The sequence below is a fragment of the Geotrypetes seraphini genome, chromosome 13, assembly GCF_902459505.1.
Source record: "Geotrypetes seraphini chromosome 13, aGeoSer1.1, whole genome shotgun sequence".
Classification (NCBI taxonomy): domain Eukaryota; kingdom Metazoa; phylum Chordata; class Amphibia; order Gymnophiona; family Dermophiidae; genus Geotrypetes; species Geotrypetes seraphini.
The window spans coordinates 80,962,289-81,034,377 of NC_047096.1; the positions used below are offsets into that span (position 1 = coordinate 80,962,289).

General features: G+C 43.7%; 1 protein-coding gene across 1 annotated transcript; it reads right to left on the reverse strand.

The window, feature by feature from the left end:
* Window positions 1-970: 970 nt before the first annotated feature.
* Window positions 971-33,620, reverse strand: NAGLU (N-acetyl-alpha-glucosaminidase). The gene is made up of 6 exons (XM_033918937.1): window positions 33,097-33,620; window positions 26,101-26,248; window positions 20,003-20,149; window positions 9,339-9,424; window positions 4,827-5,083; window positions 971-3,581 (listed from the first exon to the last, which is right to left on the reverse strand). Exons 1-6 carry the CDS (start codon window positions 33,504-33,506, stop codon window positions 2,362-2,364), a joined length of 2,268 nt encoding a protein of 755 aa, XP_033774828.1. The 5' UTR covers window positions 33,507-33,620; the 3' UTR covers window positions 971-2,361.
* Window positions 33,621-72,089: the final 38,469 nt, after the last annotated feature.

Genomic DNA, 72,089 nt, shown 5'->3' on the forward strand with positions numbered 1-72,089 from the left:
CAACCTCACAAATGGAATCTCAACTCTACAGCTCTCCGGTCCATCTTTACTCAATGGGGCACTCCACAAGTGGATTTGTTTGCGGCTCCCCACAATCACCAGTTGCCCCAGTTTTGCTCTAGACTTTACTCTCCTCTCCATCTGGAAGCAGATGCTTTTCTCCTGGATTGGATGGGTCTATTTCTCTATGCATTCCTTCCAATTCCTTTCATGTTGAAGACTCTGTTCAAACTCAAACGAGAAGCAGTCACCATGATTCTCATTGCTTCTCGGTGGCCCAGGCAACATTGGTTCTCCCTTCTAATTCAGCTCAGCTCCAGGGAGCCAATACCTCTTCCCGTTTTTCCTACTCTACTTACTCAGCATCAAGTATCACTTCTCCATCCCACCCTGACATCATTGCACCTGACAGCTTGGTTTCTCTCGGGCTGAATCCATCTCATTTACATCGCTCTCAACCTATTCGACATATTATTGACACTCCAGGAAACCAGCCATCCAACAATGTTACCAACAAAAGTGGTCTAGGTTTTCTTCCTGGTGTCTTCTTCATCATCATGATCCAACTTCCTTATCAGTGGATTTGCTCTTGGATTATCTTCTTCATTTGTCTGACTCTGGACTCAAATCTACATCTATCAGAGTCCATCTCTGTGCTATTACAGCCTCTCACTGCTCATCCTCTGGTTTCCAGAAAGGACTTTTCAATCTTAAACCACCTCTCAAGCCTCTGCCTGTTGTCTGGGACCTTAATATGGTTCTTTCCAGGTTGATGAAGCCTCCATTTAAACCAATGGCCACAACTCATCTAAAGTTTCTCACCTGGAAAGTTGTATTCCTTATTGCTCTCACTTCTGCCAGGAGGGTCAGTGAGTTACAAGCCTTGGTGGCAGATTCACCCTTCACAGTTTTTCACCATGATAAAGTGGTTCTATGCACGCATCCAAAGTTTCTACTGAAAGTTGTCACAGAATTTCATCTCAATCAGTCGATTGTTCTGCCAGTGTTTTTCCCTAAGCCTCATTCTCATTCAGGAGAAACTGCATTACACACTCTGGACTGTAAACGTGCTTTGGCCTATTACATCGACAGAACTGTCTGCAGACAGTTTGGACTTAACAAATTTCCTAGAGAGATCAGATACCGAGGCACTACTAGTTCCAGCTACCCTTTTGGTGCCATTTGCTATTGATTCTGACAGAGAATGGATGCTTAAATTGTTTTTTAAGCATAGAGATACTCTGCTTATGAAAGATAAAATAAGAATGTATCCAGACATATATAGGTTAACCCAAAAGAGAAGAAAGCAATTTTTTGTAGTGCAGTTGGGAGCTACTTTCATCCGAGATACCCTTGTAAATGTGTAGTTACTCATTCTGAGATAAGATATGGTTTGTTTGTTTTTTGCCTCAACAGTTATCTAAATGTATTGCTGGTAAAGATGGGATTGGCATGTGGGATCTCTTCATGGAGGTAGTTAGGGGGTGGGTCATTAGTGTGGGCAGACTGGATGAGCCGTGGCCCTTTTCTGCCGTCATTTTTCTAAAGGATAAGTGGGAACAAGTACACCCTGAGAACTGACTTCATTATGCTCTAGGAATTTTTCCAGAACTGCTTCAATCTCCATCTTTATTTTCCTCATAATTATTACCAGTTTATATTATAGTTCTGCCTTTCTTAGCTCCTTCTCCCAGATTGTGGACTAACAGTTACAATGTAGGGATTTATCTTTCTTGATTACTATAAATTGGAAGAACATAATGGTTCTTAGAAATTTGATTTCGGACTACATTGTATAATTTCTGTTGATTGATTTGTCATTGTAAAATGAAAATTGAACAAATACATTTTTTTTAAAAAAGGAACCCCTAGGCCAGCCCTATCACACACTTTCTAACCAGTGGACCTCCACATCCACATCATCGTATAGGCATTTGCAGGTCACTCAAATGTTTACATTTTACAAAAAAAATCTTGTGCTCCTTTACTTTATAAACCTCCTAACCAAACTAAAGAATATTCAAAATTGCGCACAATGAAATTAAAAGGATCACTTAAGCAAGCCTGATACTCCCCTCTGCTCAGTTCTAAAATTCAATGGGCCAATCTAATCAAAGTTCTCAAGAGTAAGGAAGACGATATTTGGTGACAAGGTGATAAATGTCATGAAAGATGTCTTGCTGTTGAAGTGAGATACTTTGTGCCATTGTGACAAGACAGCTTGAACAGGCTTTGCCCCAAACCAGCACAAAATGAGCATCTCATGCCATAAGACTCCACTCACAGCACCTACTATCTCACTGCAAATTTTAAGAAACAGAACATTTCTGAGAAAAAAAGGCTGAAATATGAACAATGAGTTTAATTATTGTTTGCATTTTTATGTAACTTCTTTGTCTGTGGATAATATTTCAAGAAGATCCTTTTCACAATCTGGACTGTATCCCCTACGGGATTAACTGGATACTGCTTCTGGTTATATATGAAACCCCTTTCAACCTGGAAGACAAGCTGATTAAATTTGTCTTGGTGGAATGGTTTCCCAGTGTTGAGGCACTCTACTAGGCTGGTCACAAACAAATTCCAACGCATGCCATAATAATCACTAACCAGTCCTCCAAATTCTTTATTAGCATAATCTAAAATGTTGCCCATTGGGCCCCAAAGAGTTAATTGGTTCCTTGCATTCATTTCATACAGGGAAGCTTCTTGCTCACTTGTGGCCACAGTTCGGGCCTCTTCCAGCCAACGACCAAGCAAGAATTGAGTTTGACTGGATAACAGTGCATCCATTTCTGGAATGAGGTCATAGACAAGAACCCCACCTGAGGTCAGCAGGTCAGGAAGTGACTGATTTTCATAAGCTTGCTTAATGTCTAGGTAGTACAGTGCCACTAGCTGCTGGACCACCTCCCTTGTGACGTCAACTAAGTCGTACAGAAAGGTTTTACTCTTGGAAAGCTCAGCAGATGCATTCTGCAACAGTTGCCAGGCTTCAAAGAGGTCACTCCGGTTGTACCACACATTTGTCTTCATTTTCAGGGATGGGCGGTGGACTAGTGGACTCTGGTTGTGGTCCTTCCACTGTATAGTGCAATTGTACACACTACGCAAGAGAAGCTGCCATGCAGCTAAGGTCTGGGCATTCTGGCTTCCATAGCGCCTTACTGTGTACCAAGATATCCACTGTGAAAGATTGACAGGCTTGCGACTCCACCCTATTTCATTCATCAATTCATATATCATATCGTTTTGTTCAATGCCTTCTGGTGCGAGGCCAGTACCCACCATGGTAGAGTTGGGAAAGCTCATGGCATCAAATGGTCCCCTGTTGATGCTTTCCACACTACCAAACATGCCATGGTTGCCTCCAAAATTGTGCAGCATGCACCATATGAAGGGTTGGCCATAGAAAGAATCTGTCTGGAGGTAAACTGGCATGGTCTCTGCAAAGAGGTCCAGGACTATAATCTTCCCAAGAGGTGCACCATGAAGCAAAGCCCGAGTCTGAGTTGGTTTCCAGAAGCTTGGTGAGTTGACGAAGATCCAACCTTGCAATAGCCAAATGGCATCTGGATCCACTGCAAACACAGCAAGAAAAATAAAATCATTTTGAGAGTGGCACTGGTTTTTAAATGGGAGGGGAAGGGAGGACTGAGTTTAGCTCAAGTTGAGTTACTGGAGGGTTCACAATCTACGTTTGTACCTGCGACAATGGAGAGTTAATGACTTCCCAAGATTACAAGGAGTAACTGTGGGATCTGAACCCTGGCTTCCCTGGTTCTCAGCTCTCTGCTCTTAACTATTAGGCTACTCTTCCACACAAGAAATTTGGGCAGTGATGTCAGCAAGTCAGTAGAAATCCTCAAATAAAAGCCGAAATCTCCCTTTCTGCTACTCACTCTGTATAACTTTGAGTAAAATCATGAAATGCAGCCTCCCATGCCTCAGTTTTTCCACCTATGACAGATTAATACTACTATTGATCTAGATTCATGCAAAGGACAGACCTTCACCTCTTTACCAGGGTACAACTGTGTAAGTAAAGGATAAAGGGAATCATTACTGCTTGCCCTGTATCGGTAGCATGGAATATTGCTACACCTTGAGTTTTGGCCAGGTACTAGTGACCTGGATTGGCCACTATGAGAACGGGCTACTGGGCTTGATGGACCATTGGTCTGACCCAGGAAGGCTATTTTTATGTTCTTACCTCCAACATGTCTCACAAATGCAATACACCATACAACTCCCGGGGCCCCTTCTGGGCTGAAGTCTAGTCACTAATATTATGGCCTGAACTGGGTGGCAGTTTCCAAAAAGAAGAGAAGGAATGTTATCATAATTAAGCTATTAGTTTTAAGGCCTGCTCAAATTCTGTTACCAGAGGATGTGGTAAAAGCATAGTGTGGTTGAGATTATAAAAAGGTTTGCACCAGTTCATAAACTGTTATTAATCGGGTAGTTTTGGGGAAGCCATAAGCAGCACAGAAATTATTTGCTCTTTGAATTCTGCCAGGTACTTGTGACCAGGATTGGTCATTGTTGGAAACAGGATACTGGGCTAGATGGACTATTAGTCTGAACCAGCACGGTTAATCTTAGAGTTCATCTAATCTAATCCAGTATTTCTGAGTCGCACTATGCCTAAATAGGTTCAAGGCGACTTACAATATAATGTAGTATATACAATCATGTATAACTACATTATATTATAGCAATTTGAGGAGAACCAAAATATAGTTTACTCTTCTTTATATACCGCTTTTCCTGCCATATAAGTCACAGATCGAGAAATCCAGTTTTTCCTCCTTTGCTAACCTTACCTGCTGTCATTGATTTATAGATGGCAGCACTAATTCCAGAAAGGTAAGTGGGGTCTGAGGAACTGGGACACATCTCATTGAAGGTGTCAGCATTGTAGATATGATTTGTTCCAAATTCCCTGGTCAGTTCTTTCATGAAGAGTGCTCCTATCACCTGGAACATGGCATCCTCGGGATCCAGCACGTAGCTGCAGGAATAGGTACAATCAAAGCCAGCCCAGCCCCCGAGTTTGGTCACGTTCATCTCAGGAAATACTCTGTAAAGACAAAGGAAAGAACAAACTTGAAGAGATGAGACACATACCAGTCCACGAACCTGTGTGCAAAACATCATAGGAACATTCAGACTATCACAGCTGACATAAGGGAACCCGTGCTGGTGGCAGCCATTTTTCCTTCATTAAAATTATGATACATGCAAATTCCTGAAACAAAGAACAATTCACTTTCTTTAATCTAGCCCACATTCAAGGGAGGAAGAGGAAAACAAAAACATACTACCATTCAAAGAAAGCAAAAGAGAAGGAAAAATTATGTGTCTTACCTAATAATTTTTTCTTTTAGTCACAGCAGATGAATCCAGAGACAAGTGGGTTGTGTCCATCTACCAGCAGGGGAAGATAGACAGCACCAAGCTGAGCTTGGTCATATAGGATGGTATGCTCACTGGCAAGCCAGTATTCCTTGTAACAAAGCAATAGGATCAGCCGAATAGGCCTATTGGCCAAGAATCTCCTCCTTACACTGTCACACCACACAGCCAACAACCAGATCCACACACCAGTGAGACCCATGGCCAAAACTTGCAGGATAAGGAAGAAACACCAAGGACTAGAAGAAAAATACTGGGCGGGACTCTGGATTCATCTTCTATGACTAAAGGAAAGAAAATTATCAGGTAAGATACATAATTTTTCCTACATTGTCATCAGCAGCAGATGAATCCAGAGACAAATGGGATATAGCAAAGTAGTCCTTAATAAGGTTGGACAGAAAACAGAACACGAAAGGCAGAAGATATCACTCTACGCAGTCCACCATCCTTTCAAAAAGTGAAAGATGGATCTGGTAGGACCACCGTCTCCCCCAAACACTACAAATATCATCCATCTGTAGAATCTGCATCCTGAACAGAACCTGGAGTCTTACCAGAGGAATGAATAGCAGCATTGCTCCAAGCCTGCACCACTCCGTGGAAGGGAACACTAGGATACGTCTCCCACACTACAGAGCCAAATAAGATGAACTGAGGCTGACAGCATACTCAGAAAAGACAAGAGTGTGAGAGAGAGAGCCTCCCCTCCCCCCTCGAAACATGAAGAGCCAGAAGAGCCGGCAACCTCAAGGAGCCATTAGAACAAAAGGAACTGTGCTACATATTCACACTCGATCACCCAGGAATGTACCTCATGCAGCTGTCAGTGAAGACCATACCCCTGTGAGACTAGGCTGCGCTCAACTTCCAGACAAGAGGAAAGCTAGATTCTGGAATTGGAGCTGTGCCCTGACATCCAGCCACCGAGCAGAGCTCCCCCATGGAGCTGCTTCTGATCTCTATTTATTTATTTAAATTTATGAATCGCTTAAATCTAAGCAATATACAAAAGCATTTACATCCACAATTTCAAACACAAACATTGTAAAATGCAGTAAAACAAATAAGTTAATTTCCTCCACAAAATTTTCTTAATACAGAATTATTCAAATCTAAAACAAATAATAACCACAGAGTTAGAGAAAGGCGTCCACAAACAATTGTATTTTTAACAATTTCTTGAAAGACATACGATCTTTGCATAATCTCATTATACCTGGAATTTAATTCCAGAGATTCTTACTGGCAATTGAGAAAATAGATATTCTAGATTTTCTAGAGATTATAGAGATTACTCAATGTACAATATCCAGGGATTGCACCAGGGAAGTATCCAAAACAGAATGTACAACCAGGGGGCCACGCTCAAAACCAGTGTCCAGCTTGACACTCTACCTCAACAGACAAAGCAGACTGAAGCCAGAACAAGAACTGCGGCAAACAGGCAACAGGAGCAATGCTCCACCCTCATGGAGAAAATGCACCAAGCATACATTCAGAGTGGCGTTCTAGATCCAGAGATTGAATCCTGCTACTCAGGTGGGCAGATCCACGCTGTATATCTGAAGATGGAGCTATGCCAATCAGGCAAGTGGTTGCCAATCCAGCAGTTGGAGCCACTCTCTAAATTCAAGATGGAGTTATATCCACCGTGCAGCTGAGTTCATACTCTACATCTGGAGATGAAGTCATGGAAATCAGGTGAGTGCAACCCCATCTTACATCCGGGAATGGAGTTAGGCCAGTCAGGCAGGAGCATCTGTGCTCTACATCCAAAGATGGAGCTATGTCAATTAGGTAGGTAGGTAGGTAGGCGGATCCCTCCTCCCCCCCCCCCCCCGCTCTATATCCAGTGTTAGGGTTAGGCCAAACAGGCAGAAGCTCCTGCACTCTACATCTGAAGCCATGTCAATTAGGTAGGTGGGCCAGGGCTCTACATCCAGAGATGGAGCTGTGATACCCAGGCAGGTGGAACCACACTTATAACCAGAGATGATGCCATGCCATGCAGTCAGGTGGACCCACGTTCTACATCCAGAGGCGTAGCAGCGCTCCACATGCAGACTTATAGCTGTCAAATAGGCAGAAGGAGCCTCATTCTACATCCAGGAACAGAGCTGTGCCCAACAGACAGGAGGCGCTACACTCTGTAGTCAAAGATAGAGCCGTACCACACAGGCGTGTGGTCTTGCACTCCAGATCCACAACATAACATCAGCTGGCTAAGAATGACAAAGATGATATTTTAGAAAAGGCTTTCAGCACCCCTCCCAAATCCCTGGAGCAAGAGAGAGAATCACAGCTAAGTTAATCAGAGATGGAGGGAAACCCCCCCCCCCCCAACTATTTTTACTGACTCTTCTCAAAGCATACAACGTTCCTTAAACACAGTTTAAGATGAAAATGTACATGGAAAGGAGAATTCTCAAAGAAAGTTCTGCAGTGCTAATAAAGCACAGTGAAGGTCTCTAGACACAGAAAGCAGATGTGAACTCGTGCAAGATCTTTTTTTAAAGTGGCATTCCTACTCACTCCTTTTTCCTAGTGGCTTAAGGTGAATTATATTCAGGTACACAAGGCATTTCTTCAGAGGGAATTGGTGAAGTACACGTGATCTTATCCTATGTCCGTGTGCAGCCAGTTTGAAAATTGGCTCCTAAATGAGAAAACTAAAAAGATCACTTTCCCCAGAGAAGAGCTCTACACTTGGGGCCCATTCCTGACATGCAAAGGCCCTAAAAGGCAGTCTGTGTGACTAGAGTACTGTGTCTATGATTGATATTATTGACTGACCAAGAAGTCACTGACTAGACTGGCTCCTAATTGATTTGATGATTTTTGTTGTCTGTTTTGTATTTTCACTTCTAATTTAGATACATTATATCATCTGAATACTGTTTGCATGCTATTATACATTATGTTTGCTTATTTTATAAACTGCCTAGAACAATAACCCCCCGGAAATGTCCATTACACAAAGGGCTAGATTCACTAACCTGCCTGAATTGGAACAATCCGTTTCCGATTCAGGCAGGTCCGATGAATTCACTAACCTAAAATATGCAGATGGGGGCGATCAGAGGAATGCCCCCATCTGCCTGCATGGATCCCGCATGCGCAGACCCGTCCAAGCCGTGACTTTTTTTTTAACTTTAAACTTTTGCGAGCCTGTGGGTTTAACCCGCTTAACCACAGGCTTGCACAGGCAGTCGGGGCAGGCATGTTCGGGGCCCGACTCTCCTGCTCCTATGCGGTGGCGGCAGCCTCTTCCCTCCTTCCCTTCAATGCGAGCCCGTGAGTTTAAAGCTGGTGCTGCACTGTGCTGTGCAGCCCCGCTTTAAAACCATGGGCTTGCACTGCGGGGAAGGGTGACAGAGAGCAGGAGAGTCTGGGTGAGCAGGCAGGAGAGATCAGGGCAGGCAGGCAGGCGCGTTCGGGTCTGCAGGAGATGGGGCTGACAGGTTAGAAAGCAGGGCGACAGAAGGCAGGACAGTGGCAAAGGGCTTCAGCGACTGGTCCTCAGCAGTCGCTTTTTGCGAGCCCAGTCGGATCAAAAAAAGTTTAGTGAATCGTGTCCTGCCTACTTTGCATGCAGTTCCCCTCATTTGCATGCGCGCCCAGAATCGGATCGCTGCACAGGTTAGTGAATACTGCAGGAGGGAAATCTGGTCGCAAAGGGCTCGCAAATCGATCGGTACATGATCGGTTTGCTTAGTGAATCTAGCACAAAGTAGGCCAAGAAGGCTTGGATACAAAGTTCAGCAACACCACACCTAGAAGAAATTCAGACAGAGTGGGGGTTGGGGGAAGGCAAGGACTTCTTCACTATCTTCCTTTCCTTTTGGACTGACTTGAAGGGTGATGTTGTGCCTCCCTTCCCATGGCCTGGTATCCTTTGCAACAAAAGTTTCACTTACCGTAGAAGAGCACCCGGCACATGTCCTGCGAAGGCTGGAAGGACAGGGATCATCCCCAGTGACCTCATTCTTCCCAGGATCCTATACTGGTATAAAGAAAATGGTTGGTAAACAAGAGAACCCACTGCTGATCCCTGAAAGTGCTCTCTCCTTACCCACAGATCAATATTTATTGATTGATTGGGATTTATTAACCACCTTTTTTAATGAAGAGATTTATAATACACTGAATAGTGATTAGGTAGTCTTAAGTATTTATAACAGCCTGGAGTCAGACAGTCACATACTCCTAGAAAGAACGTCAACTTAGCCAGTTTTGTGGTTTCCTAGTTTATTCTGGTTATTAGTTTCTGTCCTAAATGAAGAAAGGTTAATCAGATGTCGCTGACCTCTGGGCACCTGTGTGTGTTTCAATTTTGTCTACCCCATTCTTATAACTGAAACTGCTGAGCCTAGTTTTACTGGTCTTTGTGGGGGAGGTAGATCCATGGAAGGGGATGATCAGATTTTTCTACTTTTCAGAGTTGGGTAAATGTGGGGTAGGGAGGGAGGGAGAAGGCACAGGAGAGCAGCAAGTTGGCATTTTTCTCATATGAAATGCAAAATGGCTTGTTTTTCCCATCTTATAACTGAAACGCCTGGATCCAGTTCAGCCAAGCTTTGTGTGAAAGTAAGTCCTTGGGGGTATTCAATGTAAACTGCTTAGGATATAAGAGATATATAAAAATTATAAATAAAATATATCAGACTTTAAAGTTGGTGAGTGATTTTGTGGGGCCTAGGGAGGGGATCAAATTTGGAACTTTCCCTATAAGAAATGCACAGGTGCCAATCAGGTTGCAAGGAAACATAAGAACATTAAAATAGTTGTACTTAGTGGCATAACAAGGGTATGAGGCGGCCCTCCCCCTGTTCCCTTCTTTTCACCACCCTACTCCTTCCCCGTCCCTCATGCCTCATTTGCACCCTCTCTCACCCCGTACCTCTTAAAATCTTCACCAGAGCAAGCAGCTTCTCCAGCCTTCCCTCTGATGTCATTTCCTGGCCCCACAACCAGGAAATGATTTCAGAGGGGAGCCAGGCTGGCACGAACAGCAGGCCAGAGAAATTGCTTGCGCTGGTGAAGATTTAAAGAGATGGGGTGAGGGGAGGGAGGGCGTGAGCGTGGCATGGGGAAGTGGAGAGGTGCTGGCATCCCTATCAATATGGTGCCTGGGGCAGTCCGCCTCCCCCTCTCCCACCTTACTATGCCACCGGTTGTACTGGGTCAGACCAATGGTCTATTTAGCCTAATATCCTGCCTCTAACAGAGACCAATCCAGGTCACAAGTACCGGACAGAATCCCAGGATCTCTAGTTTTATCCCTATAAGTATTTGGTATTATCCCAGGACAAGCAGGCAGCGTATTCCCACACATGGGTGACGTCAGCAACGGAGCCCCGCAGCGGACAGCCTCGAAAGCAAACTTGCTTGAAGATCTCGAACTTTCGAGTGCTGCATCGCGCATGCGTGCGTGCCTTCCCGCCCGAACTAGGGGGCGCATCTGCTGTGAGGATCCTCAGTTCAACGTTTTCCGCGGAGCTGAGAAGACTTGTCGACTTAGTTCCCGTAGCGTTGTGCCTTCTCTTCACCGCGGCTGAGTAGTCTTTATTTCTGTTCGGTCGCTGTGTTTCATTTTGTTTCTACTTGTAAAAAAAAAAAGTAAAACTTTTAGTTTTTGTTTTTTTGCGTCGGGTTGGGAGATTGAGGCCTAGGCCTCTCTCCCTCGTTCTCGACACGGACTTTGTCCTTTCTATGTCCCGGCCTGTTACCGGGTTCAAACGGTGTTATCAGTGTGGCAGGACTATTTCCATTACTGACCCCCATAGTCGGTGTATGCTCTGCTTGGGGACGACTCATCGTCCCGAAGACTGCCTTCGCTGCCTCACTCTTCAACCTCGTGCCTTTAAACGCCGCTGCGACAGGTTCTTCGAGCTTTTTCCTCGAATGGAGCCTGAAAAAGCGGTAGCCTCGGCCGAGGCATCTGTGAAACCCTCCACTTCGGGACAAGCCTCGAGTACAAAGACTTCGACTTCGCCTACTCTGCAGGCCTCGGCCTCGAAGACCTCCGGGTCCTCGGCCTCGAAGGCCTCCTCGGTGTCCTCGTAGCCTGGACTGGGGGGTAAGTCTCCTGCTTCCTTTTCAGGTACCAATCCTAAGAAGCCAACGGAGTCTAATACCTCGCAACCTGGGGCTCCAGGTTCGACTCCGTCTTCGAGACTGTCTTCCAAACGTGCTTCCAAATCGAGGGAATACTCTCCTCCGAGGTCGCCCTCAATGGAACGCACGAGACCTCCCGTGACTCCGAGTCCCTTGGTCTCTGTCCCTATGTTTGAGGACATGCTCAAGTCAATTTTGACCACGCAAATTTCCTCAATCGTGGCACAATTGGTCCCGACCTCGACCTTGTCTTCACAGGTCCAGCCTGAGCAGCAGTCCCTGCCTCGTCGGCAGTCACCTCGCCGCAGGTCTCGATCTCGAGTCTCTTCCTCGGACTCTTCACCTGACCGAGCCTCTAAGCGGTCTTTACCTCGATCGAAGCACCGCTCTAAGTCTTCGAAGGTCCTTTCCTCGAGGAGCTTGAGGCCTTCAGATTCTTCGAAACACATGCCTCGCTCTCAAAGTACTGTTGCCTCTTCTGTTTCATCGAGGCATTCTAGGTCGAGGACCCCACCTTCGAGGCTTTTGCCTCGGGAACGGTCTCCTTTAGCAAAACCTCGTACTCCGCGCACTTCTCAGTCTCGGAGTCTTAAGCGGAAACATTCCACCACACCGCCTCTAACTGGTAGTGCAGCATCCTCTGTTACCTTATGTCTCGGTTTGGAGCCAGTTTCCCAGTATTCCCGCGAGGCCTCCCCATCTTTTTCAGTGGTGCCTCGCTCTCGTTCTGCCTCTCCTCAGGAAGCTTCTACGTCAAAGTCTTCCTCCTTTGCAAAGTTTGTCTTCGACATGGGCCAGGCTCTTAACATCCGCAAAAAAGTCTGCTTCAACACAGGTGTCATGGGCAGACGCAATGTTTCTTTGGGAGGATGGGAAAGTTCCATATCCACCAAATACTCAGGTGTGTACTTCGAATCTGAATGTAAGTCGATGTTAAGAGCCTGGCCCATGTCGAAGACAAACTTTGCAAAGGAGGAAGACTTTGACGTAGAAGCTTCCTGAGGAGAGGCAGAGCGAGGCACCACTGAAAAAGATGCGACCAAACCCACTCCGTCTTTTTGATGGTCCAGTGGTGAGCATTCCAATCGCCTTGCATCCGAACTCCTCACTGCCCATCGGAGGCCGCATTTCCCTTTTTATATCTGTCTGGGAAACCATTACATCGGACCTCTGGGTCCTCACGGTCATCCGCGAGGGATACTCTCTACGACTCCTTCAGGTGCCTCCAGATCATCCTCCAGGAGAGTGTCTTTCCAGTCTCTCGCAACTCCCCCTTCTTCTTCGGGAGGCTCAGGCACTTCTTCGCCTTCGAGCTGTGGAGGAGATTCCTCCTTCCGAGCACAATCTAGGGTTTTACTCCAGATACTTCCTAGTTCCCAAAAAGACGGGGGATTTGCGACCTATTCTGGATCTCCGTGCTCTCAACAAATTTCTAGTCAAAGAGAAGTTTCGCATGCTCTCTCTTCCAGTTTTGTATTCTCTCATGGATCAGGGAGATTGGATGTGCTCACTGGACCTCAAAGAGGCTTATACTCACATTCCTGTTCATCCGAAATTCCGCAAATATCTCCGGTTCAAGGTGGGGAACCTTCATCTTCAATACAGGGTTCTTCCGTTTGGCTTGGCGACCTCCCCCAGGGTCTTTACCAAGTGTCTAGTCGTGGTAGTTACAGCCCTTCGTGCTCGAGGGCTTCAGGTTTTTCTTTACCTCGACGATTGGCTTATCAAAGCCCCTTCTCTTCCAGGGGTTACTCAAGCGACCCTTCAGACTATTTCTTTTCTTCAAAGTCTGGGGTTTCATATCAACTTTCCAAAATCTCAGCTAGTTCCAACTCAATCGATCCAATTTATTGGCGCAGTATTGGACTCAGTTCACATGAGAGCTTTCCCTCCTCTCAATCGTCAAGAAACCCTACTACACCTTTGTCATCGCGTAATTTCCATGTCAACGCTCACGGCTCGTCAAATGATGGTCCTCCTCGGGCATATGGCATCTACGGTACATGTGACTCCCTTTGCAAGACTCCACCTTCGCGTCCCTCAGTGGACTCTGGCGTCTCAGTGGCATCAGGGCCTAGATCCGCCTTCTCGTCATATAGCGGTGACGCCTTTATTAAAGAAGTCTCTCCACTGGTGGATGCTCTCTTCCAATCTTTCCAGAGGTTTGCAGTTTCACCACCTTCCTCATCAGAAAGTACTCACAACAGATTTGTCCGAATACGCATGGGGAGCCCACATAGATGGTCTCCGTACGCAAGGGTTGTGGACCGCCACAGATCGTCGTTGTCACATCAATCTGTTGGAACTCAGAGCGATCTTTCTTGCTCTCAAAGCTTTTCTTCACCTCCTTCACGACCAAGTAGTCCTTGTTCGGACGGACAATCAAGTAGCGATGTATTATGTCAACAAACAGGGTGGGACGGGCTCCCACTCCCTTTGTCAGGAAGCTCTGAGGTTGTGGCATTGGGCGATTTCTCACAACATCCTTCTCAGGGCGGTATATATTCAGAGTCAACAGAATTGCCTTGCAGACAAATTGAATCGTCTGCTTCTACCTCACAAATGGACGCTCAACTCCCCTACACTTTGTCGAGTATTTGCTCGATGGGGAACTCCTCGGGTGGATCTCTTTGTGTCACCCAACAACTTCAAACTTCCTCTGTTTTGTTCCCGCATTTTCTTGCCTCTTCGTCTAGAGGCGGATGCTTTTCTTCTGGATTGGAGGGGTCAGTTTCTTTATGCATTCCCTCCATTCCCTCTAATTCTCAGAACTCTGGTCAAATTGAAGTTGGACCATGCCACAATGATTCTCATAGCTCCCAAGTGGCCCCGACAACCTTGGTTCTCTCTTCTTCTTCAACTCAGCATCAGGGAACCTCTTCTTCTACCAGTTTTTCCTTCTCTGCTCACTCAGAGTCAGGGGTCTTTACTTCATCCCAACCTACAGTCTCTTCACTTGACGGCTTGGTTCCTTTCCACTTGACTGATCCTTCTCAATTTTCTCAGTCTGTTCAGGATGTCTTTCTGGCGCCCAGAAAACCGTCCACTCGTCAATGTTATGGTCATAAGTGGACCAGGTTCTTGGCTTGGTGTTCCAATCATAGTCTTCAACCGAAATCTTCCCCTCTGAATTCAGTTCTGGATTATTTGCTTCATTTATCTCAGTCTGGCCTTCAATCCACCTCTATTAGAGTTCATCTTAGTGCCATTGATGCTTTTCATCAACCTCTGGATGGAAAACCTCTCTTGGCACATCCTCTGGTAGCTCGTTTTATGAAGGGACTTTTCAATCTCCATCCTCCAGTTAAACCGCCTCCTGTGGTTTGGGATCTTAATGTGGTTCTGGCTCAACTGATGAAACCTCCGTTTGAGCCTATTGACTTGTCTCATTTTAAATATCTTACTTGGAAAGTTGTTTTCTTAATTGCCCTCACTTAGACTCGTCGAGTCAGTGAGTTGCAAGCTTTAGTCTCGGATCCGCCTTTCACAGTTTTTCACCATGATAAGGTGGTTCTACGTACACATCCAAAATTCTTACCTAAAGTAGTGTCTGATTTTCATTTAAATCAATCTATTGTGCTACCAGTATTTTTTCCTAAGCCGCATTCTCACCCTGGTGAGGCGTCTCTACATACTTTGGACTGTAAACGTGCGTTGGCGTTTTATCTTCAACGTACTCAACCTCACAGGACTTCTCCTCAACTTTTCCTTTCTTTTGATCCAAATAGGTTGGGCCGTCCTGTCTCGAAGCGTACCATCTCCAACTGGATGGCTGCTTGTATTTCTTTTTGCTATGCTCAGGCTGGTCTTCCTCTACAAGGTCGAGTGACGGGCCACAAAGTTTGAGCTATGGCGGCTTCTGTTGCTTTCCTCAGATCAACTCCTATTGAGGAAATTTCCAAAGCTGCTACTTGGTCCTCGGTTCATACTTTCACCTCTCATTACTGTCTGGATACTTTATCCAGGAAGGATGGCCATTTTGGCCAATCTGTTTTGCAAAATCTTTTCTCATAAATTGCCAACTTCCCTCCTCCCTTTTTACTTAGCTTGGAGGTCACCCATGTGTGGGAATATGCTGCCTGCTTGTCCTGGGATAAAGCACAGTTACTTACCGTAACAGGTGTTATCCAGGGACAGCAGGCAGATATTCCCACAACCCACCCACCTCCCCTGGTTGGCTTCTTGGCTTGGTATCTGAACTGAGGATCCTCACAGGAGATGCGCCCCCTAGTTCGGGCGGGAAGGCACGCGCGCATGCGCGATGCAGCACTCGAAAGTTCGAGATCTTCAAGCAAGTTTGCTTTCGAGGCTGTCCGCTGCGGGGCTCCGTTGCTGACGTCACCCATGTGTGGGAATATCTGCCTGCTGTCCCTGGATAACACCTGTTACGGTAAGTAACTGTGCTTTCTGCTCTCAACATCAGCTGGTGATTGTGCAGAAACAGTGTTCATAGCCCTATCCCTTCCACAAACTGTGTGAGCAGGGGGGTTGGGTGGGGGGAGGAAGATATGGGTATTAATGAGGAATTAAATGTTGCTTAAGAGTTATACCTGATGGCTGATTCGGAACCCATTATCTGAGTTTCAGAAAAGCTGGGTGCACTATCAGGAGGAGGTTCTCCTGTTTTATTTTATAGAGTGTGGCGTAGTGGTTCAAACCCCGCACTGCCACTTAATCCTCCACTGCCCCAGGTATAGTAGATAGAATGTGAGCCCACTGGGACAGATAGGGAAAATATTTGAAAGTACCTGTATGTAAACTGCTTTGAGTGTGGTTGTAAAACTACAAAAAGGCAGTATACAAGTCTCAATCCCTTTCCTTTATATCCCCCACTCCAACATAGCAAGGCTGGACATATCAGTGAGGGCACTGGGAATCCACTCCCCCATAGAGTTGCAAATGAAGGGTCAGCCCTGGCTCTTATTGAGCTGGAGGAAACTGTCACATCAGAAAAAAAGAAAGAGAAGTGCACGAGGGGCGGGGCTAGAACCAAGACTAACTAGACCAGTGTTCTTCAACCTTTTGACATCAATGGGCCGGCAGAAATAAAATAATTATTTTGTGGACCGGCACCAGTCTGCGGAGCGGCAGTTGAAGAACACTGGGCTAAGTCGTGCCCATCTCCACTCAATCTATGCCCCAGACCCCACCCCCATAATAGTACTAATTGTAACACCATTTTTTCCATCCATTTTTTCATATATACACAAACACAATATAATCGTATTAACAACACATAATGGTTAACCACAAAATTAAAATACACAAATCACACTGTAAGCTTTTCAACATTTATTCCTACCAGAAAACAGATAACCCCATGCAAATGCAGGACCAAAAACTTAAAGTACTAATATTTACAAACAAACCCTAAGATGTAAGACTCTGCAGGCAGTACAACCCCAGAGGAAAAGAAAGAAATGCATGGGGACATGATAGAAACATTCAAGATAATGAAGGGAATAGACTTAGCTGATAAAGACAGGTTGTTCACCCTCTCCAAGGTAGGGAGAACGAGAGGGCACTCTCTAAAGCTGAAAGGGAATAGATTCTGTACAAACGTAAGGAAGTTCTTCTTCACCCAGAGTGGTGGAAAACTGGAACGCTCTTCCGGAGGCTGTTATAGGGGAAAACACCCTCCAGGGATTCAAGATAAAGTTAGACAAGTTCCTGCTGAACCAGAACGTACACAGGTAAAGCTAGTCTCAGTTAGGGCACTGGTCTTAGACCTAAGGGCCACCACGGGAGCGAACTGCTGGGCACGATGGACCACTGGTCTGACCCAGCAGCGGCAATTCTTATGTTCATTTCTTCCTGAACAGACAGCAGATGTAAATCAATCACTAAATAAAAAATAAAAGCATTCCCCCTACCGCTGTTGTCTCTCTCCCTCCATGATGTGCTTTGCCTGCCCCCGGTGTTATCTTCGGGTCGGTCCATGGTGCGATCAACGCGGCATCTTCGTGCCGGCTCCCTGAGTGCTGCAGTGCACAAAGCTGTGGGCAGTGTCCCACTCCTCATCTGGAAGCTTTCCCTCCAACGTTGCGACGTCAGAGAGAGAAGGCTTCTGGTTCAGGCGCAGGACATGCATAGAAGCCTTTTCCCACAGCTTTGTGCACTGCAGAACTCAGGGAGCTGGCCTGAAGACACCGCATTGATTGTACCGTGGACCAGCGGCTGAAGAGCACTGTCTTGGGCCCAATGGACTTGCTGGCCCTGCGGACTGGCAGAAAATTTCTGCAGACCGGCACCGGTCCACGGACCAGCGGTTGAAGAACACTGAATTGGAACTCAATTAATCAGAACTCTCAAGCAACCAGAAAAAAAGGTCTAAGAAATACTGTAATACTTTAAATAAAAATTAAAACAAAATCAATAACTTGGCATGCCATACCTGAGTACGCCCACACTTTGCCTACCACATGTCCGGTAGTTTGTATGGAACAGTTTATGGTATGGCATAGTATGGGGTATAGTATTAGTTAGGCCTATTTTTAATAGTAACTGTCAAGCAACCAAAAACTACATTTATCCGGCATTTAACAATCCTCATGATCACATTTGCAGATTGTGCCAAATCCGTTCAGACTCTAAATTCTTGGAGCCTAAATCACTTAATATACTGATATGCTCCCTAGTAATATCTAAGATTGACTATTGTAGCGCACTGTTTAAGGGAATCACGCAAAAGGAAATATAACGCTTACAGATTATACAAAATACTTCCATCAAACTTATCATGAAAGCTAAAAAATTTGACCACTTCTCGCTCCTTTAAAAGAAATCTCACTGGCTTCCAGTTGCTCTTTGTATAACTTACAAAATATGCTTACTTACATTTAAAACTCTTCTTTCCAAGGCACCAGCATTTATCGATCGAATCCTCATCCCGTACGCCTCCACAAGATTACTTAGATCCAATGATCAATATCTATTGACAGTTCCCTCTCTTAAAATTATTAACACTCGTAGACAGTACATCTTCTCGGTCACGGCATCACAAAGGTGGAATTCGCTACCAATCCATTTAAGAGAAGAACGTGCACTGGATAGATTTAAGGGCAACTTAAAATGTTTTCTTTTTAAAGATGCCTTTGATCTTTAGCTCAGATAACCAGGTCTTCATCTTTTCATTTGATGATTATTCCTCTTGTAGAGGCAGTCTGCCTTCTGTTCTTTTCATCTCTTTCTTACCCTTCCTGCTGTTCTTCCCCTATTCGTCTTCTTTCTTATCTAATATTGTATTTCCTCCCCTCCCTTTCTTTTTGGTACAGTAAGTCCTGTGTGTCTTTTGTATGTCTGTCATCTGGTCCCCTTTATTGTTGTAAGTTATTTTTAATCATTGTTCATCGCTTTGAAATGTGATTAAACGATTCATCAAACTTTAAATAAAACTTGAAACTTAAGAACATAAGAATTGCTGCTGCCGGGTCAGACCAGTGGTCCATCGTGCCCCGCAGTCCACTCGTGCGGCGGCCCTTAAGTCAAAGACCAGTGCCCTATATGAGTGTAGCCTTACCTGCGTATGTTCTGGTTTAGCAGGAAACTAGTTAACTGGGGGCTAGATGAACTAAAGAGGATCGGAAAGATCGTGTGGGTCTCTCTGATCTGATTTTTTGGCCGATTCAAAAAGAGCTATTGATGCACTAAAAAGTTTGCATGCAGTTGATTCACGTGGATGTTCGTCATAATCCCTGACTCAGCCTCCGACTGATCATTGTGAGAGCGACTCTCACACATGCGCAGAGTCAGTAAGGAAAGCCCGAACAGCTGAGAGGTAGGGGAAACACCAAAAGCAGCCCCTTGACACTCAGCTGTTTGGAGCAGGAAACTATTTTTTTTCTCTTAATGGGCACAGACGCTCTGAATGTTACACACACACAAAATATGAGCCCAACTCGCTGACGATGGCCCTCCCCACAAACCGGCACTGTGAATCAACCTGCACCCCCGCGGCAGTGAAAATGGCAGGACGAATGCCCATTTCCTCCTACCGTGCCGACCCCACCCCGATCATGCAGAAAACCAGGCGGTGATCCGTTTTCTGCATCGGGTCGACAAATGCGATCGTCACTAAAACTGTTAAAACAGGTTTCGTGACGATGGCTGGCTTTAGTGCATCTGGGCCTGAGAGTCTACTGTAGTACTATTAGAATACACAGTGCTGACCAACCAGAAATGCTGCAACAGATAAGAGAACTTCCTGCTCCAAAAAAGCTTACAGTGCTGTAGGAAGACGGGGAGGACACTAGCAATTTAGTGAGTCTCATGCAGATAGTGGAATGTCCCCAACAAGCACCAAATCTTTAGGCAGGCTTGGACTGTGGAAAATAGGCCCGAGTGAGACTTTAGTTTGGAGAACATTACATAGAAATGGGAAATTTTCAATCATACTGCAGTTATGGAACACATGAACCTACAGAGAGGGCAGGAGGATAGCACGTCACTACCTAACCCAAGTTACCTGTAAGTACAGCTGCTTCAGATGCCAGGAGACGGGCAACGGGCCAGCCCAGGAGTGAATGTTCCCCATCCGACCCCAAGCCAAAAACGCAGGCCCGGTGAAATAGTCATCGATTTCAGATTTGTTGAGACCCAACATTAAGTAGACCTGGAAGGAAAGGAGGAAGCATCCTGACATTAAAATAAATGTTTCCCTTTTCTGCACCATCCAAGAATTCAAATAAATTATATTTGGCTTAGTCTGCAGATAAATGTTTCTAAGTAGGGCATTCTTTTTCTCTTGAGATGTCCTGTTTCTGTCTCGCTGTTGACACCAGCCTGAAGATGGCCCTAGTGGTAAGGATGTAGGCTGGAAGAAATGGGTCAGGGCTTGAGGATCAGGCAGGTTAACACTAGACTCATTCTAGAGCAGTGGTTCCCAAACCTGTCCTGGGGGAACCCCAGCCAGTCAGGTTTTCAAGATATCCCTAATGAATATGCATGAGAGAGATTTGCATACCTGTCACTTCCATTATATGCAAATCTCTCTCATGCATATTCATTAGGGATATCTTAAAAACCTGACTGGCTGGGGGTCCCCCAGGACAGGTTTGGGAACCACTGTTCTAGAGCCCCATATCTCAATTCCAGGCATCGTAAAGGGTCACAAATGCAAAGAGAAAGCTGCTGAACACATGGTGGCACTAGAGTCGACTGCATCCCAGAAGGAGAGTCAGCTGCAAAAATGAATAGGAGTGAATGTTTTTGAAAAGAAATGTATACTGTATGTTTTCAAGTTTTATTTATTTATTCAATTTTCTATCCCGTTCTCCCAGGGGAGCTCAAAACGGTTTACATGCATTTATTCAGGTGCTCAAGCATTTTTCCCCGTCTGTCCTGGTGGGCTCACAATCTATCTAATGTACCTGGGGCACTGGGGGGATTAAGTGACTTGCCCAGGGTCACAAGGAGCAGCATGGGTTTGAACCCACAACCCCAGGGTGCTGAGGCTGTAGCTTTAACCACTGCACCACACTCTTATATATGTACAGTATGTTGGAACCCGCTTAATTATAGGCTGGCTTTAAGCTTTTTAAATTCATTTTTTTAAAAAAAAAGTATTTAGGTTCAGGTTATTTCACAAACCGCAAATATAACAAGGAAAATCTAAGCTGTTTCCAAATCAAAAATAAGTAAGAAAGGGGAGCTGTGTACAATAACGACACTGAGAGACAAATAACAAGACAGACCAAATTAAAGCTCCCTTTTATCAAGGCATATTAGGGTTTTATATCGCTGGCCGCTCATAGAATTTCTGAGTGTCAGAACTTTTACCACAGCGGCCGAGGATAAAAAACCCTAATGCGGCTTGATACAAAGGGGCTTATAAGAGGGTTCTAGGGAAAGGAAAAGTTTACAGTACAAAATCCATTTGAACCGCAAGGTGATGGCGGAATGGAAATCCCTAATGTAATGTAAAATGAGGGGAGATAAGGGGAGGGAATTACAATAAGAAGGGTTTTTAAAACAGCTCTCTCTCTCAGGCTTCTGAAAAGGAATTAGAGTGGGGGAAAATTTAGGAGAGGAGCAAAAATCTAAGAATTAGACTGAAATACAAGGGAGAAATGATGGGCTTTTAATAAGCTCTTAAACTTATTGAAGGAAGCTTCAATCCTCAAGTAAAAGAGAGGGAGCTCCAAAGAGTTGGGCTCATCACACTGAAACATAAACTTCTGAATTGTTAGAAGATGTTGCTGTGAAGAATGGAGTTTCCTTGAGGGTGAACTAGCCTTAAGGGGATAGTTACTAAGGTGTGGTTTAGTTGGCCTTTACTGAACTTTAGTTTATTATGGAAATCGCTGCAGTCTCTCAGTACTTCAGGTTAGTGATTCCATGATACATAATTTCACAAGCTCCATTCATCATTCCTGAGAGCATTGGGCTGCCAAAATCCAAGATATAGAGAACTTTCCGAGACTCATCAAGCCTAATGACTATTATCCAAAGCTGCTCATCCATGTTGGCACTAATGATACTGCTAGGTACTCCTCTGGACGTATCAAAAGTGACTTTGTGGCTCTGGGAGACAAGGTGAAGCAGTCATGTGTGCAGGTGGCATTCACATCAATCCTTCCTATCAAGGCCAAGGCAAAGTTATTTGCATTCTGGAGATGAATGTGCAGTTGTGTGGATGGAGTCATCGAGAGCGTTTCAGCTTCCTAGCTCTCTCCGTGCTTTTTTACATTTGTTCCATTGTCGTGCTGCATTATTACACTGTTATAGCTAATTAAATATATGATTACATTGCTAAGCACACAAAAGTGTACACCTATGATGGTATGTGGCTAAAGTAGGAGTTTTGTCTCCTTGAAAAGCCTGGATTTGTAAAGCAATGGAGCCGTGGTTCTTTGTTTGAACATGGCTTCTCAGGGCTTACTACCTCACACTGAGGATGCACTTCACTATTTATAATTTATAAGTATATTTCAGTGTTGGTGTTTTTGCAGCTCTCCTAACTGTAGAATTTTTGGCACTGCTGCATTATTTGTGACTTTTAAGTATCCACTGCAACTGGGGGGTTTTGTACTTGTGCCTGTCAAAAAAAAAAAGCAGTCCCTGTTCTCCGTGCTTGCCGGTTCAGCTGACTGGGGAAGGAGAAACCCCAACTAGCTGAGCTAGCAGGAGTCCCTGAAAGGGTCTCAGGCCCATGCCCGGTGCATTCTGGGATGCACTGGGAATGGCCTAGGCCCCTCAGGGAATCCTTCTCAATCTATCCACTGCTTTTGATACTGTGTGCTACCACCTCCTCCTTGATATGCTATCCTCACTTGGATTTCAAAGTTCTGTTCTTTCTTGAGTCTCTTCTTATCTCTCACATTGCATCTTTAATGTATGCAGTAGTGAATCCTCCTCCTCCACTGCTATCCCATTATCAGTCGACATACCCCAGGACTCTGTCCTGGGACCTCTTCTTTTCTCCATCTATATTCATTCCCTTGGTGCTCTCTGATCTTCTCTATGCTGACAACTCCCAGATCTACTTCTAGCCACTAGAAATCTCTACAGGAGTCCAGGCCCGAGTGCCTGTCCGATATCGCTACCTGGATGTCTCATTGCCACTTAAAATTGAACATGGCCAAAACTAAGCTACTTATTCTTACATCTACCTCTCCTCCCACTCTCTTTCTCAGTGGATAACAATCTCATCCTCCCTGTCTTGTCAGCTCGCAATCTCAGGGTCATCTTTGACTCCTCTCTCTCTTTCGCTGCACAATCTAACAGACTGCCAAAACCTGTTGTTTATTTCTCTATAATATCTCCAAAATCTGACTCTTCCTCTCTGACCACATTACCAAAATCCTTATAACCTCTCACTTAGACTACTGCAACTTGCTTCTCATAGGTCTTCCAACTAATCATCTCTCTCCCCTTCAATCTGTTAAAAATTCGACTTCATGACTTATATTCTGCCAGAGTCATTATGTTCACATCACCCCTTTCCTCAAGTTACTTCAATGGCTCCCTATCCATTTCTGCATACAGTTCAAACTCATTTTATTGACTTACAAGTGCATTTACTCTGCATTTCCTGAACTATCTCTCCCTATATTTCTCCCCCGGGAACTCTGTTCATTGAATAAGTTGGAGGATAGGGAAATAGGATCTTTATGGTTTTTTATGATGGGTGTGATGAGTATATGGCCGAGATCAGTTGGGAAATTACCATTGATCATTTGTTGTGATATCCAATCGTAGAGCAGTACTTTGAAAGGTATGGGAGCTGGTTTCATGATGCTAGGTGGGCAGTTGTCAAGGTGGCAATAGGAGTTGGCGTATTTGTTGTACAGTTGGAGAAATTGGAACCAGTCGTGGGTTTCGAAACGGTCCCAGTACATATTGGCTGGGATTGAGTCAAGTCGGGGGTAAGTAGGAGTGAAGGAGTGATTGGAGGGGGTGAGTTTTTGAAGGAAGACCTTAGTAGGAGGATTTTTGATAAAGCCTTTGGCGAAACATGTTGGAGATTACAGGTCCCTACCTGACATTAAAATCTTGAACAATAGCGACTCATGTAATCAGCAAGCATGAAAAGCTAAGTAAAAGAAAAGTTGATTAAGAAAGAAACGTTGCTTAAGAATTTGAACTTTTAGAACGTTAAAGCACTTCAAAAGCATGGAAGCTTTAAGAATAATAAAAAAAAGTCTGATGAGGATAAATCTGCCTCGGTATACCTCAACCAGAAAATGATTGGTTGGAGGTAGGCATATTCTGAAGACTTAAAAAATAAATAAAATGTCTTATTTATCGAATATTTAATATTATGTTACAACTGCTGTATTTTAGCATCAATTTATTGGTAGTTAAGATAAAGAAGAGGTTATAAGTTTTTAATTGTCTGAGATGAGCCAGGTCTCAGTTATGAATATTAGGTGTAGCTGGGATTCAGATAGCCAGTCTTTCACTAGCTGGGCTTTATTCCTAATGGATCTTATGCTAAGGTAAGCACAGGAGAAGATGTAGGAGGTTGGGGGGTAGAGTGGGTCCAGCGGGGGAGGTGTTTTGTGATTGTCTTTGTCTTTTGGGTTTGGTTTTGGGGGCCTAGTTCAGTTCGTTCTGAGTGGGTGAGAGAAAGGTGAGTTGGGATTGTCTTTTGGATGGGAAGAAGGACTATTCCTTTTAGTCCTACTTGTACTACCACCTGTTTTACCAAATCTTAGATAGGCACATCTAGAAATTACCAGACTGTGCTTTTTCTGTTATTGTATTTCACTTAGTAAAACAAGATAAGTGATCAAATCAAATTTTAATAAAAACTTGAAACTTGAAAACACTTCTTTTTTGCTGCTCCCTATTCGGAGAGAACTGTCTTTGAAAACTTTTAAGATATTAAAAATGTGGCTCTTTAATATTGCATATCAACTAAAATCCTGAATAAATCAAGCTTGCCTAGCTTTTGATTGAACCTGCTATCCTTACTTTTTTTATTTTTCTGTTTTCCAGTGTGTTCTATCCTGTCATTATTGTATTTCTTTTCTAATTTGGTTTTAGAACTGTAAACCACTAAGATCTGTCATATGTACTGTAGCCAAGTGGTAAATTGTAAATAAACCATAAAACATTTGGTCAATTTTCTGCGGGAGATAAGAACATAAGAATCGCCATACTGGGACAGACCAAACGTTCATCAAGCCCAGTATTCTGTTTCCAAGAGTGACCAACCCAGGTCCTAAGTACCTGGCTAGATCCCAAGTAGCAAACAGATATTATGCTACCTATCCTAGGAATAAGCAGTGGACTTCCTCAAGCCATCTCAATAATGGCCTGTGGACTTCTCTTTTAGGAAATCATCCAAACCTTATCTCTGCTGAATATTTGCGCTGACTGAATATTAATAATAAAATAATAATAATAATAATTTTATTTCTTATATACCGTTATACCATAAGTTCAAAGCGGTTTACAAGATACATGCAATGAGAGTATGCGATGTTTACAACAAGATACATAAGTTCAGAGTGGTTTGCAAGAAGATACATGCAATGAGAATAACAGGAGTAATGGGAAGAGAAAAGAACTTTCAGGGATACAAAATTACAAGTGGAAGAGACTCAAATTGTGTTCAAGAGACGAGTCTTCAGTGATTTTCTGAAGTCAGCGTATGAAGCGGCCTCGAGTATGGGTTTTACGAGCCACGTGTTCAGTTTAGCTGCCTGGAATGATAGCATTCTGTCAAGAAACTTCTTGTAGTGACATGATTTCAGAGATGGGTAGTTAAAGAGATTTATTCTGCGAGAGCTCTTATTAGGGTAGTTGAGGAAGAATTGGGAGGTGAGGTAAGTTGGTAGCATCCCAAATAATTAGGCCCCATATGTGCTATCTGAACAAGAAAAGATTGGGTAGAGTTTTAGTTAAATTATAAATTAAAAAATATATATATTTTCCTGTACTAGAGTGGGATTTTGGGTCTTTATTCCCTGTCTCAGAGCAGCAGCGGGCTGCCAGGTTCATAATTTGGTAAAGCTGAGGTGTCTCATTCAGAATGACAGTTTTTTGGTCAGATGCCAACTAGCAACAGACAGCTTGAACTCTACAAAGATAATAGGCAGCATTCGAATACTCAACCCGCTGCCAGATAACCTCCTGCCCAACAAATGCCAGGGGTAAATTGATGCCACTGAGAGCCATCCAGTCGATCTCCTTTTCCCAGCGATCCCAGTCCCACCAGACAAAAGAATAACTGGCGGTGCATACATTCTGATAGTAACGAAACCTGTAAGCAAATAAAAAGGTAATAGACTCACTCTTTCTTGAAAGTGTACTCAGGAAGCATCTAGGTTAAACATCATTTGGGACGCGAAATCAGAATTCATATCTCCGAAAAATGAAGTATCTATCCCCTGCATTGCAGAACTCCAGATGCTTTGTTCAACAATATATTCATATGTATATATTGTCTGTATATATTAATTATTTATTTACTGACGTATTGAAGCACTAAAGCACTTTATATAAAACACAACGGGCTGATGAGGAGGCTAGTGCCACATAACATTTAGCCACTCAAATCAATTGGCTAATACTGGCACCTCTGAAGACCAATGAATAAGTCAAAAGCTATAAGTAAACATGCTGTGAAGTAGTTTTTGGAGAACATGAGTGATAGTATAACAGTACAAAGGATTGCTGCACACATTACTTATTCTGCATTTTGTACCATAGCATCTTTCAAATATATTATACAACTGGTATCCCCCAATAATTTTTAGAAAATTTCACATATTTGTTTGCAAAGGCAAGCAGTGGTTTCCCCCATGTCTGTCTCAACAGTAGACTATGGACTTTTTCTCCAGAAACTTGTCCAAACCTTTTTTTGAAAACCAGCTACATTAATTGCTCTTACCACATCCTCTGGCAACGCATTCCAGAGCTTAACTATTCTCTGAGTGAAAAATATTTCCTCCTATTGGTTTTAAAAGTATTACTCTGTAACTTCATTGCGTGTCCCTCAGTCTTTGTAAATCTTGATGCAGAAAAAAATCGATCCACTTGTACCCGTTCTACACCACTCAGGATTTTGTAGACTTTAATCATATCTCCCCTCAGCCGTCTCTTTTCCAAGCTGAAGAGCCCTAACCTCTTTAGTCTTCTCATCTACTATGAGTTCCATCCCCTTTATCATTTTGGGACCAACACAATTAGAAAAAGAAAAAAAATGAATTTTATTTTTAGTTTAGGACAAAGTAGTGTGGAAGCCAAGTTTATAAATGTTAATAAATAATGAAAATGGAAATAAGGTGATATCTTTTTATTGGACTCATTTTTTTTTATAACTTTGTTTATTAAATTTCCGACAGAGAAAATAGCCAAGTACAATACAGTCAAGTAACGCAACAACAAAAACCAATGTACAAAGCATAGAATCCCCCAAAAGAGCAAAAATATAACAATCAGCCATTACTATCACATCCCACCCACCCACCAGCAGGGAACACAAAAAGCAATAGTACGTAGTCAGGCAGAGTGTTGTCTCTATTGGACATAGGGGTCCCAAATCTTACAATAAACTACAAGAGTGTTATGTCGCAAAGACATCAGTTGTAGGTAGGCCAAACAGATTGCAAATTAGGTATATTGGGGGTACACCAACCCTGTGCTAAAGCAAGATGGACGGTCGCAAAGGCACAAACTGCCAATTTCTGCTCGGGCAGCTTCAAGCCCGGAACTCCCACAATAAATAAACAACATTTCATTAATACACAACAGTATTTTTGAAAGAGCTTAATCAAAAAAAACAACCTACCTGCTGCCAATAAAGTCTCACTCCCTGAAGGGTCCAACAAATGTGCATGAAATCCCCCCTTTCACCCCAAGCTTGCCAACAGTGATCAGTGCCCACATGAAAAATAGAGAAAAGCCGCTCAGGGGTATAGTACCACCTATAATACATTTTATACCCAGTTTCAATATAATTAGATTACATTAATTTGAATAACCAAATCCCAATTAGGAAAACTGCGCCCTCCCCCCCAGGTAGAGCTCACTCCCATTGATCTCTAAAGGGGTCCAACAGGGATTCCTGTTTTAAAAGAGCGCGATATACTTGGGAAACACCCCCCCAACCCCTGCCTGAATAGCCATCTCAAGCCAGGTTTCCCCTAAGGAAAGCTCCCAAAACACCCGTTGAGAGACAAAAATCCGCACTGTTCAACATTTGACGTTCCATATCCTCCAAACACGATTCCGCCACACCCCTGTCCTCTCCATCTGCCAATGAACTAGCAAAATTCTTCAATGAGAAAGTCACCACCTTACGATGCTCCTTCCCTCCAACACCCTCTTACAACTCCCTGGTGCTCGCTGCCTCCAACCCCAATCTAACCGATGCCAACCATATCCCAGCCGATAGACCCTGGACCACCTTCAATCTCATTTCCGATTCCCAGGTCTCCAAACTCTGCCTCAAGTTAAAATCCTGCAACTGCACCTTGGATCCTTTCCCCTCCTACTTATACGAAAATATTCCCACACAAGCCATCTCATCTCTCACCAAACGTATAAATTCCGCTTTACTCTCAGGCCTATTTTCCGCAGAAATGGGAGACATTGCTTTATCCCCTCTTTTGAAAAAAGCTGATCTAAACCCCTCCACACCGTCCAGCTATCGCCCAATAGCTAACATTCCTCTCCTGACCAAGATGCTGGAGTCCATCATAGCCACCCAACTCTCATCCTATCTTGAGAGATTCTCCATTCTACTACCCTACCAACATGGCTTCAGACCCAACTTTAGCACTGAATCCCTTTTGGCCTCTTTAATTTCAAAAGTCCAACATCTTCACTCTTGCAACAAGTTCGCTGTCCTTCTTCAATTTGATCTTTCTGCAGCCTTCGACATTGTCCATCATGACATACTAATCCTCCAACTTTCTTAAAATTGGCATAAACTCCACAGTCTTAGATTGGTTCTCAAAATTCCTACGTTCTCGCTCCTACTTCGTTAACATGAATGGTACCTCATCCTCCCCTTGGAAACCGATTTGCGGAGTTCCTCAGGGTTCACCTCTATCCCTGATTCTTTTCAACGTTTATATGTCCTCCCTGAAACTCCTCAAACTTTCCACCTTTGAGACACTCTATACCTATGCCGACGACATTCTTGTCCTCCTCGAGACCGACTCCAACCTCACCAACCTCTCTGATAACATCTCTTCTTGTATAACGAACCTCCAATCCTGGGCTCTCACCGTTCAAATGAAACTTAATGAGACCAAAACAAAACTTCTTTGGCTAGGCCCAAAATTAGATCAGCTGCCCACCCTCATCCCACTATCCTCAGGCACCAAACTGCCGCTTGAGCACTCAAGCAAAGTTCTGGGAATCATCATTGACTCTACACTGTCCTTCAACGATCACCTCAACTCCTTAGTAAAAAAATGCTTTTTCAACCTTCACATGCTAAGGAAAGTCAGATCCTGCTTCCACCAACAACACTTCGCTGTCCTCGTTCAATCCATTATTCTATCTAGACAGGATTACTGCAACTCCATCTACTTAAGCCTAACAAAGAAAAGTCTTCTCAGACTCCAGCGGATTCAGAATACCGCGGCTAAATTAATTTTCGCAAAAAGCAAATTCGACCACGTCTCCCCGCTTCTATCTAAGCTTCACTGGCTCCCAGTTTTTCTCAGGGTCCACTACAAATGCGCCTGCCCAACTTTCAAGTCTCTACACGGCATCCTTCCTCTCCTGTTTCCACTATCTTGACTCTCCGCGAATCCTAACTCCACCAGATCCTCTCAAAAATTCATACTATCATTCCCCTCTTTAAAAGGCATATCCCATACAGGAAAACTTGGAACATCCCTCCTCTTCAAGATCACCGAGCTGTGGAACAGCTTATCTGCCCCTCTCCGGAGTGCGACCTCCCTCCAACGCTTCAGAAAACATTTGAAAACTTGGCTTTTCTCTAAAATGTAACCACTTCCTCCCTCTCCTCTACACTTAATCCCTTCTCTCTCCCCTTTTTACCAAGCTCTTCTTCTTCCCATTGGAGTTCCTTTCTTTTGTAATTCCTGTAAACCGTGTCGAGCTCTACTTCTGTGGAGATGATGCGGTATACAAACTTAAGGTTTAGTTTAGTTTAGTTTATAAGAAAGAATCCCTATCGTCTAACCCAAATTCCTCTTGCAAATCCTGAAAGGTACGCATGTGCAAATTGTCCCAAACCTGACCCAGTGTACGAAGACCCGCCAAGATCCACTTATGACGAATCGCCTCTTCCCACCCAGTTGACCCAGCAGGTAGGGCCACAATTGCCATTTGGGGAAAAAACAAACGCTCCAGGAACATCCGCCTATGAAGTATGTATCAACAGTGAAGCACAGCCTGCAAAAACAGATTAGGAGCTTTCATTGCCAATTTATTGGACTAATTTTAATACATTTTTGACTAATGTTTAGAGACCAAACCCTCTGTCCTCATGTTAGAACAGGATATCATAACGGCAGTATACTCTTCTGACCTCAGAAAAGAGGTTTTGGCCTCTGAAAGCTAATTAAAAATATATTTAGTCCAATAAAATGATATCATATTATCCAAATTTAGCTTTATTTGTATTTGTTTACCTATAGTGTAATGATTGAAATATTTCAGTTTTTGAATTTACTTCTGCTATCTTTATATTTTGCATCACTATTTCTCTTTTTCCAGTATTGCATGTGGCTTCTTGGGAGAGCATCAGGGAGGGGGCTGGAGAGCATTGGGGGGGGGGGGACTGTAGAGGAGAGCATTGGGGAGGGGGGGTTGAACAGCATGGGGGTGTAAAAGAGAACATTGGGGAGGGTATTGTAGAGCATGGGCAGACTTGCATGGTCTGTGTCTGTCTGTATATGGCCATTTGGGGGAGGATGGGCTGGGCAGGGCTTCAATGGCTGGGAGGGTGTAGATGGGATGGAGTAGGTTTTAACGGAGATTTCAGCAGTTGGAACCCAAGCACAGTACCGGGTAGAGCTTTGGATTCTTGCCCAGAAATAGCTAAGAAAAAAAAATTAAAAACATTTAAATTGAATCAGGTTGGGCAGACTGGATGGACCATTCGGGTCTTTATCTGCCGTCATCTACTATGTTACATGAGAGAGGTCTGTCCCAAATGTTGTTTGTAGCCCATTATCACTAGTAAAATAAATATTTTAGTAGCTTAACAAGTTTCATTTTTCAGGTGCCACATGTACCTTTTTGAGTTAATTAGATACGGAATGGTACAGCTGAGTTAACCCCCTTGTTCATGAAGCCACGCTAGGCTTTTTATCTCCGGCCACGGCGATATTAGTTCCTGGTGGGCTTCAGACAGCATCGGAATATATACGATTCCCAACTTGCCTGCTCTCACAGCCCTGTCCACACACAGTGGTCAGATCTGTGCATCATCTCTTGACCATTCCACACACTGCTAGGCCACCCATTGGGATTCTATGCTATGTCATCTCATTGGTGCCATCACTCAGACCTTACTCCCTGGTGCCTGAAAACCCCCCCACATACCTGTGCCATTCCCTGTCTCCCAGCCTTCTGCAGCACTATTATGCAATGCACCTATGATATGGTCAGTCTTACTCGACGTCTTTTCCACACACAGGCCAACGTCAGCAGGAGGAGACAACAAGGAGGAGCAGAAGGCCCAGGAAGTGGAGGTGGAACAGGGAGCCTGGGAGGTGCCACTCCAGGCCACAGAGGTAGAGGAGGACACCTAGGCAGACATGCCACCCCTGAAGGAGGACAAGGAAGATGAGGCTGAAGAGCCTTGGGGGCCACCTGCCCAGCCCCAAGGACCTACTGCTCACCTCACAGATCCCGCTGGGGGGGGGGTAAGATGAGGATATATGGGCTGAATGCGATCCGTGAAGTCTGCGGGAGTTAAAACTAGGGTTTGTGGAGTGAACAGGATCCATGAGGTCCACAGAAGTTAAAAATCAAGGATCCCTGTCCACGGCCACTTTCTTTTAAAAGCCATGCCCCTTTAGTTCTGTGAGGTCCGCAAGATCCTCTTGTTAACTTCTACCTTTGCTGGCTTTTCTGTTGGGATTGTTGGTGCTGATACTGGAGTCTCACCCTAGTTCTCCATTTTGTTATGCCCGGTTTTTCTGCACCCTAGTGTCTCAAATGTCTTCTATCTGGAGGCCCCATGGATCCCACGGAGCTAAAGCGCATGGCCTTAAAAACAAAATAGCTGTGATGTGGGATCTGCAGAAATCCTCGTTTTAACTCCCGCAGACCTCACGCATCCCTGAGATGAGCAGATTTTTAAGTGCATGCGGTTAAGATCCAAAAGGTCCATGGGGTCCACATTTTACCCAGTCCCTGTTCTGGGTTCCATCTAAACCAATGGTCTCAAACACATGGCCTGGTGGCCACATGTGGCCCACCGGGTACTATTTTGAGGCCCTCGGTATGTTTATCATAATCACAAAAGAAAAATAAAACACTTTCTTGATCATATGTCTCTTTAGCTATAAATGACAATATTATCATTATTAAGACTTAGCCAAAAAAGGAAACTATAGAGTTTTACCTCATGCAAAATTGTCATTTCTTTAATAAGACATTAACTATTCTTTCTGAGGCCCTCCAAGTACCTACAAATCCCAAATGTGGCCCTGCAAAGGGTTTGAGTTTGAAACCACTGATCTAAACTAACACCCCCTCCACTTTATGAAGCTGTGTTAGGCTTTTTAATCGCTGGCCGCAGCAGTATTAGCTCCAACACTCATAGAAATTCTATGAGGATCAGAGCTAATAGCACTGCGGCCAGCGATAGAAAAGCCTAACACAGCTTCATAAAGGGGGCCTAAATATCATGAAAATTACCCTTCTGAAATGTTACTAAAGTTGTTTGGACTTCTGGTTCAGCTATGGGAAGAAATCTGAATGTGTACATTTCAAACATTTGCATGTGATTTTGCTCCTGTTCCTGCTGACACTTCTATTGCATGCCCATATTTATGCAGGGTAACTTGAATATATTACAGAATAAGCAAGTGCACAAAATGTAATACTGCCACTCTTGCATGCTTTCTGCCCAAATTCCTAGATGGTCCAGTTCCCAAACTTACGCTTTCTTACCTGTTGGGTGTTGTGACCCTGATCACTTCTCTGACAGCGGGTAGGGGTGAGGGAAGCTGCAACTGCATCCCAGACCAGGAGATATGGCAGCCACAATGAGACTTCAGGTAGCTGTAGAGCCCAGTGGCTGCAGCCACCCCTGTGCTCCCAGTCACCAGCACCTTGCCCCCCTCACCAGAAGCCAGCTGGTAGGTATCCAAGCCATCCTTGCCAGCCACAGAGCTATTCACGGAAAGCCAAAAGTCACCAGCCCTGGCCCCGATCAGCCTCCGCAACAGCTCCCTCACTGCCTGGGTCTGGAGCTCGTCACTCGCCTGAGGCTTTAGGTGAGCAAGAGTGGGGAAACCCAGCCCCACTTCCACCAGGAGCAGGCAAGAGAGCAAAGCGAGAGGCTGGGAAGCACTTTTCATGGCTGATGGCTGGATCCCAGTCTTCAGCTTCTTGGTTTGTCACCAAATCCCTGCAGCTCAGCACCGAGAAGAGAAATCGCCAGATCAAACAAGCAGTAGCTGCACTTCCTGAACTTCCCAGGTCCTCTCTCCCTCCCCCATTAGCCACCCCCACCCCCAGCCTGCTCCTCTCTGATTGGCCACTTTTGCTGTTAAAGACCAAACAGCCCCAGTACAATAAACATATAGAAATGCATGCTATAAACAGCAGACAATTAGCCCGAGCTACTCTAAACAGAAAATATAGCTCTAAAGATTCCAGGAGGGATATTTTTCAAGAACTTGTATGTACCTTACTGCCAGGCATGACGTCAGGATATCTACAATACGAGGGTCCGCTGGAAAGTTCTCAGCCCAACCAAGAAGGGAATGACGTAGAAATATGAAACTTACAAGTTATTTCCCATACAGAGGTTAGTGCTTGGGGCAGTGACGTAGTAAGGCTGAGTGGTGCCTGGGGCGGTGGCACCCCTTCCCACCCTCTTCCCTGTACCTTTTAAACCTCTGGTGTGAGCAGCATGCTGCCCATGTCGATGTCACTTCCTAAGAATAGGTCCCGGAAATGATGTCAGAGAGAGCACCAAAAAGATATAGGGGAAGGCAAGGGGTGCAAGGAGTGAGCAGGCGCGCGAGTGGGGTGGGCAGAGTGGAAGAGGGGGTTCCACTGCACCCCCCTTACTACACCACAGGTACCTGTTGAAATGTTTGCTGGCACGAGCAGCATCTTTCACCTGCTGCTCGTACTGGCCACAGCTCCCATCTGATGTCACGTCCTGGTCCTGTATCCCCTGTAAAGATGGCAACGCCTCCTGCCCACCCTTACTATGCTGCTGTCCACATATCCACCCCTAAGTTCAGCACACATGGTACATCATGCCTGAAGTTTCTGTAACCCTTCCAAAAAATACTCTGATGTCTGGTCACTGAACTACTGCTCCACTGCTGCAATCACCTCCGAATCACTTGAAAATTGTCACCCTTTCAAACTCTTTTTAAGGTTTGGAAACAGAAAATAGTCAGATGGAGCAAGATCTGGTGAGTAGGGTGGATGGTCTATGCACTGAAACTCCAACTGATCAAAACATCCATCGTTCCCTAGCAACAGCAGCAGATGAATCCAGAGACCAATGGGATAGCACACATCTACCAGCAGGCGGAGATAGAGAAACTGATTAACAGGTGGTCCTATTGGCTGGCACTCCTCCTGTTTATCCAGTATTCTCTATCTCCCAGCAGGAAAAGGTCGCTATTCAACTAGCTCCTGAATTCTGGCTGTGGCTGGAACTTTATTTTCTCCTGTTGAGGTTTGTCTTCAGTGAGACTGCCATTCTGTTTCTCCTGTTGAGGTTTCTCTTCAGTGAGCTGGCAATGCTATTTCTCCTGTTGAGATTTTCTCTTCAGTGAGACAGGGGTGCAGCATCTTGATTGAGTCTAGTACGTATTCACTTTAAAGGACATACGTATTTCGCTCATGTTGCATGGGGTTAGTACTGTTTTCATGGTTCCAGTATATTCCTCTTTACATTGTGAAACTTGATTTTTCCTAGGAGAATCTTCTTGCAGATCCTACAGTCTCATCCTGCCATTCCCTGACCTTCTGCACTTCATTCTGAGGGGATCTTGACTTCTTCCAATGACTCTTCAGGCTTTCTCATGAGGGAGAAGACGCTATAATGTCAGGTCAGGGGGCTGTGAAGATTTTTCAGGATGCTTGCATCTTTGCATCCTCCTCCGGTTTCCAGTTCGTTCTTGGAGTCTCTAGGTTTTGTATTTCCCTTTTCAGTGTTACTAGTCCTCAGGACAGTTCTTGTAGTTCTTTGGGAACTAAGGGACGTTGTTTCACTTACTGCATGGTGCCCGAGACGGGGGCATTGGGCAGGCTGGATCCCATTCTGCTGAATTAGTTTCTCGGGGTTACACATTTCTGCAGACAACCTGGGAGTATATTTACATTTTCTCTATGGACTCCGAATCGGCACTTGGTTTGCCTGCCTCTCTTGGAGCAGCGCTTTCGGTTTTGGCATATGCCATTTCGCCTACCCAAGGCTTCACGAACGTTTTAGGTGATGTGGGCGGTGGTACCATTTTGGCGCTACCAGGCGATTCATCTAATTTCTTCTTGACTGCCTGCTTGATTCGGACGACTTCCAGTCGGACCATTTGACTGACACGAAAAGGGTGGTATCTTTTCCTCAGTTCTTTACATGTGCATCTTCGAATTTGCACAGCGCTCTTTTCTGCTGTAATATTTATAGGTATATCGGGGTAATGTTTTTATTCATATAGGAGAGACATGTGTTTCTTTCCGGAGACTTGGGCGTGGGGTCTCGGTCTCAGATTGGTATTCTTCTTCGCTTACCATGACCAAGAGTATGGGATTCTGTACAGTTTCTGGGATCCATATTGCTGACTCCACTGGGAACTTCGGCTTGCTTTCCCCTTCTTACGCTACAGCAGTCGCTTTTGTTCCGGTGGTTCCCGGTATCTCAGGGCTCCAATTATTTGGTATGCTCCTCCTGCATCGCTCTGTATGATTTGGTGGCTCAGCGCGATTTCTCTTTTCAAGGCATGCCTCGGTCTTTGCTGGACTAGCTCATGACCACCGACCATCCCAGGCTGTCGGGTTGGGGGGCTCGGTGGCTTCCATCCTCAGCTCCAGGAATCTGGTCTTCAGAGGCGACTCAGTACTTGTTCATTCTTCTACTCTTGAGCAGGGTCAGGCTACCTTTCTGGAGCTTCAGATCATTCTTCTGGATTGCCGCTGAGGGTCCTTTTGGTCAGTATTAGGATGGGGGTATTTCTCTACAGCTTGGGCAGTAGGTGTTGTACTCAGTTGGCAGGTGAAGTTGGTCTGCTTCAATGGGTGGACTCTCATCTTCGTCTTCTGTTGGCAGATCCTTTTATGGATCAGGATAAGAGTTTGGATAGACTTTCTCTCCGCGGAATCTGAGCATGGCCCATTTCTTGTATGTTACAGTGTACAGCGCTGTGTATGCTCTGGAAAGTGTGCATGTTAGTAATAGTGTAATCTTCTGCATCCTGGATATTGAGATTTGTTGCTCAGGCATTCTAGCTCTTTTTATGGACGTGAGATCTCCTTGACCTAGACCTCATGGCCTCGTCTCTCAATTCTAAGCTTCCTAGCTTCTTCGGCAGGCCCAGGGAGTGGGAATTAGAGGGGGTAGCTGCATGGCTCCTTTCTTGCCTCTGCCTTCTCTTTTTCAGTGTTTTCCGCTGGCTGATGATGGCTTGGATTTGCCATCTCGAGCTCGCTTTCCGGGCACAGTATTTGTAGAATCTCTGGATTGGCGGTGCCATCCTTACTATGCGGATTTGATGAGTCTTTCGACAGCTGGACTAAGAAGTTTCCTGGTATCTCCGGCTTTGCTCTCCTAGGGTCCGATCAACATGGATATTTGTACTACTTTAGTATTTCGACCTAGTTTTATGAAAAATCTTGGCTGACGTGTAAGGGTTATGCGAAGCAGGTTGTTTCTTCTCTTATCCAGGTGCTACGGACGTCTTCTCCTGTGGCTTCTGCTTCCTTTTGGCGGTTTTTCCTTTCTTGGGTACTTCTTAACGTTTGAACCACTCCAGAGTTCCTTTTTGGCACAAGTGTATTGCCGAGGGCTTAGCATTCAATTCCCTTCAGCTTCTAGTGCCATTCTTGGCTTGTTACAAGGGCTAGGTATATTGCTCTTCGCTTACTTCTCAGCTTCATATAGTTCAGTTCCTAAACAGAGTGCGGTATATTCATGTGCCTCTTAGAAAGCCCGGTTTGGAGTACAATCTTCATGTACTTCTTCTCAGTTTACCGAAGGCTTCATTTCATCCTTGTCTTTTGGGACTCTAAAGGGCTGTGCCGTTGAACATGGGGGTTTCTTGTGGCCATGGCTTCAGCTCTGCAGTTTTCTATGTTGCAGGCCTTGTTTAACGGGGATTCCTATTTCTGATTTCCGAAATATGGGGTATCAGTTCGGATGGTACCACTATTTCTTTCTAGGGGGGTGTCATCCTTTCTTTTATGTCATGCTCGCTTTTCCTTCCTTCTTCCTGGGAGGAGAAATTGGGAGCAGTGCTTTTATTCACTGCATTTTTTTTGATACGTACGTAGCGTTCTCAGCAAGCTCGATTTCTAATGACTTTTAATTGTTTATATCTCCTTTTTGTATTCTTCAAGGGACGCCTCAAACATATGGCGGCGTCCTAAGCCTCCATCGCTCAATGGGTCCAGGAGGACATTCTTTATGCTTGCTTGCTGGCAGGGAAGCGGTTGGCGAAATAACTTTATGACCATTCCGCCGGAGCGATGGCTACTTCTTGGGCTCGGCCCAGAGGTTTTTTCCTTGGAGGAGATTTGTCTCGCGGCTAATTGGTCTTCCGAGAGTGCTTTCTCTCCGCATTTCTGCTTGGATGTGGGGGCGCATGCGGTTGGGGCGTTTTGTGCTTCAGTTGTTGCGGAGGCGGCCTTTGCTTCCCACCCAGATTGAGGATTGCTTTGCTACATCCCATTGGTCTCTGGATTCATCTGCTGCTGTTGCTAGGGAAGGAAAAAATTATGTTCTTACCTGTTAATTTTCTTTCCCTTAGACGCAGCAGATGAATCCAGAGCCCCACCCTTTCTGGATATTGTCTCTCGGTTTTTTCTTTTGCAACTTTCGCAGTTTGTTATTATGGCAGGTTGTTTTCTGTATTATTGCATTTTGAGCTTTGTTATGGGAAAGAAGTTTTTTACATGCTATGCCTATTGATGGTTACGGATGCTTGGGCAAGGAGCTATACTGGATAAACAGGAGGAGTGCCAGCCAATAGGACCACCTGTTAATCAGTTTCTCTATCTCCGCCTGCTGGTAGATGTGGGCTATCCCCATTGGTCTCTGGATTCATCTGCTGCGTCTAAGGGAAAGAAAATCAACAGGTAAGAACATAATTTTTCCTTTTGCCAGCCCTGTGAGCAGGTGCATTGTCTTGCAAAAAGAGAACTCCTTTCCACTGCTTCCATCTCCTTTTTTCTTTCAATATCTCCTTTAATCAGCACAGCAAGTTATAGTAATATTCTAAATTAACTGTTTGGCTCCTTGGAAGATAGTCATTTCAACACCTTCCTAATCCGAAAACACTGTGGTCATGACCTTTCCTGCTGACTTTTGGGTCTTGAATTTCCTTGACCTTGGAGAACCTGAGTGCCACCATTTCATGGGCTGTTCTTATGTCTCTAGATCATAGTGGCAAAATAATGCTCAGAATTTAGGAAGTTGGTTAGGCTGAGAACTTTTCAGGACCCCCTCATAAGTAAAAGATTCTAAATATTCACATTTATGTCATGTATTGGCTGCTGGTTTAGAACTCAATAGCAGGTTTAAAAAGCCATCTTTTGAGACCCCCAAATATCCTTATTATCCTACTACTTTCTTACTCCAACCAAATTTTTACTCTTTCAAAAATTATGAAGACTAGGGGTCACTTACTACTTCTACTACTACTACTTATTATTTCTATAATGCTGAAAGGCCTACGCAGTGCTGTACATTCTAACACACAATAGACAGTCCTTGCTCAGAAGAGCTTACAATCTAATTTAGACAGAACATTTCAAGGTTGGGGAGATTATAGTGGGTCTAGGTTTCTGACAGCAGTGAGGAGGAGTTGAGTTGAAAGCAGTTTTCAAAAAAGTGGGCCTTTAGCTTGGATTTGAACACTGCCAGGGATGGAGCATAACGAACTGATTCAGGAAGAATGTTCCAGGCATATGGCACCACAAGAAAGAAGGGACAGAGTCTGGAGTTGGCAGTGGAAGAGAAGGGTACAGATAAGAGAGACTTGCCCGATGAGCGGTGATCATGGGAGGGGGGAGATAAGCAAGGAGAGATATCTGGGGGCTTCAGAGCAAATGCACTTCTAAGTCAGCAAGAGGAGTTTAAACCGTATTCGGAAATGGACAGGGACACAATGAAGCGACTTGAGGAGAGGGGTAATATGAGAATAGCGGCTCTCAGAGAATATGAGTCGCGCAGCAGCGTTTTGAACGGATTAAAGAGGCAAAAGATGGGCGCGCAGAAGGCCCGAGAGAAGTACGTTGCAGTAGTCTAAGCATGAGGTGACAAGAGTGTGGACAAGGGTTTTGGTAGTGTGTTCAGAGAGAAGAGGACAGATTTTGGTAATATTATAGAGGAGGAAGCAATAGGATTTGGCGATCTGTTGGATCTGAGCAGAGAAGGAGAGAGGAGTCAAAGATCACTCCAAGGTTGCGAGCCGGCGAGACAGGGAGGAGGATAGCATTATCCACAGAAATAGAGAACAGTGAGAGAGGGGAGGTGGGTTTAGGTGGAAAGATAAGGAGTTCAGTTTTAGCCATATTCAATTTGAGATGGTAGCAAGACAACCAAGCGGCAATGTTGGACAGGCAGACTAAAATTCGGGCCTGAACTCCCGCAGAGATATATGGCGTGGAGAGGTAGATCTGAGAGTCGTTAGTGTAGAGATGATATTGAAAACCATGAAAGGAGATCAGTGTACCAAGAGAGCAGGTATATAGGGAAAAGAGGAGAGGGCCCAGGACAGAGCCTTGGGGTACGCCAATAGACAGCAGGATGGCGGTGGAGGAGGATCCACCGTAACATCCACTGAAGGTACGATGAGAGAGATAGGAAGAAAACCAAGAGAGAGCAGAACCCTGGAATCCCAGCGAGGACAACATGTCGAGAAGGAGGCGGTGATCAACAGTGTCGAAGGCAGCAGGCAGATCGAGAAGAATGAGGATAGAGTAGAGTCCATTGGATTTGGCCAGGAACAGGTCGTTAGAGACCCTAGCAAGGGCAGTTTCCATAGAGTGGAGAGGGCGAAAGCCTGATTGAAGCGGGTCAAGAGTATTATGAGAAGAAAGGAAGTCCAGGCAACGGTGGTGAACAGCACGTTCGAGTAGTTTGGATAGGAAGGGGAGTAGGGAGAAAGGGCGGTAGTTGGAGAGGGATGTAGGGACTAGCGTGGACTTTTTAAGGAGGGGCGTAACTACAGCATGTTTGAAGACATCAGGAACCGTAGCAGTGGAGAGCAAAAGGTTGAAGATGTGACAGATGGGAGGGATTACAGCAGGAGCAATGGATCCGAGAGGCAGATAGGAAACGGATCAGAGGGAACAAGTGGTGGGTTTGGAGGAGGAGAGAAGGTGAGCTGTTTCCTCTTCTGTAACTTCAGAAAAGGAAGAAAGGGTTGTCGAACGGAGGTTGAAAGAGTGGACAGTCTGAAGGGGTGGCGGGGAAGGCAACATTGTTGAGAATTCAAGGTGGATCTTGTGAATCTTGTTGTGGAAAAACTCTGCCATCGTCTGGAGGGAAAGCGAAGAAGGGATGGGAGGCGGTGGCACTTTGAGTAGAGAGTTGAGCGTGGCAAAAAGACGGCGAGCTAGTTAAATTGTTGTAGTAGTCCTGTTTGGCAAGCGAGAGGGTAGATTGGAAGGAAGTCAGCATGAATTTGTAATGGATGAAATCAGCAAGCGTGCGGGATTTAAGCCAAAGACGTTCAGCAGCTTGGGCACAGAAGCACAGGTAACAGATTTTGGGGGTCAACTAGGGTTGGGGTTTGGCACGTCTTACAGGACGGGAAATGGGAGGGGCAAGGGTATCGATAGAAGATAAGAGAATGCAGTTATAGGAGAGGACAGCTTCATCGGTAGACTTCTTTGACATAGTAGTAGAAAGAAGAGGTGAACCTTACATATATTCCTTGTCGCACAGAACCCGTAGTATGATTCTTAATACCTTGCCAGTTTAGTCTGCCTTAAGGGTTCAGTCATTCGCTTGCGGGACAAAGCCGTGTTGACATTTGAGCCCAGACAATTGGGCGCAAGACTCCAGTGCGCCACTGGAAAAGTTAATTTTAAAGAGCTCCGACGGGGGTGTGTGAGGGGGGGGTACCCCCCCAGTTTACTTAATAGTGTTTGCACTGCCGTTGGGGGGGTTGGGGAGTTGGATCCCCCCATTATAGAGAAAACTTAACTTTTTCCCGATTTTTTTTAGGAAAAAGTTAAGTTTTATGTATAATGTTGGAACTGAACTGAAATTTGCCAGAGCCCAATTTTACTTTGAAATTGTTTTCCTTTCTCTCTAGGCTCTGGGTACCTGAATCTAATGGCTTCAGTGCCTGAAAAAAGAACAATTTCTTCTGTTAGGAAAATGTATGATCTCAGTCACTGGTGATTTCCAGTCAGGTGAGAAGATAAACTAGAGAAACTTGTCTTGTGAATAACGTACTTGACAATGGGCAGGATTCCAAGACAGAGAGACTCAGCTTCGGAGCCGGTTTCTGAACTTATCTCAAACAACATTGTTCAAGTATCTATGAAGAGCGCAGCCATGCAGAGTTGGGCACAGAAGGCTGGTGTTTGCTGCCAGGAATATAGCTAGTACTACACATAGCTCTGGGATGAATGATCTCTACTGTGTGCACAGAGGCACTTATCTATGAAAGCATGGTGGCTCTTATACTCTTACTTAAAGATTAGATGTAAGTAGAGAATGGCATGGAGACAAATTTGTCCCTGTCCCCCTGGGAACTCATTTTCCCCATCCCCATGAGTTCTTTTCCTGTCCCTGTCCCATTCCTGCCTATTCTGTCCTCATCTGCACAAGCCTCAAACACTTTAAAATTAGAAGTGTTTGAGGCTTGTGCGGTTAAGATAGAGGAGAAGAAGAAAAAAAAATTAAATTGAATCAGGTTGGGCAGACTGGATGGACCATTTGGGTCTTTATCTGCCGTCATCTACTATGTTACTATGTTTCCAAGAATGTGGCAGGGACAGCGACAAACCTCCCGGCGACGGGACAGGGAAATTGAGTTCCTGAGGGGATGGGGACAAATTTGTCTCCGTGTCATTCTCTAGATGTAAGTCAACAAACTGCTTTGTAGTGAGAGAAGAATCTGCCAGAGATGCCCCCATTTTCAGATGGTGACTTATTCCTCCGACCTCCACTGGCCAGAAAATTGGAGGCTGTGTTTGGTCTGTGCTGGACTAGTGTTAATTTGGGCAATAAATGGCAAAGATGTAACTGATCCAAAGAAAGAGCAGAGCAGCCAAAAGTGATTTATTAGCAATCAGATGATTTTGTTCCCAAAGGATTTATTTGATTATATATCTCATCTTGAACATCTGTGCTATGTTTTTAGCCACCCACACTCCCTCTCTTGTTGTAGTACATTGCAAACTCGTATACTGTTTTTCTGGGTTGTTTATTGGCCTTTTTTATTTGTTATACTGTTATAGCTTGAATCTATTTGGTCCAAAGTGTTTATTTATTTATTAAACTTTCTATACTGTTCTCCCAGGGGAGCTCAGAACAGTTTACATGAATTTATTCAGACACTCAAACATTTTTCCCTATCTGTTCTGGTGGGCTCACAATCTATCTATTGTACCTGGGGCAATGGGGGATTAAGTGACTTGCCCAGGTTCACAAGGAGCAGTGTGGGTTTGAACCCACAACCTCAGTGTGTCGAGGCTGTAGCTTTAACCACTGTGCCACACTCTCCCCCACTTTGTTTTGTACAGAGTTGTGAATTCTATGAGCATCGGAGCTGTTACCGTGACGGTTGGCGCTAAAATGCTAACATGGCTTTGAAAGGGAGGGGGTTAATAGCTTTGTGGTAAACCCCCATTTGACTAATATATATATATATATATATATATATATACACCTTACACTGAACCATCTGCTCCTGGGTGACTGTCGGCTTTCCCCCACATCTCAGTTAAAAATCTGCTCTATCTCCTTTTTAAATGTTAGCGCCAGCAGCCTAGTTCCATTCTGGTTAAGGTGGAGTCCATCCTTTCGGAACAAGCTCCCCCTTTCCCAGAAGGTTGCCCAGTTCCTAACAAATCTAAATCCCTCATCCCAGCACCATCATCTCAACCACACATTGAGACTTCAGAGCTCTACCTGCCTCTTGGGTCCTGCACGTGGAACTGGGAGCATTTCTGAAAATGCTACCCTGGAGGATCTGGATTTCAGCTTTCTACCTAAGAGGCTCATAATCAAAATGAAAATACGTCTAAAAACCCGCCTAAATCGGCACTTGGATGATCAAAAGACAGGTCGTCCAGGTGCCAATAATCGAAATGGGTTTTAGACGTATCTAAAAGCAGCATAAAAGCCTTTTCACTGTTGTTATACACCCAGAGTGAAGGTGGGTGGGATGTGGGCCGACCTAGCCCCCACACCATAAAAATCAGAATAAAAACGTACATACCTGCCTCCAGAACATCAACACCTGGCATAGGAAAGCCTAGTAGAGCTGCACAGAGGTGGCTGAAGTAGTGTGGGTTAGTGAACCATAGAGAGGAGAACCCAGGCCCACAAGCCACTCTAACCACTGCATTTATGGTAGAACATGTGCACCCCCCAAACCCTACTGTACTGCCATATAGATGGCACCTGCAGCCATAAGGGCTATTGGGGTGGTAGACAGGTGGGTATAGTAGGTTTGGGGGGGGGTCTCACCATGACCTATAAGGGAGTTGTGGTGAGATATTTATGTGGCATCCTTTTGATGAAGTTCATAGCAGTGCCCTGTAAGGTGCCGCACTACTCTGTTGCCATGTCTGGGTGTCCAGTCCATCACTTTGCTGACCCCTCCCACATCCAAAAGGTATTTTTCTAGGGGTTTTGGACTTGGACAAATTTTTGGACGAGAATGGGGTATAAAGATAGATGTAATATACTTGGACTTCCAGAAAGCGTTCGACAAAGTACCTCATGCGAGACTTCTCAAAAAACTACAAAGTCATGGAATAGAAGGGGATATACTAAGATGGATAGGAAAATGGCTGGAAAACAGAAGACAGAGAGTGGGCATAAATGGGAAGTACTCATACTGGAAGAAAGTAACTAGTGGTGTGCCTCAGGGCTCGGTTCTTGGGCCTATTTTATTCAATATCTTCGTAAATGACCTGGAAGAAGAAACGACCAGTGTTATTGTCAAGTTTGCAGATGACACAAAGCTATGCCGGTCAATCAGGTCACAAAAAGACAGCGAGGAACTTCAGAGAGATTTGAAGCAACTTGAGAGATGGGCAGAAAATTGGCAGATGAGTTTAAATGTGGAAAAATGCAAAGTGATGCACCTGGGCAGAAAAAACAAGGAGCATGAGTATAAACTGTTAGGTATAACATTGGGGAAGAGCGATCAAGAAAAAGACCTAGGGGTACTGATAGACAGGACCCTGAAGCCGTTGGCTCAATGCGCAGCGGCGGCAAAGAAAGCTAACAGGATGTTAGGCATGATAAAGAAGGGGATCACGAGTAGATCAAGGGAGGTCATAATGCCGCTTTATAGAGCAATGGTCAGACCACACTTGGAATACTGTGTCCAACACTGGTCTCCATACCTGAAGAAGGATATAACACTGCTGGAAAAGGTGCAGAAGCGAGCGACAAAGCTAGTAAAAGGTATGGAGAACTTGAGCTACAAGGATCGCCTCAGAAAACTGGGATTATTCACCCTTGAGAAGAGAAGACTGAGAGGGGATCTGATAGAGACTTTTTAAATTGCTAAAAGGAATCGACAAAATGGAGCAAGCTCACTCACCAGCAGGGGGAAAGGATGGAGAGCAAGAAATAGCTTTATTCACATTGGCGAATGTGACCCAGACTCGGACCAGAGGTCATGGCCTGAAGCTGAGAGGGGACACGGCCAGGACAAATGTCAGAAAGTTCTGCTTCACACAGCGAGTGGTGAACGACTGGAACTCTGTCCCGAAAGAGATGGTGGAGGAAACTACCATTCTAGGATTTAAGGGAAAATTGGACGCACATCTTCTTGCAGGACACATTGAGGGATAGGAGTGACTAATGTATGCACCAGGGTTCGCCTGGCTGAGCCTCCGCGTGTGCGGATCACTGGACTGGATGGACCCCAGGTCTGATCCGGTGCAGGCATTTCTTATGTTCTTATGACTTAGTGGTCTGGAGTCTGGACGATCAAACGGCTGGATGTAGAAGTAGATGAGTCTTGAAATAAAATATATTTTGGACGTATTTTTCAAGAATGGACTTTAGCCTTCAACTTTGGACGACTAGCGCCTTAGGCCCAAGATGGACTTAGACGTATTTTTTTAAGTTTGCCCCCCAAGAGCCTAAATTTGGCTTCCAGAACCTCCCTCCCAGATTTTCCTATGTCATTGGTACCTATGTGTACCAAGATAACTGGCTCCTCCCCAGCACTATCTAAAATCCTAACTGTAGGGCGACCCCTTTGTGACACGATTTTACTCTGGCCCGATTCACTTACCTCTCTGCCGATCCGACCGGAATTGCCTACCCCTGTTGTCTTTTCAGATTGTCAGTCTTGTGCCTGAGAGGAATTGCTGTAAGTGAGCACTCAACCTTCAGGGGACCCTTTGACTAGTCTGTGAGCTTGGGAGGACTTTTGGGTGTTCTAGTCACAGACACTATTGAACTTGTTTGTATAACCATCTCTGGGGTCACCCTCAGCCCCGCTTATCTGTTGGAGGCTGATTGAAGCTGATAAGGCATGTGTGCAGTATATTTAAAAATGCAAGTGTACAAGCATTGTTTACTCTCCTAGCCTGAACACAGCACTTCTTTTAATCCAGGGGTGTCCAACCTTTTGGCTTCCCTGGGCCGCATTGGCCGAAAAAAATGTTTCTGGGGCCGCACAAACGTGCAAACGCTGCAGCAAGACAGAGGAGGGAGCCAGCAAGATGGTAAACACCCGGGGGCAGCAGAGGAAAACACTGCATCGCCCTCGACTGGGGCCATACAAAATACTTCACAGGGTCGCAGGTTGGACACCCCTGTTTTAATCTAAGAGCACCTGTGCCTCTGAATTCTTTGAACAGTCCTTGCAAGGAGCCGGTTTTCAACATGGATATTCTCCTCTGATTAAAAATGCTCAATGTCTCCCACTGCAGCGTGACTTCCTGTTTTGTCTGCACTCTGCAGTCTCACTGGCACGTGACTTGAATGGGTTCCCTGCTTGTCACGAGCTTCCTGTACTTCCTCTATTGCATGGATTTTGGCATTAGTCTGCACCAGATGATCCCGCTTCAAGCAAATACAAAACTTGGAGCCAATCAAACAAAGTTATGGGTCCTTTGATAATTCCAATTCATCTTGTAAGGGCAGAGAAATGTTTCTTTTCAGATGTCTTTTCCATCTGTTTCTGTTGATTTTCTGTACTTTCATTCCTGCCTTGCTGGACATCTACACAAGGCTAGCCCAACTATTAGGCACCTCAAGGCAGTTGCCTAAGGGGAAAAGCTAATGTGACCATTTATTTTTTTCATCAAAACGGGAATCTATTAATTGTCAGTCCCGCCCCCAATTTCTTCCATTCATTTTTCATGTACACATAGGGCTCTCCTGCCATTTGTGGGTCACCGCATTTGTTGGGGGGGGGCGTGTTTGTTGGGGGTCATTGGGGGAGGGCTGGCGGGTGGGGGATTTTTTTAAAAAAAATTTTATTGGACAGATATTGTGTGTGTGTAATACATGCAAAATATCTGTGCCATTAAAAAAGAAAGAAAGAAATAAAACCCCGGCAGACCTGTTGGTAACACAGTTACCGACAAGTCTACAGCAATCGGGTTTTAGCATCAGTAAAACCCGATGCTAAATAGCCAAGCAATGTAAGTGAATCAATCGCTTGGCTATTTTGCATGGGATTTTACTAATTTGCAAGGCCGGAACGGATTGGAAAATGGGTGAACGAGGGGAAAAACACGCGGTGGGCCGTTTACAGAATCGGCTCGGTTAGCAGTGATCATTGCTAAACCTGATAGCGACGATTGCTGACTTTAGTGAATCAAGCCCTAAGTCACATATTAGTTACCTCTTAACAGATACTAATTTTAGACCCAGAAATAGGAACCCTAGACCCACCCTGTTATGCCCCAGTCTGCCCCCATTCCTACCCAAGTCCCGCCCCCGCTGCCTGCTCTCATTGGGCAGGAGGGCATGCGCGCATGCAACACAATGACTGCATGTGGTATCCGCTGATGCCTTCCTGCCTGACACGATTTCGAGGAAGCTTTTCAAAACCCAGAGATTCTTTCATTCTTTTGCTCCTTATTTTATTTGCTATATCCTTGTAAACTGCGTTGAACTGTAAGGCTTATGAAATAATTATGTTATGTTATGTAGATATGTGGAATGGCTTCCCAGAAGAGGGGGTGGCGACAAGGACAGTATCTGAATTCAAGCAAGCTTGTGACAAGCACAGAGAATCTCTGGCAGAGGAAAAGGTTAGTAGTTGGTGTGAACTGCAAAGAAAATCATGAAAAAATGTCTTAATTTGTACCAAGTTGAATCTGCTTAGAATACACAAAAGTCCCAAGTTAGGTTGCGCAACGCCAAGGTTCTAATACGCTTTAGTAAAGGTGCCCATTAAAAGGCCAGTGATGCCCAAGCAATGGGACTAATTAATTATATACATTCTCCCTCCACTTGCCCTTGCTGCCACTACTGTGCCCTTACTCCCTGCTGCTGGCAGGAAGAGATCATGTCATGCATTTCTTTCCCCTGCCAGCTCCAGTCTCGCTGGCCTCTGAAGTCAGAAGATGCAGGTAAGAAAACAGTTTTGCCATGACCACTCAATTCCTGGCCAAATTGAGATGATGTGACAAACTGGCAAATGGCACTAAATTGCTAAGAAAATTGCATTTTAAGATTTTAAACCGGAGAGTCGGATATCATTCAGCAGGCAGCACCTGAAAACTCTTATTTTTGATTTGTGATGAATCACCAACTTAATCAGCCTCCCTACACCCCCCTCCCCATGTATGTTTCGGAGAAGCCACTGCAAGAGTTTTACTGTTCCAGTAGAGGGCGCAACAAACTCAGAAAACAATTCTGAGAGGGCAAAATCCCAGGCCTTTCTCCGGAAAAGCATTTTAAAGTCAACTTCAGATTTACTTCTATTGTACAGTATGAAAACATACATTCAGCAAATCACAGTAGATTCAATTATAATTTATGTCACATCTATAAAATGGAAAGAACAATAGCTGTACAACAAGGGAATTTTAATAATTTTAATAAAATTTGGGAGCCATTAACTTCTTATTGTAATGAGTAGATACCATTTTCTTTTGAAATATACACCGTCTAATGTTAAGAGGGGGGAGGTTTTATATATTAGTATTCATATTGGGAAAATAATAGAGGGAATGATGGGAGGGGAGGGTGGTAATTTTATGTATTATAAGATAAAGAAGAAAGATTGTCAAGTGATGTGTATAATTTTATTGTTTTGATGTTTGTACACTTGATGTAAGATTGAAAATGAATAAAGATTTATAAAAAAAGAAAACCTACAGTATTTTGGAATATTTAAGTAATTCATAAAAGGCACTTAATACTCTTGGGCACAGAGAATGTTAAAATCACTAGATGGCACTGTTCTGGTCTTCCACCCAGTACTATATAGACACATTGTAAACTTTTACAGAATTAATCTAACTCAGTGGTCTCAAACTCAAACCCTTTGCAGGGCCATATTTTGGATTTGTAGGTACTTGGAGGGCCTTAGAAAAAAAATAGTTAATGTCTTATTAAAGAAATGACAATTTTGCATGAGGTAAAACTCTTTATAGTTTATAAATCCTTCCTTTTGTAATTTATAGCTAAAGAGACATATGATCAAGAAACTATTTTGTTTTACTTTTGTGATTATGATAAACATACCGAGGGCCTCAAAATAGTACCTGGTGGGCCTCCTGTGACCCCTGGGCTGCAAGTTTGAGACCACTGATCTAACTCATTCGGACCCTAACTACTTCTGCATCAATAAATAGTGTAACATCCATCTACAAATCACAGACAGCAGGAGGACACCATAGTACAGTCGTACCTTGGTTTGCGAGCATAATTCGTTCCAGAAGCATGCTCATAATCCAAAGCACTCATATATCAAAGCACATATCCCCATAGAAAATAATGGAAACTCGGACGATTTGTTCCACATCCCAAACACTGGTAAGGATAGTAAGTAGATGCAGAAGAGGGAGGGTTAGGTGACTTTGCCCAGAGTCACAAGGAGCTGCAGAGGAAATGAAACCCAATTCCTTAGCCAAAAGGAGCCGGAACAAACGAGACCTACTACTGTACCTCCATCATCGCCTGACTCACTTCCTTCACTTCCAGCTTCTCCAGCGTTGGGAGCTCCACTGTGTGTGGCATGGTGGAGTGCCAGCACCACTGTCACCTGCAGTCCTCCGTAAAGCATCACCCACTAGCCGGCTGCCAGGTTCTCCGCCTCTAACCACCACAGGTCCTCCAGCGGGGTCCTTTATTGTCAGCAGTCGCCTTTTTAGCAACCCAATGCCTGCCTGAGTTCGGGAAAGCGCAGGTTTGCCCTGTTTATGGTGAAACGGCAGCAGCCCCGAGCTCTCTTTTGGTTGCCAGTGCCCCGCAGTTGGGTGAGACGCGGCTGAATAGGCGTGTGTGCAGCTGGCAGGAGGATAGGTATCCACGCGACATCCCTGGTATTCTCAGACTCCGGCGATGTTTGAGGTGGTGCCGGTGTCTCCGCATATTGTAACGGCTTGGAAGCAGTTTCCAGTGGCCTTGCATGGACAGCCAGTAGTTTGACAGCCCTCACTGAGGGGGAGCCGGCTGTGTGGGCACACGCAGTGTGCTCTGACCTGACCCTTCATTTTCCAGCAACATCAGTGGTTCAGGCCAGCCTTGCCTCCATCCCTTCCTCCCTGCACTCTCCACTTTCTCTCCCCCTCCCCCCTATGTGCTGCTCGGGTGCCTCTGGAGCCATACCGGGCCCTGTCCGCAGCAGCCTTTGCCTTCTGTTCCCTGCAGTTTCTGCCGGTGCCGCTGCTGCATACACAGAGAGGAAATATAGACACGTGAGTAAGTGCTCATTTACCGAGGCAACACTCGGTTTGCGAGTCAAAGTTTGCTGGAGTGTTTTGCTCGTCTTGCAAAACACTCGCAAACCACGTTAATCGCAAACCAAGGTTTGACTGTATAGTATATCAGTTTTCTCATAGCAGAATGGGAAGAGACAGTTTGAATAAATAGCAGACTTATCCCTTCAAATATTACTGGTGTATTGATACTACTAGTACTACTATCCATTCAGTCTTGTCCGACCCTTGGATACTCTGTAGGCCAGTCCTCGCCATGCTTCCCTATTTTCTATGGCTACTTTCAATTGCTTGATGTTCATTCCCGTGTCATTCTTGATGATATCCAGCCAACGGGCCTTTGGTCTCCCCTGCTTCCTTTTACCACTGATCATTCCAAGTAGCACCTCCTTTTCTAGTGAATTTGCCCTCATCACATGTCCAAAATAGGTCAGTTTCTGTCTGGTAATCTTGCCTTCCAGGGACAACTCTAGGTTTATATGATCAAGAACATCTTTGTTGGTGATCCTAGCTGTCCATGGGATTCATATAAGTCTTCTCTAGCACCACAGCTCAAAGGCGTCAATCTTTCTATCTGCTTTCGTGAGTGTCCATGTCTAGCAGTCATATGTCGCAATTGGGAACACAATGGCAGTGATCAGTCTTTGTTTGATGGTGATTGAAATGCCCTTGTAATTCCATATTTTGTCCATGCTCACCATGGCTTCATGCCCCAGTGCTAATCGACGCTTGATCTCTGCTATCGAACCGCCACTGCGATCAATGAGGGACCTAAGGAGAATGAAGCTGTCAACTACTTCTATTTCTTCATTGGGGTTTTTTGGGTTTTTTTTAAAATCTTTATTCATTTTAAAACTTACAATAAGTGTCTCAGCAAATAAAAAACATTATAACTTAGATACAACACTTAATATTCTGCAATAATCCATTTAAAAAAGTTTATCACCCTCCGTCCCCTCCCTTCCATATCAAAAATATAACGGATATACCCTATAATAAAACATTTCCTAACATTTCATTGTTGATCTTTATGTGGACTTTCTTGTTGATGGTCACGATTTTAGTCTTCTTGATGTTCAGGTAAAGTCCTATCTTCTCGCTTTCTTCTTTCAGCTTCAGGATCAACTTCTTGAGGTCCTAATCACTCTCTGCCAGCAGGGTATTATCAACTGCATATCTCAGATTGTTGATGGTTCTTTCACCTATTTTCACCTCAACACTTGAATCATCTAAGTCCAGCTTCCTCATGATTACTTCTGCGTACAGGTTGTCTTGTATTGATGTATTGATAGCTGGAGAGTAAATCAGAAGTTATTCCAATTAATGTCCATTGCACAAAAGGATTATTTGAAAAATTCCCCTTTTTATGGAAAGAGGATGGAATAAAGTATTTAGGCATTTGGATAAAAAAACACTCTGGAAGAAACTATGAAGGTGAATGAAAAATTTTTATTAAAAAAAGTAACAGAAATGTGTGAACAATGGAATCCTTTACATCTTTCTTGGTGGGGGAGAGTCCAAACTATTGATATTGCCTGTGGTTTGTTATCAAATGAGTATGTTACCAGTTTTTTTTAAGGGATCCTTTTATAAAAAGTTAAACAGTATTCTTTCAAAATTTATTTGGTTGGGTAAAATTGCTAGAATTTCGTTAGTATCTTTACAAAAGCCAATTGCGGAGGGAAGGGTAAATTTTCCCAATTTTTATAGGTATCATCAATCCTATATCTTGCGCCAGGGTATGTATTGGGTCCTCCCAGAGCTCTTTAAAATATACCAGATTGGTTGTGGTTGGAATGGCGACTCATGTTTCCTCTGCAATTATGTCAGGTTCTCAGTATCAAGATGCCTAGAGTATATAAAGAAAACAGAATTTTAATGGATACATGGAAAACCTTACGACATGTTAACAATTTAACACCTATCCCAATACATAAATCTACAAATCAGACTATGTGGCTAAACTCCAAGATTTAAATTGGCGGGTTTAAAGTCATCTGGAAGCATTGGATCATAGCAGGAATACGTACTTTAAATGATGTTATTTCTAATGGTAAACTGCTTGAATTTTCACAGTTGCAACATAAATTTGGACTTAATAAATCACAAAGTTTTAGATCAGGGGTGTCCAACCTTTTAGCTTCCCTGGGCCGCATTAGCCGAAAAAAATGTTTCTGGGGCCACACAAACGTGCAAACGCTGCAGCAAGACAGAGGAGGGAGCCGGCAAGATGGTAAACACCCGGGGGCAGCAGAGGAAAACACTGCATCACCCTCGACTGGGACCGTACAATATACTTCATGGGGCCGCATGCGGCCCTTGGGCCGCAGGTTGGACATCCCTGTTTTAGATGGTTGCAACTGAAGTGGGCCATTCAGGTGGGGTTCCCTGAATGGAAACATTTAAATAATCGGTATAGCTTGGAATTCATATGTTTTCAGGTGAACTTCCTGGTACACCAGGCCGCACAATGGTATAAATTGTTAGCTGAATTTGCAAATAAAAAAGCAAAAACTGGTCTTAGAGATATTTGAAGTATTGAGATTAAGCACCAAATTTCTGCGTCTCAATGGTCAAGAATTTGGACTTGGAGGATGAGATGTACAATGTCGGCATCTATGAAACAAACATGTTTTTTTCTGTTACATAGAGCATTCTGGTCCCCAGTTCGTTTACAAAAGTTAGATAGCTCTAAGTCAAATAGATGCTGGCATTGTCATCTCGAATCAGGGACTTTAGATCATTTATTATTCTATTGTCCGTTTATTTTGGCATTTTGGAATTCAATATGTGGCCAAATTAATTGTCTGTTGGAAAATCCAGTGGCATTGTCCTATGATACGGTATTATTTGGCATGGTCATGAGGGCTAAAAGCCAAATATCATCTAAAAACAGGCTTTTATTAATAATGACAGGAGTCGCCATACAACAAATTACAAGCAATTGGAAGAATTGGAAAAGGCTTAATTATAGTTTTTGGTGTCATATGTACAAAATGGAAAGGACATTGGCCATTCAGAAAGGGAATTTTAAGAGGTTTCAGCAGATTTGGGAGCCATTAGCAAAATATTGTAACGTTTAAATAGTGTTTTTCCCTTTAAATATACACATCTGGGTGGGGGGATGGAATTTTGAATAATTGATATGGGGTGATTATAGATATTTTATGTATGGATATTGTGATTGTTTAGGGGGAGTGGGATATAATTCTGAAATGGATATTATAAGATTATTAAGTGTGAGATATGGATATAAATTGTTTGTATTTACTGTGACACTTATTGTAAGTATTGAAAATAATAAAGAATTGGGAAAAAAAAGATTGAGTGGAGTGGGTCGTTATGAACATATTACATATTTGTTACACTTCATTGGCTATCAGTACTAGGGTGAATAAAAAATTAAAGGCAATAAGTTACATTATACAATAACAACATATGTACTCATACATTACCTGTTGGATAGTTCATCCATGCACAGTGCAGTGCTCGGCCTTTAGTTGTGTGGCAGCCACGAGGTCAGAAACATGGATGCTCCATTGCAAGATTGCACCATCGAAGAACAACATGCAGTAGTGCGTTTTCTCTAGTCAGAGGGAGCAAAACCTGGGGAAATTCACTGTTGGACATTTACTCAGTATGGACATAGCACCATGAGTCAACAAAAGGTTTATGAGTGGGGGAAAAGGTTTAAAGCAGGGAGAACAGGTGTAACCGATGAAGGTCGCTCTGGTCACCAATCAAAATCGCGCAAACAGCACATTGACAGGGTGGATAACAGTGTCTCAGTTGACTGCAAATTGAATATCAGCTATGGATATGCATTTGCCATGAGGCATAATGACTTGGGATACAGGAAAGTCTGCGCACAATGGGTTTCCAAACAGCTTACACAAGCAACAGTGTATGGAGGCTGCAACTCAGTTCCTGAGATGTATGAAGAAGATCTGAGTATTTTGGAGAGAATTGTCACTGGTGACAAGACATGGGTGCATCACTGCAACCCGCAGAGAAAAGGACAAAGTAAAGGAAGCAGTTCTCACCTGGCTTCGGGAACAGCCAAAAAACATTTCTGCAGCAACGCAGAAGCTAGTTGAACGATAGAACAAATGCGCCATCTTGCATGGGAACTATGTGGAAAAATGATATCTTCAGTTGCAAGTTTCAAGTTTATTTAAAATATTTGATATAATCGCAATATCCAAATCCAATGCAATTTACATAAGTTAAAAATTGACAAAATAAAAGTCCAACAAACAGATCATTAAAAACAATTAAATCAAATAGTACAATTGAGAGAAAGGAGATTAAAAATGGATTAAATACAATTTCAAAACAAATAAAAAAGGATGGGTATGGAAACAAAGGTAGGGGAACATTACCCACTTATTTTTTACTTAACATTGTTCCTTGTCCAGTATAAGATACAGAGTGAGGTCAAATAATTTAAATGAATCAATTAAAAGCATCCTTATAAAGCCAACTTTTTAGTAGACCTTTAAACTTGTTGCTTATAGTTACTTCTATTAAAGCCGTTTTTTGCCTTTACTTTTTTATTTATCCTTGTATATTATAGGATGTGTTTTAGGATCTTGGTAATGACTTATAAAGTGACTTACACTGGGCAGTCAACTCTATTGAATGAATGGGTTATGCCCATGTGCCGACATGTTCTTTCCGGTCGAGTGAATACCTGATTGGAAATAACACATAAGGAAACATTTTTTTATCTGGCCCCAGTATTCTGGAATGCTTTGCCATGGGATTTGCATGGGGAGCTATCTTTGACCAGTGTTAGAAAAAGTTTGAAGGCTCATTTTTTTTCCCATCAAACCTTTGTGGCAGCCCTGCCAGAGGGTCAGCACATGGGGAAGGGGAAGGCTAAAGAGTTTGGGTCTTTTTTATCTTTATTTTTATTCATTTTTTGTTACTTTTCTAGTTGAACTTATTTTGAGGGTTATCCTATTATAGAATGGAGTTCTTTTCTGTCTTTAATGATTTTATATTTTATTGTAAACTACTGCATTTGTCTTGGCAGTTGGGTGGTATATTATGATTAATAAAACTGTAAACTTATAATTTACTTCAGACAATGAGAATAAGTCTGTCTTCTGACATCGGGGCTACTCCTGAGAAAGCTCAGTAGCAGATATTTCTTTTGATGAGGGTACAGATAGTGATGTAGTTGGTTAAGTGCTCAGTATCACCCTTAACTGACAATCGCATTCACCGGCCCCGGAAATTCAATGCCGAAGCCCTGACATGGTCTGACATTGAATTTCTGGGCAAAATGCCAGCAATGGTCAGTAAAACATTGAGTCCTGCCGGCTGAATACTGGGCCTCTCGTGTGGAGAAAGAATAAAAGAAATAATACAGAAATAAAAGCAAGAACAGGAAAAATATTATTAAAAAAATAGCTGAAAACAGAGTCCCAAAATACACATACTGTGCACAAAACCAGCCAAGAAAAACAAGAGACAATGGAAAAATAACAAGAGGGAAAAGTCAGGGGAATAATATACAAGCTTATGGATGGAGTCTAACAGAGCTATTGGACTCTGAATAGGGAAGAATATGTATAAAATTATGTGAAAAACAGGGAACACTGAAGAGAAAGGAACACATGTGTGTGTCCTGATAAAATTGTTTTATATTTTCATTGTTGGATGAAAGACGAATCTTTTGATTATAACAGTAGGTCAGTAATACAAAAAGAAAAAGCAAGCAGAAATCATTTACATAGAATTTTTAGTGAAATGGAGTGGTAGTTGTGTTAGTCCACTGTTTAAGATAACATATAGGGCCTCTTTTACGAAGCCGTTTAGCGCGGGCAGCTGCAGTAATGGCACCGAAGCCCATAGACATTTAAAGGGCTTCGGGGCTGTTGCTGCACGGCTTTGTAAAACAGGCCCATAGAATTAAATAGAAATAAAACCAAACAAAAGATAATACTTTTTTTATTGGACTAACTTATTGTTAGATTAGCTTTCTACGATAACCATTCTTCAGATCAGAAATAAGCAAATGTTGACAACTGCCAGTATATAGAAACACGATGGCAGATAAAGGCCAAATGGCCCATCCAGACTGCCTATCGACATGTTACAAAGTGATAAATCACCTGGACTGATGGTATACATACCAGGTTACTAAAAGAACTCAAACATGAAATTGCTGACCTGCTGTTAGTGATCTGTAATCTGTTGATAAAATCGTCTCTAGTACCTGAAGATTGAAGGGAAGCCAATCTTACACCAATTTTCAAAAAGGGGTCCAGGGGAGATCTGGGAAATTACAGACCAGTAAGTCTGACTTCAAAGCGGGGCAAAATGGTAGAAACAATTATAAAAAATAAAATTGTGGAACACGTAGACAAGCATGATTTAATGGGACAGAGTCAGCATGGTTCAGCCAAGGGAGATCTTGCCTCACCAATTTGCTTGACTGAGTTTGATGGACCATTAGTCTTACCTAGTAAGGCTATTCTTATGTTCTCTCTCTAAGAGATCCCATGTGCCTATCCCATGCTTTCTTGAATTCAGACACAGTCACTTTCTCCACCATCTCTACCGGGAGACTGTTCCAAGCATCTACCACCATTTCTGTAAACAAGTATTTCCTTAGATTACTCCTGAGCCTTTCACCTCTTAAGTTCATCCTATGCCTTCTCATTCTAGAGCTTACTTTCAAATGAAAGAGACGACTCATACGCATTTACACCATATAGGTATTTAAACGTCTCTATCATATCTCCCCTCTCCCACCTTTCCTCCAAAGTATACATATTGAGATCTTTAAGTCTGTCTCCATACGCCTTATCACGAAGACCACACACCATTTTAGTAGCCTTCTTCTGGACCGACTCCATCCTTTTATATTTGTTTGAAGGTGCTGCCTCCAGAATTGTACACAATATTCTAAATGAGATCTCACCAGAGTCTTATACAGCTTATACAGGGGAATCAATAACTCCTTTTCTTACTGGCCATACCTTTTCCTATGCACCCTAGCATCCTTCTAGCTTTCGCCATTACCTTTTCAACCTATTTGGCCTCCTTAAGATCATCATATAAAATCACATCTAAGTTCTGCTCCTCTTTCATGCACAGTTCCTAAACTGTACCGTTTTGTTGGTTTTTTGCAGCCCAAATGCATGACCTTGCATTTATTAGCTTTAAATCTTAGCTGCCAAATTTCAGCTTTACTAGGTCTTAGCTGCAATTCTTCAAGCTTTGCTAAGTCCTTCCTCATATTATTCACACCATCAGGGGTGTTTAGTCTATTGAAGATTTTGGTATTATCCACAAAGAGGCAAATCTTACCTAACAGTCCTTCAGCAATATTGCTTCTAAAAATGTTAAGTTTCAAGTTTCAAGTTTATTTATTCTTGATGAATCGCCTATATAAATTGCTAGGCGATGTACAATGAAATAACATGTATTAATAAGTGAAACGAGTACAATATTAATAGTGACATAAAAAACAAATTTGTTGTTAGATAAAATATAACATAGTTTACAAACTGATTGTAAACCTAATTTAAAATAATGTGTGGGTAAAACATACCAGGCAGGGGATGGGAGGGGTAGGCCTAACCCTCTTGGGGAAGGGAGGAAGGGGGATTGGAAAGGGGGCTGCTTCTATGCTTCTGGAGAAGAGAGGGAGAATGAGAGAGAGGGGAATGACAACATATTATCCAGGACCCAGAAGTTAACCGAGCATCAGCCAATATTCAGACCGCTGCCTGGTTAACTCCCCACAAAAAGTTAGGGCAGCCTTTTTTCTGTCCTAACTTTATGCAGTTGCTCAGCCAGTCAGTAGACTAAAAATCTCCACTAACTAGCTATATCTTTGCTCCACCCTAACTCTGCTCCTGAACTGTCCACAAACTAGCCTGTTTTGCAATGTATAATTCGATGGATATTCAGTGGCACTGTCCAGTCAAGAGCTGCTGAATGTCCCCGGATAGACCTCACAAACAACTTCAATGGCCAGAAGCCTCTCCTGAAGGCAAAAAGAGGAGAAAGAAACCCCTATCTGTAATATAGCATCCAGAAAAATCAGAAGTAGGGGTGGCACTAGAACCTTCCAAAAAATGAGAATGCCCCAGAAGATTCATAGGTAAAAATTTTAAAACAAGTTTATTAAAAGTCACCAATGTCAGGCCCTAAGGCCAAAAGGGCATACAGAGTATAACCAGGAAATCTGTAGTGCAGCATTGTAAAAAAAAACAAAAACCCAATGGATTCGACACAATACCGTTTTTCGGCATTACTACCTGCTTCAAGATTCACATATTGTAATCTAAATGCAATAGTGCCTTGCTTATGCATATGAGAGATCTCCACAGAGAAACTGTATGCATTAGACTCAAGGACAAAGGAACCAGCCAATTGTCACAAAAGTCCAAAGCAGGTGGCGTACACCAAAAAACAATTCTGTGTTGAGTCCTGGTGCAGACTGACCATTTAGACAACTGGGCAATGCTCAAGGGCCCAGAACCTCCTCACCACATGACTGACATCTCTCTCCTCTTAATTTCTGGGTCTGGCACTCCCCCTCTGTCGTACCTCCTCCCAACTCCAGCATCTCCCCTATCTCTGAGTGCCCCCCCAACTTCTACCTCTAAAGTTCCCTTTTCTGTATAGGGCCCCAACATAGGTAGACTGACACTGACTGGAACCTTCTTTATGCTGTTGCCTGCCCCTGTCTGATGTAACTTCCTGCTTACTCAAGGGTGGACCACAGTGGAGAGAAGGTTCCAGTCAGTGGCAGACAGAGTATGCCAGGATAGGGTTACCAGATTTTGGGCTGCAAAACCCCCAAAACATGGCCCCACCTCGTTCCGTTCCCACAAAGCCTCCTCTCTTCCCTGACGAGCTCCAGTCACGTCTGGAGGGGCTGGAGCATGCGTGGATGTATATGACATTATCCGCATATGCTCAGAGGCCCTCCAGATGTGGCCAGAGCTCATTGGGGGCTTTCCAAAACCCAGACAAACTGCCAAGTTTTGGAAAGTCCATCCGAGCACTTGGATAGTCCTTTAAAAAGATGGGTTTTCATGGATATCTGGTAACCCTATGCCAGGGCCTGTATTGTGCGCTAGCCGGGGGTCTGCAGAACAGTGGCGACTCACCCAGCTAGGCGGCATAACCTTTCTGAGGCGTGCTTCCAATATGGGATAACCCTACAGGGAGTGCTTGACTCAGAAAAAACCCATCACCAACTCTAGAAAATACGATCATGTTACCCCATTATTGAAAAGGGCATATTGGCTACCAATAGGACATAGGATAACTTATAAAATTCTTCTTTAGACATTTAAAACATGTACTACTAACTGTCCTGAATTCATAAACATACTTTTGATCCCCTATAATCCCTTGAGAGCTCTATGTTCCTCTTCAACTCACCTATCAATTCCCTCTCTTAATCATATATATATGCTACGTACATCTATCTTCTCGGTAACTGCCCCTTCTATTGGAACGCCACTCCAAAGGATCTAAGAGAAGAACCATCATTGGATCGGTTCAAATCTAAAATGAAAAACTTTTTTATTTAGGGATGCATTTAATACTTGAACGTCCTTTTCAGGTCGACATAAGGATATGATTGTTAATTTTTAACTCATTCTTTTAGTGGAATTTTAGACAGTATTTGCTCCCTTTCATGTTCTTTCCAGTTTTTATATTGTAGTTCTTCCCCTTATTACCCTATTGTAACAGTAAGTCTCTAGCCCTTGTTTTGCAAATCTGTAAATGTTGGTCTTTGTAAAAAGCAAAAATTAAACCTATTGGTTGTATTTTATTGTTCATCGCCTTGAAACTTGAACAAGGCGGCCTGATTTGGCCACTAAACTTGGTCAGTCAGCATTTGAAATCAACAGCTTTGCGCAATATAGCTGGCTACATTTTAGCTGCAAAGCACTATTATTCAGTGGAGTTAGTTGGCTGAATATTAGTGCTGAATATTGGATGGATTATTATCATTCACTCATGATAGGAAGTGTTTTAGAATCTTTTTTAGGTTTGCTGTGCCTAAATTATGACAGATTTCATCTCAGTCCTGCCCTCTTTTGACCAATGAGATTAAGACACATGTGAACAGCTGTTACATTTATTCTATCTATGGCACAAAAGAGAAACTTCTGTGCATCTCTTTCAAAGTTGGTCCTTCTGCTGGCCAACTAGGATGTGTCTCACAGCTGTCCATGAAAGGCGATCTTGTCCTGCACTGAGTTTGTGTGTTTTCAGTCCTGCGAGTCTCTTCATTGCCATGCGGTGATATCATCATGCCACTTGGGCACATTCCAGAGATTCAAACTGTGGACCCATCCCCATTCTTTTGATAAATCTTTCTCCCTGATGCTGGAGGTACAGAAATGGAAGCTGACTGCCTATTTGCTGGTAAAAAATGTCTAACTCAGCTGGTCACATTAACTGCATTTCTAATCTGGGTGACTGAGTCCATACTTCAAGCAGGTGCTCGCTCGATCAGTTGCCCACTGACTTCCAGCAGAAAGTTATTCAATCCCTTTGAATCATGTTAGATGAGATAAGTGAATTCTTACAGTACCAATTGGCAACTCAGGCATCCTGAACTCCCTCCCCCCCCCCCCCAGGCGAGCCAGAGTCAGGCCGTCTCTACACTTTGTTGTTGGAATGTAGAAAGACAGAAATGGACTTCAAACCCAAGGCATTCTGTTTGGCCCAAATGAGGAAAGCCTAGTGCTAACAGTTTAGCTTTCATACTGAGGGCTTTCTGGCTTAATTATGGTTATTTTTCTAGAATACCCTATTGAGTCTAGAGTTGCTTGATGCCAATGCTTGGCAGTTTAACCCTGAGAACGCTTGAATCACAGCACTTAGAGGATCTCACTGTTTATTAGACAGTGCTACAAAAGCCCTGCTACTTACAAACATAAGAACATAACAAATGCCATGCTGGATCAGATCAAAAAGGTCCATCGAGCCTAGGGTCCTGTCACTAGAAGTATCCAACAGATCCCGGGAAATAGATCATTCCCTCCCAGTTATAAGCAGCAGCATTCTGAGATCTCCTCGGCTATAATTAGTTATGAACTTCTTCTATAAGAAATTAACCAAATTTCTTTAAAATCATCTGGTATCAAATTTCATAGCTTGATTGTTAAGTAACAAAAAAATACTTTGAAATCTGCTGCCTGTTACTTTGATGGAGTGTCCCCCAGTCCCAGTACAGTTTGAAGGCATAAAGAACTAGGTGTTTGTTAAGGTAAGAAGAATAGGCTGCCATCTTATGGGATTCATCAGTGAACAAGTGGGGGTACCCCTCACATTTCAGTGCCATTTTTGAGCCTCATTCCACTAATCTACTTGGAGGGGGGTAGGTACCTAGAATTACAGCCAAGGATTTCAAAGAATGCTCTTTGAACAGGTAGTGGTTTGATTTGATTTATTACTCTAGGTTTAAGAGGAGTTTACATCCAGAATAATCATTAGCTTAACAAGTAAGTTTTACAATCTCATGGCGAATCTGTGGCGACCACCGCAGAAGACGTGCATACTGTAGAGGGCACATCTGAGTCCAAGCACACCTGCCCACTTCCAAGGAGGCTGCCATTGACTCCAAAACCTGCAGAAAGTCCTGCGCCCGAGGGCAGCAACAAACCAACAGGGAGCGAATCTGTAACTGCAGTTTGCACACCATGGCTTCTGGAAGGAACACTCTCCCTAAACTGGTGTCAAACAGAACACCGAGATACTCCAAGTGATGAGACGGAGTTAAACGGCTTTTGGACAGATTGACTACCCAGCCCAGGGACCGCAGGAATTCCATAACCCGCATCGTAACCCGGGAGCTCTCCTGAAACAACTTTGCACGAATTAACCAGTCATCCAGATAGGGATGTACCAGAATGCCCTCCTTGCACAAGGCCGCCACCACCACCACCATAATCTTGGTGAAGGTCCATGGCGCCGTGACCAGACCAAACAGAAGAGTACAAAACTGACAATACTCTTCCAAGATCGCAAAGTGAAAGAATCATTGATGGGAGGCATGAAATGGAACATGCAGATAGGCCTCCGTCAGGTCGAGAGAAGTCAGAGATTCCCCAGGCTGGACCTCCAGAATTACAGATTTCAGGGTTTGCATATGAAAAGAGGGAATCCGGAGAGCCCTGTTGACACGTTTGAGATCCAAAATGGGCTGAAAGGACCCCTCTTTCTTGGGCACCACAAAGTAAATGGTGTACCTGCTGGTGGATTTGAGGTCCAGCAACCTGAGCAGTGTCTGGCGAAAAACCCTCTTCTTCCAAGACGCCTGACAAGGAGATTAGAGGAAAGGTTGGGAAAACTCCGACTGGAACCCACAATGAGTCATTGGGACAGATGGGCGGTGGAGGAACCCCTGGAGGAGTTGCGACCCCACCCCAACCCCCAGCGGCCTCCCCTGAAATGACTGCATGCATTGAAAGACACATCCTCTGGAAGGAAAAGAGGCTGCACCCCGACCAGGGCGGAACCTCTGAAAGTCATGCAAACACTCCTGGGCAGAACCACCTCGCGCAGCCTGGCGAGGTCGGTCCTCCAGTAACCGAGGTACTTTGGAGTCACTCAAAGCCTGAACTAGCTTATCTAACTCATGCCCAAAAAGAAAGTAGCCCCGAAAGGGAAACTTACTGAGCTTAGTTTTAGATGCCGCATCCGCCAACAAACCCTGAAGCTACTGGATATAGTGGGCAGCTACTCCAAGAGCCATGGACTTAGCCGAGGCACACAAAAGATCATACATGGCATCAGAGAGATAAGTGCCTAGCTCAATCTTAGCTACTTCCTGATCCACTAAGGTCCAGTCAGTGGACTTGCGGTCAAGCATTCGATCAGACCACCGGAAATAAGCCAGGGCCACCAGACCACCAAAAATCACAGCCTGGACAGCCAGGGCAACAACATCAAAACTTTGTATAAGCAGAGCCTCCATTTTACTGTCCTGAGAGTCTCTCAGGGCTGAACCACCTTCAACCGGCATGGTATGTCTGTGCGCGATAGCCGAGACCACCGGATCAACCACAGGAGACTTAAAGGTATCTCTATTGCCATCAGGGATGGGGTAGAGTCTTGCCATGGACTGCGCCATGCGAAAAGGCACATCCGGAACTTTCCACTGAAGAGTGCACTACATTCCAATTATCCTTATGCATAGGGAAAGAGTGGGATGCTGACTGGATCCCTCTCAGGAGAGGGTCCACAACATGAGGGGGGTTCCTAGTTTCCTCTTTAAATTGTAAAACTGAAGACACCTGAAGAATGAGCTCCTGCAACTCTTCCCATTGAAATATGCGCACAACAGATGCGTCCTCGCCAACCAATGCCTCTAAAAAGTCTCCATCCAACAAATCAGGCCCCCTGATGGATCTGTAAGGTTCACCATGTTTCAAGTATATTAGTATTTTGATATACCGACCATCACATGTATCTGGTCGTTTACAATATTAAGAAGATAAAAAAATAGAAAATAAAAATTTTTTAAATAAAAGTTGAATCTAAATATAAAAAAAAATAAAATCTTTATGAAAGTAGTGGGGAGGAGATCAGGACAAAGACTTGATTATGAAGGATATGAAACAAAAGGGAAGAGAGGGAAGGGGAAAATTTGTAAGTTACATTGTGTAAATAAAAAATAAAATGAGGGGGAGGGTAGAATAGAAGGAAAGGATGGGGTATTGCTTCCTGGAAGCGTTTGTATTTTCCCATATTTGATTAGGGATTCAGTTGGAGTTTTGATAAGCTTCTTTGAAAAGGAATGTCTTAAGGAGTGTCTTAAATTTATTTAAGGAATTTTCAGATTGAAGGTTTGGTGGCATTGCATTCCAAAGGGAAAGCGCGGCAAAAGAGAAAATCGTATTTCTAGTATAGTAGGTATCCTTAATAGAAGGGACTGTTAGTAGATTCTGATTAGTGGACCTGAGGGCCCTTGATGGAGTATGTAGGATAAGATATTTATCAAGAAAGGCTGGCTGATGAGAAGTCTTGATCTTAAAGGCTAAGAGAAGAATTTTGTAAGTTGTTCTATGAGAAACTGGTAACCAATGGGATTCTTGAAACAAGGGGGGTAACATGGTCATATATTTTTTTTTATACAGTACATGCATTTAATCGCTGTATTTTGAATTTGTTGTATTTGGCGAGTTTGTTTTTGGGTTATTCCGTGATAGAGTGAGTTGCAGTAGTCTATATGTGAAATGATTAAGGAGTTAATTAGAATTTGAATGGAAGAGATTATGGAGCAGATTAAACAAAGTTTATAGAAGCAGTTTTTGGTCAGAGAACTAATTTGGTCGTGATAAGTGAGATGTTTGTCAAAGGTGATTCCTAAGAGTTTGAGTTTGGACTCGATTTGTAAAGGAACGGAATGGATGGATATTAGTCCTACTAAAGAGTCGTTGTTTTTGACTGGGAATAGGATCCCTCTGGATTTAGCTACATTTAGTGAAAGTCTGTTGCTTTTAAACCATGTGCTTATTTTGTCCAATTTGATATTGGTTTCTGGAATGTCATTGGGATTGGAAGGATCAATAGGAAGAAGGAGCTGAATATCATCAGCATAGGCGAAGGGAGTGAAGCCAATGGATTGTGTGAGAGTCAAAAGAGGGGCTAAGAAGACGTTGAATAATAGAGGGGAGAAAATGGATCAGCCATAATAGAAACCTCATCCCAAGATGCCCGCGGACTCTTGTACGAAGGCTGAGGGGGTTGGACAGAGGCAGGAGGCTGAACGGGGGCAGCCGTGGAAGGGACAAACCCCCCAGATGACCCCAATACCCCCGGCACCAAAGCAGGACCCCCAGTCACCTGTAAATAAGCCTTGCACACGGCCAACACCAAATCAGGGGAAACACCCCCCCCCACCCCCCCGGCTGCAACACAGCATTTATGTTAGCAGCAGTAAGATTTGTTCCTGCCTTTCCAAGACAGGAGGAAGGTCACCTGAGGCCGTGGGCAAATTAGCCGTGCTTCCCACCAAAACTGAGGGAAGGGCCGTTGCTAAACTGTCACCAGAAAGCATGCGTGGCATCGAAGACATAGCCAACCCTGCCGCTATAGTTGCAGCTGAAACGTAATCCCCAGCTCTCTGCCCAAAAAATTGGCAGAGAGCACTATTTTATTAAGTGCACTCCAAGTTGAGCGTTCTTTATAGAATAGCACTTAGACCTATTCCTGTGTCCAAATTTGAGGGTGGAAATGTCAGTCTTCTATAACGTTGCATGTCATTTTTGGAACGCCCCTACCCTGCTCCTGGCCATGGTTCCCTTTTGAGTTGAGTGATAATATTTTTTTTTTTAAAACAACAACTAAATGATTTCAAAACTATTTGAATGATGTCTTTACCACAATCAAATTGCTTCAGATGTTGCTTCTATAATATTGTACTTTTCACATCACAAATGTTGACTGTCCGGGTTTTGAAAAGCTTCCACCGCGGGACTGTGTCGGGAGGGCATATGCGCATGCCCGAGCACAGGTTGATGGGGGCGGGGCAATGGGTTCAGATTTTACAGGAATACAATCTGGTAACCCTATCTAAAGGAAAGTATGTACCTATGTTCCTTTGTTGAACAGGCTCATGCAGGTACAGAATTACCCTGTAAGGGTGCACTTTACCTCCCATATGCAACCTGCATAAGCAGCTTCATGCAAAATAAGCTGCATTAGATTTGAGCAGGGACCGTCTTTTGCGTGTTGAATGTACAGCACTGCATGTGTCTTGTAGCGCTATAGAAATAATAAATAGTAGTAGTACTAGTAGATATTTCAAAATCTGCAACTGCTTCTGCATGGGTCAGAGAAAAGCTGGTTTACTTATCTTCTCCAGGGTCACATGCTACGTGATGGGAGGCGGTTTGCTCAGATTAAAAGTGTGCTGCCAGCCTTGGGAGGTACAAAGTCTTCCATATTGGCAAAGAAATCTGTTTTCTAGCTTCTCTTTTGAGGGTTGGTTTTTTAAAAAAATTTATTTGCTTTGTGCTGTAGTGGCTGCTTTCCTCACCCACTGTTGTGCCATCTTGCGGTGTCCCTCAAGGATCACCCCTTTCCCCTATTCTCTTTAACATCTACATGTCCTCCCTGAAACTCTTTCAACTATCCCCCCTGGAAACAATCTACACTTATGCAGATGACATCCTTGTCCTCCTTGAGACTGACCAAAACCTCACCAACCTCCACGAAAACATTACAGCTTGCATAATGAGACTCCGTGCCTGGTCCCTCTCGGTACAGATGAAACTAAACGAATCTAAAACAAAACTACTCTGGCTCGGCCCAAAATTCGAACACCTGCCCACACTTTTCACACTACCCACAGGTGATACACTACAGCTCGAGTTCTCATGCAAGGTTCTTGGTATCACTATCGATTCCTCTCTCTCCCTCAATGACCACCTCAACTCCTTGGCAAAATCATGCTTTTTCAGCCTTCACATGCTGAGGAAAGCTAGATCCTACTTCAGCCAACAACACTTTGCCATCCTTGTCCAATCCATCATCCTCTCCAAACTAGATTACTGCAACGCCATCTACTTAAATCTATCAAAAAAAAAGTATTCTAAGACTCCAGCTAATCCAGAATACTGCAGCCAAACTCCACTCTTCAAAGATGCACATTGGCTTCCTATTTGCCAGCGTATACAGTTTAAAGTTCTACTACTTATCTTTAAAAACTTGATTTTCAAAGAACCTCAGTGCATTTCTAAAATGCTAATTCCCTATAGTTCCGCACGCGCACTCAGATCATCTTCCCAAAACTTATTAGTTGTTCCATCTTTAAAAATTATAGGCACTCGTAGATTAGATATGTTTTCGGTCGTGGGCCCCCAATGGTGGAATTCATTGCCCCAATACATAAAAATTGAAAAAGACATTCCCTCTTTTAAGAAATCTCTGAAAACATTTCTTTTTAAAAAGATTTTTAATACATAAAAATTTTTTTTTTCTCTTCTTTTTTAAATAAAAATTTTTCGTTTCAAGAATTTTACTACCTCCTTAATGTTTTACCCTTAAATGTGTTTCTTATTATAAGATATGTAACTTTAACCTTCCTTCCCTTCCAATTGTTGTTGGTCTTGTCTATTATCTAGTGTTTATATATTTATTGTATGTTTTTATCCTAACTAATTGTATTTTTATGTACATCGCTTTGTATAAAGATATAGCGATTCATCAAATATTTAATAAACCTTGAAACCTTGAATCTTCTCAAAACGCAAGTCTGACCATGCCTCCCCACTCCTTGCCAAACTTCATTGGCTCCCAATAATCTCCAGAATCCATTTCAAATGTTCCTGCCTGGCTTTCAAGATCATTCACGGAATCCTGCCTCCTCTTATTCCACTGTCTTTCAACTCCTCCAGAACTGCCCAAAGGCTTAAACTAGCCTTCCCCTCTCCACGTGGCATCCACTATTCAGCCAAACTGGGAAAATCCCTTCTCTTCAAAATCACAGGTCTTTGGAACGACCTTACCACCCCGCTGCGGAACCTGAGCTCCCTTCAGTTATTCCGCAAACAACTGAAAACCTGGCTTTTCAGCAAATTGTAGCTCTATCCTTCCCCCCTTTCTCTCCCCCCTTCTACACATAAGTTCATGTAATCCTTTTTCTTCTTCTCTACCCACTATTTTAAGTTCTTGTAAACCGTGTCGAGCTCCATTCTCATGGAGATGATGCGGTATATAAACTTAAGGTTTAGATTAGATTAGATTAGATAAGATACAACTGAAAAATCTCCCATGCCAGGATACATCATGTGGCCTCTGTTGTTGAGGCACAGTCACTGTAAATATACAAGAGAGAAAACTTTTGTTTTCAAAGTGGGTCTTACGTAACCTTCCTTGTTGATCTGCCTTGAGCAATTAGTCACTGCTTTTTTCAGCTCGTCCTCGAAAGCCATTCTTAGCTGGGGGCAATCTTGCTTAATGGGAAAGTTTGGCTCTTAAAACTCTTTATGTTTTGTGCCAATCAAAGGAGTCTATATTGGTCTCTTTTGCCAGTTCTTGTACTTACCTTCAAATACATCAGCATGAAGACTAATTCTTGTACATTATTTATTTATTGCCCCTTATGCAATCTGTCCTTAGGAACTTGAGAAATGACAGGCAGGGGCTCTCTAATATCCATTTTCTCTCTCTCTGATCCTCTGTGGGTGCCTGCTTAGTGGAACCCACTAAGCAAAGGGAAAAATGCATTGTATCTCAAAGCAACTCACCTTGATCTACTGTGAAAGGCATAGGCTAAATCCAAATCCCTTTACTCTTTACTCTGGGGTTTTTGTGATACTGAAAGTCCAAAGATGACTTTGCCTTTACTCTCTTTGCTTACACCCTATGTTGACATTGTAATTTAGCATACTATGCCATCTTTATATTGTAATTTGATTATTTGTACTGCTATAATTGTCTACGAGTATTGCTTATGTTTGACTTATTCTTGCTGTACACCACCTTGAGTGAACTCCTTCATAAAGGCAGTTAGTGGTGTGCAGTCACAGCCTTCAGGGCCTTCGTGAATACCCAGTTCTGCAACTATGCTTTTTTAAAAAATTTTGGACCCCTGTTCGCTTGATGCACTTTGATTGATGGAACAGGCTTCTAATCAAACTGCAACAGCAAAAAGTAAACAAAAACAAAAAGATGATTGGCTGGGGATTCGTCCAGCCCCTTGAAGGCCCTGATGGCAGTACTCTGAATTTGATTGGTTGAGCAGGCAGCCTTTCCTGTTGCCTGCTGCCTGCTCAACCAATCAAATTCTATCAACCAAAAGTTACCTGCCCTCAGGGGATTCCGGGGGAAGCTCTGAATCCTCTGAATGCTTTGATGGCATTGCTCTGACTGGAGCAGGGAGGGCAGAGCTCAGCTTTCCTCTCTGCCAGCAATCTCAGTACAGCCCCACCGTGACTGGGATAGGACAGGATACTCCCTCTCCTCACTGACTTGGAAAAAGAAAACTACATGCAAGAGTTTGTTTAGCTTTGGATTTGTATTCTTTCTGGAAGGCTGCATATTTGTTATGTTTGTTCTTGAAGCCACTTTTTCCCTGTGTGTAACAGGACATGAAGCTGCTTCACCTGAGGGCAGCCATGTAGCTTCTGCTGCTTCCCATCATTGTACAAAGCAAACATTGATGGACCATTCATAGAAACATAGAATATGACGGTAGAAAAGGGCCATTGGCCCAACAAGTCTGCCTACTTAAGAACCCTCCCTCCTAAGCATTTCCTCGAAGTGAACCCACATGCTTATCCCATTTTTTCTTAAAATCGAGCACCTTGCTTGCCTGAATTACCTGTAGTGGAAGATTATTCCAACAATCAACCACCCTTTCAGTAAAGAAATACTTCCTAGTGTCACCATGAAATCTCCCACCCTTGATTTTTAACGGATGCCCTCTTGTTGCCGTAGGTCCTGTAAGGAAAAAGATGTCTTCTTCTACTTCAATACAACCAGTAACATATTTGAACGTCTCTATCATGTCTCCCCTCTCTCTGCATTCCTCGAGAGAGTATAGCTGCAACTTACCCAGACGTTCTTCATATGGGAGATCCTTGAGGCCTGAGACCATCCTAGTGGCCATTCGCTGAACCGACTCCATTCTCAGCACAGCCTTTTGATAATGTGGCCTCCAAAACTGAACACAATATTCCAGATGAGGTCTTACCATGGACCTGTACAATGGCATTATAACTTCAGGCTTCCGGCTGACAAAACTTCTACAGATGCAACCCAGCATTTATCTAGCCTTGGATGATGCTTTCTCTACTTGATTGGCAGTCTTCATATCTTCACTGATGATTACTCCTAGGTCCTGTTCTGCAACAGTTCTTGCTAAGATCTCACCGTTCAGGGTGTAAGTTCTGCGTGGATTTCCACTGCCAAGGTGCATAACCTTACACTTTTTGGCATTAAAACTCAGTTGCCAAGTTGCGGACCATTGTTCTAGTAAGTGTAGGTCCTGCGTCATAGTGTCTGGCACGGTGCTTTTGCCCACTATGTTGCACAGTTTAGCGTCATCGGCAAATAATGCAATTTTACCTCGAAGTCCCTGAGGCAAGTCCCGTATAAAGATGTTAAATAGGATTGGACCCAAGACTGAGCCCTGTGGCACTCCACTGATCACGTCCGATGTTTCAGAGGGAGTACCATTGACCACCACCCTCTGGAGTCTACCACTGAGTAGGTCTTTAACCCATGCAGTCAATGTTTCTCCTAGTCCCAATGAACACATCTTGTTCAATAACCTGCGGTGTGGGACACTATCAAAAGCCTTACTGAAGTCCAAATACACGACATCCAGGGACTCTCTCATATCTAGCTTTTTTGTTACCCAGTCAAAGAAGCTGATTAGATTGGATTGGCAGGACCTTCCCTTTGTAAATCCATGCTGGAGGGGATCCCTCAGCCTCTTGTCGCTCAGGATCGTATCTAATTTGTGATTAATCAATGATTCCATAAGTTTACACACTATTGATGTGAGTTTTACCAGTCTGTAATTTGCAGTCTCCGACTTGCATCCCTTTTTGTGGAGCGGAATGACGTTAGCTGTTTTCCAGTCCAATGGGACTCTTCCCGTGCTTAGGGAAAGATTGGAGAGTGCAGCTAACGGCTCCGCCAGGACATCTCTTAATTCCCTAAGCACTCTGGGGTGCAGTTTATCCGGTCCCTTGGCTTTGTTCACTTTGAGCTTTGATAGTTCTTGGTAGATGCTGCCGGCGGTAAATTCAAAGTTTAGGAACGGGTCTTCTGAGCTCTCCCTTGTCTGCAGCCGTGGACCGGATCCCAGTGCCTCACAGGCTGAGCAGAAGTATTTATTGAGTAGTTTGGCTTTATTGGAATCCGGTTCTACATAGTTACCGTCAGGTTTCCTTAGGCGCACTATCCTGTCTGTGTTCCTTTTTCTGTCACTGACATACCTGAAAAAGGATTTAACCCCTTTTTTAATATTCTTAACTAGATTTTCTTCCATCTGGAGTTTGGCATCTCTGACTGCTGTTTTAACATTTCTGGATTTCACCAGATAGGCTTCTTTAGCTTCCAGTCGTTGTGATTGTTTGTAAGCTACAAATGCTCTCTTCTGTTTTACGAGTTCCGAGATCTCCGCGGAGAACCACTGGGGTTTCTTATTTCTCCGTTGTTTACTCATTGTTTTTATATAGAGGTTGGTTGCTTCCTGTAGGGTAGATTTCAGAGCTGACCACAGTACCTCCACACTATCTGTTGTGTCCTGGTTTTGCAGTGCCTCATAGACATAACCTCTATGCTCTTGAAGTTAGTGCCCTTAAAGTTAAGGACCTTTGTGGATGTGTTTGACTTAGTGAAACCCTTCCTGAGGTGAAACCATACCATGTTGTGGTCACTGGATGCCAACACATCACCCACCGAAACCTCTGTGACATTATCTCCGTTGGTGAGCACCAGGTCCAGTATCACCTGATCCCTAGTAGGCTCCAATACCATCTGTTTGAGTTGTGCTTCCCTTATGGAGGTTAGTAGCCTTCTGCTGCCGCAGGTCATAGCGGAAAGTTTGTTCCAGTCTACTTCAGGCATATTGAAGTCTCCCAATAGTACAGTGTCTCCACGCAGAGTGATGGTCTCGATGTCTTCAATCAATTTTTTGT

Bases quoted from the DNA above. Each gene is read 5' to 3' on its own strand.
- NAGLU (XM_033918937.1), bottom strand. From the start codon at position 33,506: ATGAAAAGTGCTTCCCAGCCTCTCGCTTTGCTCTCTTGCCTGCTCCTG. The intron at 26,249-33,096 runs GTAAGAAAGCGT...ATTTGCTTACAG, and splicing joins AGGGTCACAACACCCAACAG to GTTTCGTTACTATCAGAATG. The intron at 5,084-9,338 runs GTAAGTGAAACT...TTGTCTTTACAG, and splicing joins GTGCCGGGTGCTCTTCTACG to AGTATTTCCTGAGATGAACG.